The 72,089-nt window shown below is 42.0% G+C and overlaps 1 protein-coding gene and 1 long non-coding RNA gene across 4 annotated transcripts in view; both read right to left on the reverse strand.

Annotated features, from left to right (window-relative positions):
• LOC138886180 (uncharacterized) overlaps positions 1-1,690 on the reverse strand; it is a 1,746-nt gene extending 56 nt beyond the window's left edge. Inside the window, exons 1-3 of the mRNA XM_070167222.1 lie at positions 1,037-1,690; positions 723-988; positions 1-158 (exon numbers count right to left, since the gene is read on the reverse strand). The exon at positions 1-158 is cut by the window's left edge and continues 56 nt beyond it. Coding sequence (XP_070023323.1) covers positions 1-158; positions 723-988; positions 1,037-1,690 — 1,078 coding nt within the window. The remainder of the gene's footprint in view (positions 159-722; positions 989-1,036) is intronic.
• A 33,455-nt stretch (positions 1,691-35,145) lies between these two features.
• On the reverse strand, positions 35,146-58,917 carry LOC104211611 (uncharacterized). Of its 3 annotated transcripts, none has more exons than XR_011405579.1 (5): positions 58,780-58,917; positions 57,135-57,558; positions 56,579-56,890; positions 56,424-56,489; positions 35,146-35,659 (listed from the first exon to the last, which is right to left on the reverse strand). It is a non-coding gene; the product is annotated as an uncharacterized lncRNA (long non-coding RNA). The 3 variants fall into 3 exon arrangements; XR_011405578.1 differs by lacking the exon at positions 35,146-35,659 and adding an exon at positions 44,011-45,415 and having other exon boundaries at positions 45,539-56,489; XR_011405577.1 differs by lacking the exon at positions 35,146-35,659 and having other exon boundaries at positions 44,011-56,489.
• Positions 58,918-72,089: the final 13,172 nt, after the last annotated feature.

The raw sequence follows: 72,089 nt of genomic DNA on the forward strand, positions 1-72,089 counted from the left end.
CCCGAGTCATAGCTCCATCATACATATCCTTTATCGCCCTAATGTAAGCCACCGGCACACCTTTCACCTCCAGGCACCTCCAAAGGACGTCCCTAGGAACTTTGTCATACGCCTTCTCTAGGTCAATAAACACCATATGCAAATCCCTCTTCTTATCCCTGTATAGTTCCACCAACCTCCTGATAAGGTGGATAGCTTCCGTAGTAAAACGACCCGACATGAACTCGAACTGGTTTTCCGATATAGACACCGCCCTCCTTACCCTCCCTTCTACCACCCTCTCTCACACTTCCATGGTATGACTTAGTAACTTGATACCCATATAACTGTTACAATTCTGAATATCCCCTTTGTTCTAGTACACCGGAACCATTTTACTCCACCGCCACTCATCAGGCATCCTCTTTGTCCTGAAGATAACATTAAACAACCCAGTCAGCTACTCCAAGCCTTCTCTACCCGCATATCTCCAAAACTCTACTGGAATCTCGTTTGGTCCGGTCGTTTTGCCCCGACTCATCTTACCCATCGCACTCACGACCTCCTCAACCTTAATGCGCCTACAATACCTAAAGTCTCGGTGACTCTCGGAGTGTCCCAATTGCCCTAACACGATGTTTCCATCCCCCTCTTCATTCAGAAGTTTATGAAAGTACGACTGCCATCTTTGCCTAATTTGGGCCTCTTCCATCAATACTCGACCGTCCTCGTCTTTGATGCACCTCACTTGATCCAGGTCGCGAGTTTTCTTCTCCCTCGCTTTGGCCAACCGAAATAACTTCTTGTCCCCACCTTTGCCCCCAAGTTCCTCATAAACCCGACCAAAAGCAATAGTCTTAGCCTCTGTGACGACTAATTTTGCCTCCTTCCTAGCCTCCTTATATTTTTCTCTGTTCGCTCTCCTTTGATCCTCGCTGGTGCTCTCTACTAACTTAATGTAAGCCGCTTTCTTGGCTTCCACTTTACCTTGGACCACTTCATTCCACCACTAGTCGCCTCGGTGCCCGCCAGAGTAACCTTTCGAAAATCCTAATACCTCTTTTGCTGCCTCCCTTATACAGTTCGTTGTCCCCGTCCACATAGCGCTAGCGTTCCCACCACTCTTCCAGGCACCCATATTCGTCAGCCGCCCTACCAACTCCTGTGCATTATCCTTAGACAAAGCTCCCCACCTGATCCTCGACTGACCCCGTACAAACCTCTTCTTCCTCTTCATCAAGATACTGGCGTCCATCACTAGGAGCCTATGTTGAGTTGCGAGGTTCTCACTCGGGATCACCTTGCAATCCTCGCACAACCCCCTATCACACCTCCTAAGGAGGCGATAGTCAATCTGAGTCTTAGCCACCATACTCCGGAAAGTAACCAAATGTTCCTCCCTCTTCGGAAACATAGAGTTCACGATCACCAACTCAAAAGCTCTAGCAAAATCCAACAGTGAGGTACCACCCCCGTTACTATCATCAAAGTCGAAGCCACTATGCGCCTCACCATAGCCACCAGCACACGACCCAATATGACCATTGAAATCCCCTCCTATGAATAGCTTCTCCGTAGGCGGAATACCTCGCACCACCGCATCCAGCGCCTCCCAGAAGCACCTCTCAACCTCCTCCTCCAAGCCTGTTTGCGGCGCGTAAGCGCTAATGACATTCAGAGTGCTCCCTCCAACTACTACTTTAATCGCCATCAATCTGTCATTCACCCGTCTGACCTCTACCACCGACTCTCTAAGCTCCCTATCTACCAAAATGCCCACTCCATTCTTGCCATTCACGACTCCGGAGAACCACAATTTATACCCGTCTACATTCCTCGCCTTCGATCATACCCACCTAGTCTCCTGCACACACACTATATTGACCCTCCTCTTCTGGAGAATCTTCACCAGCTCGATAGACTTACCCGTCAACGTCCCTATATTCCACGATCCAATTCTCAACCTACAGGCTACCTTGTTCCCTTTACCCCCTTTGGGCCCCGTCCCACCCCCTGACCCTTGCCCTACCCCCCTCCCCACCATCCGACCTCCCCGAGCTCCCCGAGGACAGGAAGGGACAATACCAAAACGCCATACAAAAGCAGAATAAAAACAACAAGATAGTAAAGGGTCGTTTGGTATAAGGTATAAGAAGGTATAAGGGTGGTATAAAAATTTAATACCACCTTAATACTCTGTTTGGTTAGCAAACTAGGTATAAGTTATCACGGTGTTAATTTTAACACCGGGATAACTTATACCTTATAGAAGGTGGGGTAATTAGCACCGGTATGACTTATACCTTCTTCTTAGAAATTATGCAATTGTCATTCTTAATACAACATACCAAACAATGAATAAACAATAATACCAGCATAACTAATCTCAGCATAACTTATCCCAATATAACTTATACCGGTATAAATCGTATTCCAACCAAACGACCCCTAAGGTGTTTAGGAGGAGTGAATTTTGGGCATATAACTGGAAATATAATATAAGAGACTTGGTGGAGATTGTGTCACTGACAAATGAGATCTGAGAATTGAAGATGCTTAAGGAGCCATTTATGAAATAGAGAACGTCGTAAGATGATCAGATAGTTCCATTTGTAATATTCAAAATTTTGCTTTGTGTAGAATAACCAAAATATACACTATAGTAAAAGATTATACAGATATGGATGAAATGATACCATTTGACAACCTCAACTTTTTGAAGCTGTTTATTTAATGATTTTTAACTCCACTCTCTGGTAGAGTGATTTAGTAAACTTAGTCCACGAGACATGACTTGCAAGATTTGAACTAAGAACATTTGCCAGTACTTTATGTGAGTAGCTTGGATTTGCATTTAATGAATGTGTTTCTTGTGTAGATGGTTTGACTGGAACTCTTGCTCTGTCAAAGATGTTGCTATTTGGTGTACATTTTTGCATCTTAGAATATTCATTTAGTATAAAGTTTTGTTGCTTCTTTAGTACTGTCCAGATCTTACAAATGTTGTAGGACTGTACAACTGCAATATGGCTACCTCTTGAAAGCAGTGAGGTTTAAGCTTTACACCATTCTAATATCTAACTAGTGGCTTTAGTTCGATTAGTTTAGTTAAAAATTGAAGAACATAAAGAAAGAACTTCAACAATTATACACCGCAAACTGAGATTAGCTTGAAGGTAGCAATGTGAATTAGGGTTATTAGTTGTTCTGTTAGACGTTCAACTCGAACCAAGAGAATAACCACACATTTGTGTACGATAGATACTTTAGCTACACTCGCAGAATTAGGCCGACAGTGGTGAGGTAAAGGATGCCATGAAAAATATGAAGATTAGAAAAGCTTGTGGTCCAGTTAATATCCTATAGAAGTTTGAAAGTGCCTTGAAGAGTTGGAGGAGAATTGCTCACCAAGCTATTCAAAGCTATACTAGAAAGTGGCAGGATGCCTGCCTGATGAATGAAGGAAGAACACCAATTAATAATAACAAAGAAGATGGTCAAAGTTGTGTGAACTATCATGGATTTAAACTTGGACTCATACGATGAAGCTCTGGGAAAGAGATAAAGCACAGATTTAGGAACACGACAAGAATGATAAAGAACCAGTTTGGATTTATGACCGATAGGTCTACAACGTAGGCTATATTCTTGCTAAGAAGGTTGGTGAAAATTTATCACAAAAGGAAAAAAAATATACACATGGTGTTCATTGGCCTAGAGAAAGCACATGATAGAATACCACAGAAGGTCCTTTGGTGGGTGATGGAGAAGAAAGAAATTCATATTAAATATACAGAAGCCATAAAGGACATGTATGAAAGAGCCGTCACTAGTGTGAAAATGGTAACTGGAAAATACAGAGGAGTTTTCTATAGCAAGGGATCTACACCAGGGATCGGCATTATGCCCCTACTTGTTATTTGTTAATTACCCTAGTTATGGATGAGCTAACCACAATACAAGATGAGATCTCATGGTGTTTGCTATTTGCTGATGATGTTGTGTTAATTGGCGAAGCTAGAGAGGGTGCCAACCAGAAGCTTGATCGACTATGGAGAAGCACCTAGAGAATAAGTGTTTTAGGATAAGTAGAAGTAAGACTAAATTCACGCACAACAAGTTTAGTCAGCATGAGAAGAGCGAAGTTAAGATGACGGGATTGCAGTGTCAAATTGCAAACAATTTGGATATCTAGGCTCATCGTTTCAAGAGAATGAAATAATAGATGAAGATGTTATTTACTTGACTTGGGTAAGTTTTAATTTGAGGATAAGTAAAGTCACAATCACTAAGTTGATGAATTTCTTGTAAATTCATTTTATTGCTACAATAAGATTGAGAAAACAATGAGAGGTAGCTATAGATTTCTGTTACAAATACTAAACTCATAGATGTATTCATGTAAGGAAGTCTGAAAGATATCTATACAGATGTTCAATGAGAAAACTCTATATCTATACAGATGTTCTATCACTCTTCTTATAATTTCCAGGATCCAACCTTAAAAAAGGCAGTGTATACATGGATTTGTTTTGCTCATCATATCTAGAAGGATGAATAGATGCACGTAAGATGTTTGATAGAATGTCAGAAACAAGCAATGAATATGTCATCGGTTTTCTTTCTACAACATAAAGGAGGGCGAACAATTTTTTTGGCAACACTATTATGATATAGACATTTATTCAAAGCAGGTTATGAAGCATCTAGATAAATTCATAGTCCCTTTACCTAAAGCAGAAGGTTTAAGCTTCCACTCATCAATGATCAAACCAAGGATCAGTCACTCGCTATGGGTCTAGCACAGGCAGACCGTAAAAGGTAGTGAGGTACGTAAAAGGGACCATTATATTGCAGCTTCCATATTTGATGATAGAAGAAATCAACATCCATGTATGCTCTATAGAGTTCATATATTTGAGACATTTGTGCTTGCATGGACCATATATATGAATGTTGGTATAAGACATTCTTGGATAATGGTGAATTTTTGTTCATTGCTAGATTTTCAAAGCAATGCAGAATATAGGAATGGACGCCTAGCTCATCCAAAAGCTCAAGTAGCGCTTGCCCTCGAGCCATTTGCTTATTTTCAGCCCTATGCTGTCCCTGGCAGGGGCGGCAGCACGTTGCCCGAAGCGGTTAAACATTGATAATTAAGAAACGAAATAAAAGTATATAACTATAGGGGTCGTTTGGTATCGGGCTTCTTTCGCCTTCTTTAACCGAGTGTCTAACGGGATCAGTCTTTTTACCCTTTCAGAGTAGGGGTAAGGCTCATTACCTTGTTTGGTATATTTTTTCAATCTATTAGTTATACATCATATTTGATATTATCCTATGTATAAGTAATGCATAGAAAACCATGACATTAATAATACCAAGACTATTAATGCACGAATTAGTATGGTTAAAGACAAAATTATCCTTAAAGTCCCTTAAAGTTAGAGAATATAGAGGGCATTTTTGTAAATTTTTCTTAAAAATTATGTAGTACATTATAATTTTTAATACACCACGCCAAATAGTAGATAAAAAATAATATTGGCATAATTAATGCTTGCATTACTAATCCCTACATTACTAATACACCTTATTTCGCACTATTCTTATATACCCTACAAAGCACGACAAGTCCTGCAATCCCGACTATCACTTGTAGTCTCTGAGGTCGCATGTTCCATTCCCTCAATGGGCCAATCACTACAAGAAAAATGGCCTATGGCAACACCGATAAAACCGTTGCAATAGTCCTATTACGACGGTTTGGGCTCCGTGCAAGATAAGGCATTGCAATTGGTCTATTGCAACGGTTTTTTGCAACAGTTTCGGAGCCGTGGTCATAGCCGCATCTACCGCAATGGTCTTACTGTAGCCTAATACAACGATTATTAAAAGTTGCCGCAACGATTATTAACCGTTGCAATACGACTATTGTAACGGTGCAAACCCAATGGAATAGACCTACTGGAATAGTTTGTTGATATAGTTTAGCTTATTTATTGCAACTGTTATTATGATATATTGCAATGGTCATTACAAGCTACTGTAACAGTTATTTCAGCTATTGCAACGATTTTTCGAGCTATTACAACATTTATTACAAACTGTTGTAGTAATTTTTACGAGCTATTGTAATGGAGTAAACTATAATACCCTGGAATTTATACAAACCATGAAAAGAAGCTATATTCATCAACAAAATTATCATCCAAAATATCCAACTAGCATTATCCAAATATAAGAGAATATTGACTAACAATTCAAGAGTTAGATTGCATATAAGTTTGCAAAATATTCAAAAATAAGAACAGTCCCAAAACATCTGAAGGTGTAGATCAACCAATACTCTTTAAGTAAGGTCTTCACTGCTTTCATCTCCCATTTGTTAATTTTCTTCACCTACAAATTCAAAAGAAATAACAATATTTGGAGCTTGCTAAATCTACGGGAGCTTGGTTGATATTGGAACAAGTAGGGCTTCACATGTATTGAAGGCAGGTTCAACAAAGGAGAAGGACAATCCTAATCCTAGTTTAACTGGGACTGTAGGTGCTGGCAGATTGTTCCAGCTGGTGCCATTGGTCGTGGTGCAGTTTTGAGTCGAGCTACTACAGGTAATAATCAACAAGGGGTTGCACTGATGAATCAAGGAGTTAGAAGTGGTATTGATGCTCTAGAAACTGTGCAGGTAAAGATGGATCAACAGAAAACTGTTTGGAAGTCTAAACTTCATGATGATATCCCTGTTGCTACTACTTTAATGAGGATTTACCAGGTTGTGGGTTCTACTTTACAAAATAAAACTACTATGGATAGGATTGGTGCCCAAGGGGAGGGTGCTACTATGTATGTGACTGATGGAGAGGAGAATGTGCATAAGGCCTATACTACAACTGTTGAACAAAAGGAGCATGACTTGGCTACTGTGGAATTAAATTATCAGGCTACTATTTTGTTAGCAACTGGTAAATCTGGTGAGCAGGTGCCTGTCAATATTGTTGCTCGGAGGTGAAATCAAATACACTTAACAATGCACATGTTGAAGCTGGGCAATTCTGCAACTTTAAGGAAATAGGCTAAGGTGCAGGCTAGAATTGCGAGGCAACAGGAAGGAAATAAAGCTGGACAGGAATGTGATCAAGTGGCTGCATATTCCTTAAACAATAACAATTTGAGGTTGGTCATATGTCAATCGATCACCTAGCAAAAGAAAGTCTTCAGGTGTTAAACAATAACAATTTGGGGATCGAGCAGCTGCTGCTAAGGACATACTTAGCAACTGTTGACATGTGATTTTTGTCCCTCCCCAAATTTTTCACATTTTAGCACGTAAATATTTAATTTAGCCTTAATGTAGCTATTTCAGCTTATTTTGACTCTTTTACTTTATTTTCGTCACAAAAATAAAAATTACAAAAAAAAAGATATATAAATTTTAGTTTATTTATTTCTCATAAACTTTAAAAAAATACAAAATAATACTTTATTTTTATTTTTATATAATTTTAAAAATATATATATAGTTTTATTTTAATTGTCAGTCTGTTTTAATAGTTATTCTGCTTACGTAAGATTAATTAAATAAGGTCGTGTTTTTATTCTCGGTTGCGAGGAAAGAATAATATTTGGGTTCAAATTAACGACTCATTTTTTTAGGCCTAATTTTCGGACCTAGCCCAAAACATTTTCAGCCAAGACACACATGACAACACATGCTAACACATACTAACACATGCTAGCACATGAACACACACACTCTCTACACTTTACCACTCACGGACAGAACATCATACACGTGATACCCTCACAACACAAAACTCACACATTGATACATATGCTGGAGAGTTTGGACAGGGAGATAGACATTCTGGATTTTAAACTACACAATAACACCTTAGGACCTTAGGCTACTGTTCATGGTCTTCTTCACTTTGAAGAAGACAAAAACGACCAAAAACCCTCACTGCCATCTTGGTCTCCCTCACGCCCAAGCGACAACCAGTCGACCACCCCAACTCCACGCATAGCTTGTCGACCTGAAACCAGCTTCCAAACGATCCCCGTCGCCAACCCTCGTTACAGTAACGAACCAGAAATTCCTGCTCCTTCACATCTCAAAACCATCATTGACCCATCACCGGAAAAACCAAACAGACCCCTCATCTCTGTCAACCAACGACCAGCAGTCCTGCTGCTCGTCGTCAACCAGTCGACGTCCAGCAACCACCTTCTTCACAACAACGAACCAGCTCCCCCGTCACACCCTGTTCAAACGACACCGGTCCGCCTCCGTTATCATCCATACTTGTTCGTCGACCAGCACTCCCTGAACGAACCACCATCACTGCCTCGCGTCCTGATGAACAACCCATTAACGACCATCGTCTTCTTGACGCACCTCACTGAATGCACACGCACAAACGCACAACCCCACAAAGATATTTGGTTTTCAATGGAGTTCGATGGAGGTCGAGTCGCATGAGATCCGTCCGAAGTTTCCGTCGAGGTCCGTTCGCAGTTCGTCGAGTTTTCGGCGAGACGTTCCAATAGAGACCTTGTCCGTGGTTTTGACGTTTCATTCCCGAGTTTGCTATTGAGGTCCAGTTCTCTATCTTTTTACCTTGATATTTATCATCTATTGGAATGAAAATGGCATGGAATTCCTATGAACTGTTTGTGTGTTATTTTTTGTTGAATTGCTTTTGACTATACCATGGATATTATTACCTATTAGAATTGTTGTTCCATATTTGTTTGATCTTGGATAACTTCATTGTTATTTTGTTTACTTTGTTTTTCGTTCGAATTTTGTCTTATAAGATATGTTCCACAAAAAATGGGTACATGAAAGAAATAAGTTGTTGGATTTAGATTATAGCTTAACTCTTAGTCTTCATGATTTAATTATTAGTTTAATTCTATAATGGGTGCTTTACAATAGTCACAAAGTTTGAGAAGAATAACGAACACCTAGTATACTTTTAGGCGCTTTTAATTTATTATCGTGATTACGGGTACGGTTCCCGTGACGCAGTTGTGATGCTTAATTTCTAAATTCGAGGGTGCATTTCATGTGATCCGACTTCAATTTTGAACAGGGTTAAATAAAGCGTGTCGTGAACCACAGGTGCTATGGTTTGAGATGTTTTAAATAACCTTAAATTTTTCCCGAAATATTAAAAGCTATTAAAATAATAACACCCTTTTTGCTTTAACTTTTGCTTTAACTTTTGCTTTCCCTTTAAGCTTTAACTTTTGCTTTTGGCTTTAGCTTTAGTTTAAACATATGTACAGCATGTGCCTATTATTATTTGAAGTATTTTTAAGTTTGTTGTCAGACGAGTCTCGCCAAAAAAAAATGCACAAACTGCGGAGCTCTCATAAATTTATATATTAAAAATACTTAGAATACGGGATGAGCCGTCTAGCAAACTTCATGGCTTTCCCCAAAGATAATAACGCGTTAGACTCTTTAGGCGCGATTTTAATTAAATTACATTCTTAAATTCGGGTGCGCATTTATGTGACCCAAATCCAAATCTCAACGGAGTCGGAATGTATTAACAACCACAGGTGCATTGATTGCGACGTGGTTCGAGATGCATTTTCACGACATTGCAATTCTATTAGAAAATAATAATATAAGCGGTTTAAACTTAATAAAAGCACACAAGTTATAACATGTATTAAAATCAGATATTTAGCCATTATAACAATTTAAGCGACCGTGCTAGAACCACGTGATCTGTGGGTGCCTAACACCTTCCCTCGGGTCAACAGAATTCCTTACTTAGAATTTCTAGTTCGCAGACTTCATTTGGAAAGTCGAAAATTTCCTCGATTTGGGATTCAAGATAAACCGGTGACTTGGGACACCAAAAGCCAAGCCTTTCCCAAGTGGCGACTCTGAAATAAATAAATAATCTCATTTTCGATTAATGTCACTTAAAATGGAAAAACTCCCTCACGCATTTATCCTTCGGGGTAGGTGCGCAAAAAGGAGGTGTGACAGCAACAATCGGCAAATAATAGCTGGAGTGGAGAAGGCAATGACTATAGGTGTTGAGGCAGTAGCTAAACATGCTATTTATATCACTGTTGATCAGCCCACTACGGGTGCACAAACAACTCTTTTTAAGGATGAAAGCGAGAAGGTTATGCATAAGGAAGATACACAAGGAGCTACTGAAAAGCCAACAGCTCCTATAGCTAGTACTGTGCAATAGGCAGGTGTGGAAGAAAGAGCTGGACATGTGCGTTCTTCTAGCAAATCTGGACATGTTGTTGATGCTTCAGGCAAGTCTGTTAAAACTCACTTGGAGAAAGTAGCTGCACAAAATGAAAGTAGGAAGGCTGGATAGTGGTGAGGAAGAATACATCACCAAGCGCGAAGAAAAACCAATAAAATTCGACTGTTTCAGCAGGTCGACAAAATGCTCCAATGATAGTAGTTAATCGAGCTCATACACTGTTATAGCACCCATCACTTTAAATTCAGGATTAATTAAAAAATGCAGATTTTTAGCTGTACAGTCTAAAATTTAGAAGCATCAATTATAGGATTGCGAGGATTCTAACCTTGATTGTTGCTACCAAGAGATGGTCGGTGAATTAGCTGAATAGCTGTTACTTGTGTTGAGGAAGCTTCACCTAATGGACGAGAATACAACGTTGCTATAAATATTAGCATCAATTGGTAATCCAGAACGTTGAAGTTTTGCTATGGTATTTTCTACAATTTCTTGTCTCATCATTGTTTTTTGTTCCTCATATTTTTCCTTCTGTTCCTCAATTTTTTCCTCTAATCTTATCATCCTCTCTTCCATCTTTTGCATGTGATCATTTGTTGCATTTGAAGAGGGTTCAAAATATTCCAGTTTCCCTTTCAAAGAGGTTTTTGTAACCCCTGCACATACAATCTCAAACGACCCGAATGTTCAAGTCCCATGATTGATGCAAATGCATTAGTTGACTCATCACCATTTTCACTTTGTTGCGTTTCAATATTCTCCATTTCAGCCTATGATACAAATAAAAAAAAGAATTCTAATAAAGAAAAAGTCAATATGAACATATTTTTCATCCTAACAAAATAGAAACAGAAAGAATTCGCACAATTTTTCTAGTTGTATCTTCATTCAATTCCTTGTATGTTCGATCGAGTTTTCTTTTTCTTGTAGCCATAAAGATATCCTTAAGTGATAGTTAGGGGTGTTCATGGTTCGGTTTGGATCAGTTTTCTCTAAAAAGAAACCAAACCAAGTAACTCGATTTTTCAAATATTAGAACCAAACCAAACCAATTAAGTCATTTTTTTCTTGATTCGGTTTATGCCGATTTTTCGGTTTTCTCGGTTATTTGTCAGTTTTTTCTTAAATTTAAGACATACACTATCAAACACATATTTCGGCGACCACATTTTCAACGTAACACTATCAAATCAATTGCTCTTTGAGAAATCTATTATTTACCAAGATATATTGATGATAATTGAATCAAATAGTGATGAATAATTTAAGGACTCAATTAAAAATATATTATTTTTAATATGAAATAGATTCTTACACTTAACAAAAGAAAACTACCAATCAAACTAGAATGTAAAGGTAAAGACCTGTACTAAAAATGCAAACGATTAACATTTACTATAAAAGTTTTGAAACTTTGTATAAAAGTATACATATATATAGGTGTAATAATAAATTTAAAATAGCTACTCCTATATTCGGTTTTTTTTTTATTAAAACCAAAACCAAACCAAATTTGATCAGTTTTTAAATTTCAAAACAAAAATTAAACCAAACCAAAAAGTATCGGTTTTTTTGTCGATTTGGTTTGGCTTTCGGTTTGGTTTGAGTTTTCTGATTTTTATAAACACCCCTAGTGATAGTGGATCAGAAGTTTCTTTCTCTTTTTCTTGGACACATTAAAAGTAGTATAAAATACCTTCTTAAAAATGATAACAAGTTCATATTTGGTGATAAATAAGAGCAGATACCAAATCATTGCGGACTATAGCAAAGTTTTTTTTGCCAGTAGTGTGTGGATCTTCTAACTTTTTCTGATTCTCAATATTAGTTGTTGACATTTTCTGCAAGTAAAATAATAAATTTCAATTTGAAACTGTCATAGAAAGAAAAGAATTGTTTTTCCTTCATGAATATTTCTTGACAAAAGTTAACATAAATAAAACTATTTCTCAAAAACATACCTGGTGTTTATCAGAGATTCAATATTTGAGAAGTTCCTTAAATTGATATGCTGGAATATTTTCAGGCTTTTTTCCATTCGAATTTCGTCATTATGATATGCTTCAAAGTGATCTCTTTTCAATTGACTCTTATACCTTCTCCAAGCCTTGAATTGCTTGCAAAGTCCACTTTTTCGCAATATCAGAAATATTATATTTTTCCTACAAATTGTTTTAATGGGGTAGTGCAAAAATATTAAGCACGTTCAACCAAAAATAAAATTGAGAACTGAGAACCTTTGTATGTTCCCACAAATTATCTTTTGTGTTAATTTTCCTCCAATCAAATATATCAAGAGGAGAAAAGGTCAAATTCCTTGTCAATGTACCGAGGAAGCTGCCAAACTCCATGTGTTATCGGAGGGTCCAATTTCTCATTATCAAAGCACCTCAGAAGACCATCTCGACATCTCGAAGCTACAAGGTTATGATCAAGTCTCGTACCTCGAGGCTCGTCGACACTTAGTCTTAGGGTAATGTTTACCACGGTCACTGTAGAAATGGGGATTTCCCAAGGCACGCGGCTAGGACTGACAGAACCTAGCGAGCTACTCTAAGACCCGAGTCAGGATGTCATCTAGTGGTCATATCTCCATGTATTTGTTATTAATGTTTGTTGTACTATGATGAGATTCCCATCCTATATAAAGGGGATCCCTATCACTTTGTAAGGGTTGGTCACTTCAGTTGCTCCAACTGCTTCATAAGAAATATAGAAGAACACTCTCTTTTCTCTCTCATACTCTCTCTTGATATTATTGCTTTCATTTATTGTCTTCATACTTGTTCTTTATTTATTGCTTATTATTGGCCATAAAGAGCCTCCATTGATTTCATTATAACCGTTAGTCACATAGCTGTTGCCTTCGATAATTCATAATCGAGCTTCGGGATCGATATCGAGGCCCAGAGTTGGCAAGCCCGAGGCCTCGAGTAACCAACCCATCAGTTTTATTATAGCTCTATCGTTAACTTTATTTCGTCTCTAAATCTCATATACTTAGCATCAACTGCTTAACAAACTAACATAATAATAGATCACGTATTTTTAGAGCCCCATCTACAAATTTAATTGTTATTACCATTTTTACGGTAAACAGTTTGGCGCACACCGTGGGGATAAATATAATAGTGATTATTTTCTTGCTGGTTTCGTCACACAGCGCAAGTTATCTTTCACACCTGTTCTTGTCCAAGATCTTCGATTTTAGATCAATATGTCTAACTCAGTAAATGGAGGCAAAAACAACAATCTCGAGGACCACAGGGAGAACGGTGTGGATGTTCCGGGTGTTGGTGTGCCACCACAAAACCCTGGGAATACACCAGAGCCAGTCCCTGTAAACACAATCTCACGCGACGCCCAACGGGTCGATATAAGCTCGCATACCGACAGAAGCATACGTCAAGGAGATCAACAAGAAGTCCAGAAAAACCCAACTAGGGAAGAATGTGAGGTTAGCCTTCATATTATTTGTGAGCACGTGATTTTTGTTTTGCGCGACAAGCACTCCAAAAGAAACAAAAATAATAGCAATTGGTCTTGTTGTACAATTTTTGGATTTTTACGTGGCATTTCGTTAGTTATTTGTGATTTTGTCCATTTTTATTTTTTATCAAACAAAATACAAAAAATGTGTGTGTCATGTGTAGTTGAACCATAGTCCGGTTATTAAAAGGAAAATCACGAAATATGCATATTTTGTCCTATTTGTCGCCTTGGTGATTTTACCTATTTTTAATATTTTTGATACGTGTATAAATAATTGTATTAAGTGTTTAATTAATGGGGTTTAATTTTGTTTAATTAGGTTTTGTTTTAAAATGAAAAAATAAAAGAAAAAGAGTGCAAAATTGGCCTGAAATCAAGTTTGGGCCTGTTCCCATTTAAAATCTGAGGCCCAAATCGAGCCCAAAAGGCGTGATTGCCCCGGTCCAGACCAGCTGACCTCAGGAGCGTCCAAACGACGTAGTTCTGATCTGGTCTGATCTAGGCCGTTGATCTCAGAATGATCAACGGCCAAAATCACATCCCCCGTACCCACGTATAGATCCGACCCATTCAACCTTGGTCCAACCCAGCCCCGTGCACTTGAAACGACACCGTTTCCCTTTAGTAGATAGATCACAGCCATTGATCATCAGCAATCCAACGGCTGAGATCAATCCACCCATCCCATATATAAACTTTCCTATCATACCCTGCCCCCTATCCAAGACCCCCTGCCTTCGTCCTCATCCCCTTCCCAGACCCCAAACCTTAGGAACCCTAGCCGCCCCCTTTCCCTTCACCATTAATCCCGGCGGCATGGACGCCGGTCACCCCCACCTTAACACCATAGATGCACCTCACCATCCTGAACCCAAATCCACCAACCACTTAGCTCGAATCCCCTCCCACCTTCTCGAATCTTCATTTGAAGATTCGAGTCGGACCTCGACTTACACCGATTTACCCCAGCTTCACACCAGATAGTCCCCGGACCTCCCTCGTGACCAAATCATGCTTGGTTTGGTCTGAATCTAACCGTGGAAACCCAAATCCTAAATCTGCCATCTAGGAACCCTAGAAACCCCGAGCCTGGTCTGTGTCCGTTTGAGCCAAGTTGATTAGGGTCTAATGGACCTTAATCGAAGTGTTCTCAGTTGAGAACACTTCGATTAAAGTCCGTTCAACCCCAAGAAGGGTCTTTTCAAATACGAGCTAAGGTTTTCTGATTTTTCAGGGGCTTTAAGGTAAGTGTATTTTTCTTTTTCTTTATTCAGTACATGTGTTGTTTAAAGGTCTGTTCGTATGGCCAAATATTTTGTTTAATTTGTGTCTTTGAATTTTTATCAACTGTTGTTGTCCACCTTGCCTGGACCCCTCTGTTTGATCGAGTCTGTCTTTCATTTACTGATAATGTGTGTATGTGTAAGCTGTACAATCAAACGAATTTGAAATGGTTCGTTTAATTAGTTCCCAGGGTCATTTCTGTATTGACAGTACAATCTGAACCCCTTGTTCGATACTGCTCGATTCCAATCATTGGTTTCAATTGTATATATTATGATTAGTATAGTCGAGTCGATATACGTTGCCAATTAGTTTGGCTTTGAAGGATATCAATCTGATTCATATTGTGGATTTTCTGTTGAAGTGTGTTTGAATCCAATTAGGAACTGAGTGTAATTGTTTCTCAGTTGTTCAATTCAGAAACCTTTGAGGATGTTGTTTATAGTTGCAGTTCAAACTTTGGTCGAATTGGTGGCATGTGCACTTGTGCACAACATGTGCATAAAGGCCCTTTTTTAAGATTAAAATAGTTTGACAGCATATGCTGTCAGATTATATTCTTGCTGCCCATGTCTGCTTTTAGTTTAATAAGCTGATTAAAAGGGTTGTCAGGGAAACTCATGGGAGGATTTCATATTGTAAAATGTTGAGTGGAAAAACAGCAAGAAAGGAGGGGGTTCTGATGTGTTTAACAGACTAAAAGGGGCTGATGTTAGGCTATAAAGAGGGGAGAACTTCCATCAGAAAAAAAGGAAAAAGAAAGAGAACTGATTCAGATTTTGGAGACTGGATTTTAGAAAACATAGATACAGAGAGAGATAAATTCAGAAAAGAGAGAAAAAGGCATATAGACAGAAGGGGATTGATTGTTAGATACATATAGATACATATTGAGAGAGGATATATACAGGATAGAGAGAGGGCAAGAGATAGAAAACACAGACAGACAAAATTAGGAACTGCATTTTCCATTATTGTCATGATTTCACTGGTCTTGACCTGTTTGTTCAATACTGATTTCTTCCAAATCCCAACTGAATTTACTGGTTGTTTATTGGTTTGCTCTGGGATTTGGTCTAGTTGGGATCTAGATTCTACTCCAATTGTTCTGCTGTTATTTGTTGCTACTGTTGCTGCTCGTCACTATTTACTTGTGATCACTACTGTCCCTTTGAGTTTGTCGCTGACCTGTTGCTTCCATTTTCCTCTTTGCATTTCAGCATCCAGGTACACCTTTTGAATCTCATATTTGATGTAACAATAGCAATGAGTTGAAATGAAGACGCAAAGAATTTTCAGTCCTTCAGTATTGCACCTATAGTCTTATAAAGTGTTAATAAATTCGCGCAAATCTTTAGATTGCAAACTCCATAGGAAGATACAGCAGGTAGTTTTGTATTCAATTGAAAACTGGGTCTGTTTAACTGTCTTAACTTACAATGGTTTACCTTGTTGTAATTATATGTGTGATATGATTACGCAATTCGTGGAATGCATGAGTAACCGGTATACGCACATAAGTCATTCTCAGTTATATCTTACATGTATAAAATGGATTGCTATTAACCTGGAAAGATGTAACATTGGTTTCAAACTGTGCAATTTAACTCCGTTACACACAAATTTCATTAGGCAGTTTTGAATTCAATTAGTGGCAGCTTTTCTGATAAATAGCCGACTTCATTAATCAAGTCCAAACAAGCTAGTTTTAAATTCAAACTTGAAGGTCGTTTAATGTAAGTTTAGTATATGTTATTAGTTTGCTTGCAATCTCCCTTAGCAAATTAACAAGCGTATTCACTTGTTGAAGATAAGGCATGAGATAACTCTCACCTCATAAACAACCAATCAGGTAATTAAACAAAATTCGGATTCTGCGAACATAGTAGAGATTTAGTATGCAGTCGTTTAAACAAGCAAATTTGGTATCTTCTTTCTTTTATTTTTTAGAGACAAACATAATAGAAATGTAGTCACTTTAGGATATCCTTTAAAAATAATGAGACGAGCCTCGTCAAATAAAGATACACATTGCGGGGCCCTCAATAATCAATCATAATAAATACTTAGAATTTGGGATGAGCTGTCTAGTGAATTTTCCTGCCTTTTCCAAAAATAATAACGCGTTAGGCTCTTAGGCTCGACTTAATCAAATTATATTCTTAAACTCGGGTGCACATTGATGTGACCCAAATCCAAATCTCAACGGAGTCAAGATGTGTTGACAACCACGGGTGCATTGATTGCGACGTGGTTCGAGATGCATTTTCACGACATTGCAATTCTATAAAAACAAATGATAATAATAAAAGCGGTTTTTAAAACATAATAAAGCACATAAGTCACAACATGTATTTAAATCAGATATTTAGCCATTATAACAATTTAAGCGACCGTGCTAGAACCACGGGATTCGAGGGTGCCTAACACCTTCCCTCGGGTCAACAGAATTCCTTACTTAGAATTTCTGGTTCGCAGACTTCATTTGGAAAAGTCGAATAATTTCCTCGATTTGGGATTCAAGATAAACCGGTGACTTGGGACACCAAAAGCCAAACCTTTCCCAAGTGGCGACTCTGAATTAAAATAAATAATCCCATTTCGAATATTGTCACTTAAATTGGAAAAACTCCCCTCGCACATTTTTACCCTTCGGGGCGGGGCGCGCAAAAAGGAGGTGTGACAGCTCTGGTGACTCCGCTGGGGAAAAGTTCACCCAGAACCACTGGTTCAGGGTTGAAGAATTCAAGCTTAGAATAATTGTTATATTTAGCTTTATTATTTGATATTTATTACGTGTTTTGACATAAACGTGCTAAACGTTGTCTTTTACCGCTTTGATATTATCTGAAATGTATATAAACTGTGCCGAACCCTTCTCTCTTCACCTTCGGGGAGAAGCTCGATGGTCGAGGCTCCCTATTCTGTTAGTGTCAATACCTGAAATAAGAAATAGGACGGATAAGTTACGAAGTCGGACGACCTTTTGGTTCCCGGTAAGTTGCCCCTCCTCGATTCGAGTTGTCCGCTCGGGTACACAATCTAGAACATCTACCCAGATTATAAACCTAGTATAACGAAACCTCATGCCGGATCCCTAGTAGGAACGCTTATCTACATCATGTTGCATTTGACATAGGGGACTCAACACAGGGGTTGGGTCCGTCTAGGACAGGCAACCTGGAATGAAAAGGCCATCCTGCTGCATCCCGTTTGTTTTGCGCATCTATTTGCTTCAGATCTGCATGTTGACCGGTTTTCGAAAATATTTCAAAAAAAAAAGAATAGCAGGGTAGGGAGATAATTACTTATTCTTTTGGAAAAAAAACCAATGTCCAAGTAATGTCAAAACTTCACCGGAATTTTCTTTAAAAAAATATATAAAAAAAAAATGAAAACAAAGCTTGTCTTTCAGTTTGACTATTCCTTTTAATCACTTTCAAAATCCAAAATATATATAAATAAAAAAAATAAATAAAATTTATTTTTTCATTTGTTGTACCTCTTTAAAAGATTTTCGAAAAAAAAATGAAAAAAAGGGAAGTTTAAAATGTATAAGTATTTTCTTGGTCTCTTTTCAAAAAATAAATAATAAAATAAAATAAAAAAAACATATAACAAAATTCCAGAAAAAAAATAGTTATTCTTCTTTTCTTTAAAGGATTTTATTTTTGTTTCCCCTATTTTGATCCGACCGAACTACGCCGGTTTGATTCTCACACGGTGTGAGATACGTAGGCAACTCTCATCGGGTCCAACCTCCCATTTTGCAAAAAATAAATCTTTTTAAAAAAAAGATCTAGATAATTTTAATTTTTGAGTCTAATAAAGGTTTTTTTTATAATCACCCTAAATAAATGTGCAGGATGAGCACGATACAAAACGAACCTTTTTCAATGATGACCAAGATCCCTTTTGAGTTGCGATTATGGTGGAACGACTTAGGCAAGGAGGGGCAAGGCAAAGTGAGGAAATATCTGAAAAATCTCCCGGATTTACTAGACATTCAGCCTCGGGGCGATATTATCAGATCATTGGTCACTTACTGGGATTCGGCGCACAATGTATTTCATTTCTCAGACTTCGAGCTCACCCCGACTTTGGAAGAAATAGCGGGATACATTGGGGGTGATGAAGCTCCGTTAAGGTTCAAATACTTGATTGCACCTAGGGCCGTCACGGTACACCGGTTTCTGGATTTCCTGAAAATACCCCGAACATTTCACCATCCAGATCTTGCCAAAGGTTTCTGCAGTCTCCACCTCATGTATGCTAGATACGGTCACGAGGGCGGGTTCAATAAGCCGGATTTCAAACTGTGTAGTAAAGGCAACCGACAAAAGTGGGACGAACACAGGCTGTTAGCTTTTATGACAGCCTTCTTGGGTCTTATAGTGTTCCCTAGGAAAGATGGAAACATTGATCTAAAGATAACCGGGGTCGTCAATACTTTGCTTACCCAAGATAAAAGTACTCTGGCGCCTATGATTATGGCTGACATTTTCCGGGCTCTCACTGCTTGTCGAGCCAGGGGCGACTTTTTCGAAGGATGTAACCTACTGTTGCAAATATGGATGACCGATCATTTATGCCACCGCTCCCCGCTCTTGGGTTACGGTTCGCCCGAAAAAACTTGTATTGGAGAATTCTACACAAGAATCAAAGGGTTCAATTTACCTGAGGGAGTCACATCATGGACTTCATTTCTCCGAACTCTCACTGCTAGCCAAATCCAGTGGACACTCGGATGGTCACCTATTGAGGAAATCATATACATGCTGGCAACCAGGCCCCACTTTCTGTTGATGGGACTTAAAAGCATCCAACCCTATGCACCATATCGGGTTTTGAGGCAACTTGGGAGATATCAAGTGGTGCCGAAAGATGAAGATCTGAGTACCCAAGTGATTGAAATCAGTCCAGACGGTCGTTTCCCCGAAGAAGAAGTTCGCCAAATCTGGAGTGAGTGCCAACATCTGACAGCAAGCACTTGTGTGATGGATATAGCAAAAGGGGAAGTTGCCCCAGGGTATCACGCTTGGTTCAGAGGCGACCTGTCTTGCGAAAGACCAGCTAAGAGACCGCATCTCAAAGATTTTGTAGAATCGTCCCAAGGGCAATGGAACTGGTTAGCAAAAGAAAAGGGGTATCGGGCAGAGATCGGTGATTTGAAGCTACAAATTGACAGTCTGAAATTCAATAACAGCATACAAATCGCGGCGGATCGAAGCGAAAAGAATAAATTGGTCCAAGAGAATGAAGAACTTAAGGCCCAAATCCAAAAATTGAGATTGTCTCTTGATGAACAGCCCAGAAGTCGATCAGACCAGTAGTTGATTAAGGGTTTAAAAAGAGAAGCCATGGAATGGCGAGATGGTTTAGAAGAATCTGAAAAGGTCATGGCAAAGCTCAAGGCACAGTGGGGAACAAGAGTAGAGAAGCATCGCCGATACTTGAACCAATTGAAACGCGACCACGAGAAAACTATTGCCAAAATGAACAGAGAGATGGCTATACTTGAGATCAAAGCAGTTAATCAGGCCAAGGATTTCCAAATTGAGAGCAGATACTGGTACGACTTGTTAGCCCAGATGAAGTTAGAAGTACGTCGACTGAAGAATCAGCATATACAGGATTCTCAGGTATTCAAGATGTGTAGCGATCAGATAAAACGCCTACTCATAGAGAAGAAGCAAACCAGAGATAGGATCAAGGCCATTGCCCATGCCATCACCAGACGATGTCTACGATGTGAGAACATGACCAGCGTTACCGTCCTCTCGGCAGTGATGGGTTATGTCAAGCAGACCATGCATGAGCTGGAGCAGCTTGAGAGGGATCTCGCACCCAAGACCGCGGCGAGGCCGAATGATGCCCCGCGGGCACCAATTTTCAAAACCATAATGTACTCATAAGTCGAGTCTGTATCTTAGCATCTTCTGCCTGTTTTTCCCATCAGTTTGTTTTAGTCTATTTGAGTCTAGGTTTATTTTCAAAGTTTGCTCTTTCTTTTGCAAAATGTAGTTTGTAATAGACCGTTTCAACAATAAAAGGTGTGCTTCTTTTACGCTCATTTGTGTTTTTGAACTACGTAATGATCTGATTCACGTGGCATCGTGATACGTAGGCAATCCTCATCGGATCCGGTCGCGGTTTAACCAAAGAGAAAAATTGAAAAAAAAGGAAAGCCTAAAAGAATGCCGGAATGACATATGCTTTCGTCGCAAACATGTAGGAATCCATTTAACTGTATAGGTGCATCATGCCCCAACGTGAGATTGCCTATCCGTTATTTGATTCGAATTAACCGTTCGTTTGTCGTTGAGTTCCTTCCAGGTTTTTGGAAAGGTGGTTGGTTTGGTGAAAGTCTGGCCTCGCACTCATATTTCACGAGATCGAAAGGGAGTGTTCAATTACCTATTGTTAAGACAGGAGGCAGTGCTCACACTTACTTCACAAGGTCAAAAGGAAGTGTAGAAATGTCTTCAAAGATTCCGTTGCCAACAATCCCTGTTTCCGGGGAAAGTTCTATCTCGGCCATCCTCACGCCCGAATCCGCAACTGCGGAGGAAAATAGAATCTTGCGGCTCCGCATGCTGGAAATGCTTGATGACTGGAATAATGGAAAAGAGCCACCAAGCATCGTCCCTGGATTCCCTGAGTTATTCTCCAGGACAAGCGGGACTTCTAATGTCCCCATAAGCTATCCTGCTACCCCGTTCGGATACCCAGCCATTTCAGCCTTCTCTGCTGGATCGCCCTCTGAGTCTCATCCCCGAGTGTCACCGACGGATGTAAACACAAATATCTTTACTGCACCACCTTGCCCGATCACGGCACAACCTGCTGCATACAAGCCGACTTTTGACTCGTCCTCGTTTACATTCCAAGCCCCATCTTTCTCAATGGAACCAACTAGGTTCGCCACCAGCACTAATCCTCCACAGCCTCAGTGCGAGCTTGCACCTGGGCAGGATCAGAACCCCAGAATTGCTGAACAAAATGAGATGGCCAAAAGAATGAGAAGCCTTGAACAGAGTTTGAAGAACATGCAAGGTTTGAATGGACAGAAAAGCGTCTTTTACGCCGACTTATGCATGTTCCCTCACGTGCACCTACCAGTGGGTTTCAAGACCCCAAAGTTTGAGAAGTACGACGGGCACGGTGACCCCATTTCTCACCTCAAGAAATATTGCAACCAATTAAGGGGAGCCGGTGGAAAAGAGGAATTGCTAATGGCATATTTCGAGGAAAGTCTGGTAGGAATAGCCTCGGAATGGTACATGGACCAGGACATGTCCCGATGGCATGTCTGGGATGATCTCGCTAGAGATTTTGTTAGACAATTCCAGTATAACATCGACATTGCACCAGATCGAAATTCTCTGTCGAACTTGAAGAAGAAACCTTCAGAAAGCTTCAGAGAGTATGCTATTAAGTGGCGCGAGCAGGCGTCGAGGGTGAAGCCTCCCATGGATGAGGTGGAAATGGTCACTACTTTTCTCCAGGCTCAAGAGTCTGACTATTTCCAAAACATGATGTCAGCCATGGGAAAGCCGTTCGCAGAAGCAATTAAGATTGGAGAGATGGTGGAGAATGGGCTAAAAACGGGTAGGATTTTGAGTCAAGCAGCCATAAGGGCAACCTTCCAAGCCGTCCAAAGCGGGTCTGGAGGAATGACAAGAGGGAAGAAAAAGGAGGAAACGACTATGGCAGCATCAGAAGCAAGGGAATATCGTAACCCCAGGCCCCGTTTTCCAGAAAGGACTCCACAACACTACTACCCCCACCAAAACATGACATATGCTCCTCAACCATACATGGTTATGAACACCCAGCCTTATGTCCATCCGCCACAACAAGCCAACTGAGGCCAAGCTCCACCTCCCAGAAATCAGCCTCCATACCGCAACCACTATAACCCACAGCCTTCGCAAAATAACTTCCGTCCTCAGGAACCACCTAGAAGGCGGACTTTCACGCCTATCGGTGAGCCATACTCTACTTTGTTCCCGAAACTAGTCCAGTTGGGTTTCCTGCAGCCAGTCCCTCAGACAAGGCACAACCCGGCATCACCTTCTTACAAAGCCGGTGTCAGATGCGCCTATCATTCAGGGGCCGAGGGGCACGATACAAATGACTGCTGGTCATTGAGAAGAGTGGTCAAGAATTTAATAGAGCAAGGGAAAATAGTGCTAAGGGACGAGGAGGTCCCAAATGTGACTAACAATCCATTACATGCTCACAATAATGGGCCGCTGATCGGAATGATTTGCGAAGACAAAGAATTTGACCCTGCTTTCAAAGCTATAATTGCCATTGTTGACGCAGGGAAAAGGCCTGAAACAGCCCAGAAACTAGAAAAAGGGGAAAAGGCCAATACTGTAAAGTGCGAGCCCGAAGAGAAGGTGGAGAAGAAGGCGGTGCCTGTGAAGAATGGAGTTCTTTACATCCCACGAGGTCGAGCAGAGAAGCCGCAGAGCTTCGAGGTCAAACGGGCAAAACCTATGTACGTGCCAAAGGGGGCCTATGTGGTCCGGGGGACGATTCAACCACCTCGGCTGAATGAGCCAGTGGTTATCGGACGCGTGCCACAAAAGCCGATGACAAACCTGTCCACAGTACCGTGGAACTATCAGAGGACGTTGGTAACATACAAAGGTAAATAAGTCACGGGAGAACTTCCGGAAAATACTTTCATTGGAAGGTATTCAAACACCCAAGAGCTGAACAACGCCACACGGAGACGCTTCCCACCAAAGAAGCCTGTAAGCGTTGAAGAAGTGGAATTTTTCTTCCAACGAATGAAAATGCCAGACTACGAAGTAGTAGATCAACTGCGCAAGTGCCCTGAGCAAGTGTCCATGCTATCTCTGCTAATGAGGTCAACCGATCATCAAAAGATCTTACTCAAGACCTTGAACGAAGCATACGTACCAGTTGAAACCTCAGTTGAACAACTGGAACGGATGATGGAGAGGTTCTTTGCCATCAACCAAGTCTCTTTCAGCAAGAACGATTTACCCCCAGAGGGAGCGGCACACAACAAAGCCTTGCATCTAACAGTTAAATGCGAAGGCTACTACGTCAAGCGGGTATGTTGGATGGGGGTTCAGGTGTTGACATTTGTCCGCTCTCCACGCTACAGAGAATGGAAATTGGGACCGGAAGAATCCGCCCCAATAATGTCTGCGTGAGGGCTTTTGACGGCATCAAGAGAGACACCCTTGGGGAAATAGATTTGATTTTGACCATAGGGCCAGTAGAGTTTGAGGTAACTTTCCAAGTGCTTGACATGGATACGTCCTACAATTTCCTCCTTGGCAGACCTTGGATTCATGTGGCAGGAGCTGTGCCTTCCACTCTTTATCAGATGGTGAAGATTGAGTACGAAGACCGAGAGATCGTGGTCCATGGAGAAGACGAGCATGCTATTTATCGGGACCCATCCATCCCATATCTTGAACCAAGAGAAGAGAGCGAACACACGGTCTATCAAGCTTTCGAGATTGTGTTAGCAGAGCAGCATGAAGAGGGAAAACCTTGCCCCCAACCTTTCTTGTCTAACGCCTCGGTTATGGTGGCTAAAGAGATGATCCGGCACGGATTCAGGCCAGGGAAAGGGCTCGGATGGACATTACAGGGAATAACGGAACCCATCACCCTGCCTTCCGCCAAAAAACTTTTTGGGATAGGTTTCCAACCCACCCCGGAAGATGAAGAATGGGCAAAGAAGAAGAAGAATGGGGGGTGGAAACTGCCTCGGCCCCTGCCAGATTTATATAAAACCTTCGTCAGACCGAGATATATCGAAGAAGAAGACAATGAGGTCTTCACGGCTGAGGAAATCGAGGAGATATGTGGGGCAATGAGAGAAATGCTCTACGAGGCTCACATGGTTCAACCAGGAAAAGGGACCAGCACCGCCGAAATACTATATATGGGGCAAAACGCCAAACTCCGAAACTGGGAGGCCACGCCATTCTCGACTAGGCGGAAGTCCGGGTAGACCTGTCCTGCCACCTTTCTTGCATCCCAAGTTATCTCCAGGATATAACTTGGATGTTTTCTTCTTTTAATTGTTGTTTCGAATTCCTGAGTTTGTAAACATTGTTGTCTTCCAAATTTCAAGAAGAAAAATGAAAAAAAATCATCGTTGTTTTTCCATTTTTCCTTTGTTCTGATTTTGTTATTTTTTCCTTTATCTTTTTCTTTCAGTTATAATAATGCGGCTTTAAATATGACATGCTTGCGGACTTCACGCCCAGATCACAATGAGCTATTTAACTGTGAAATAATGAACCCAGAACCAGAATATGATGAAGAAGAGGCTTTTAGGAAAATAAACCGAGAGTTGGAACATTTTGAGAACAAACCTAAGCCAAATCTGAATGACACTGAACCGGTTAATTTAGGAACTCCTGAAGAAATCCGGGAGACCAAAAAATGCATTCACACGGACAAGAAAATGCGAGACGCGATAATTCAACTTCTTTTTGAATTTAAAGATGTGTTTGCTTGGTCATACGATGACATGCCGGGATTAGGTGTTGATCTAGTGGTTCATAAATTGCCAATTCACCCTGATTGTCCTCCAGTTCAACAAAAGCAACGAAAGTTCAAAACTGAGGTTAGTGACAAGATTAAAGAGGAGATCACCAAACAACTGAAAATGGGAGTGATTCGGGTAGTCCAGTATACAACATGGTTGGCAAATGTGGTTCCAGTACCGAAAAAAGACGGGAAAACTCGGGTATGTGTAGATTACCGAGATTTGAATAGAGCAAGTCCCAAAGACAATTTCCCACTGCCCAACATCCACATCCTCGTTGATAATTGTGCCAAACACGAGATACAGTCTTTCGTAGATTGTTACGCTGGATATCATCAGGTATTGATGGATGAAGAAGACGCCGAGAAAACTGCCTTCACCACGCCTTGGGGCACCTACTGTTATCGAGTCATGCCATTTGGTCTGAAGAATGTTGGGGCTACTTACATGAGGGCCATGACTGCCATTTTTCATGACATGATGCATCAAGAAATAGAGGTGTACGTGGACGACGTGATAGTCAAGTCCAAGACGCAGGATAATCACATCCAAGACTTGAGGAAATTCTTCGAGAGACTGAGGAAGTATGACTTGAAGCTGAACCCAGCCAAATTTGCTTTCGGAGTTCCATCGGGCAAGATTTTGGGCTTCATAGTGAGCAGGAGAGGTATAGAATTAGATCCAACAAAGATAAAATCTATCAGGGATCTACCTCCCCCAAGAACGAAGAAAGACGTGATGAGTTTGTTGGGCAGATTAAACTATATCAGTCGATTTATTGCCCAGCTGACAAGCACGTGTGAGCCCATATTTAAGCTATTGAGGAAAGATGCAGCGATCAAATGGACGGCTGAATGTCAGGAAGCTTTTGACAAAGTCAAAGAATATCTTTCAAACCCCCCTAGTTTTGGTCCCGCTAGAGCCAGGGAGACCATTGTTCTTGTATCTGACAGTCTTGGAAAACTCTTTCGGTTGCATCCTCGGGCAACATGACATAACCGGAAAGAAGGAGCAAGCAATCTACTACTTGAGCAAGAAGTTCACCGGCTACGAGGCCAAGTATACTCTGTTGGAAAGAACGTGTTGCGCTTTAACGTGGGTGGCTCAGAAACTGAGACATTATCTCCAAGCTCACACTACTTTCCTCATAAGCAGGTTGGATCCTTTGAAGTATATATTTCAGAAACCAATGCCTACTGGAAGACTGGCCAAGTGGCAAATCTTGCTTACTGAATTCGACATAGTCTATGTCACTCGCACAGCAATGAAAGCCCAGGCTCTAGCAGATCATTTGACCGAAAATCCAGTCGATGAGGAATACCATCCATTGAATACCTATTTTCCAGATGAAGAAATAAACACCGTAGAAGTGGTCTCGGAGGATGCTCATGTTTGGAAGATGTTCTTTGATGGAGCCGTGAATGCCAAAGGTGTAGGGATCGGGGCAATTCTGATTTCGCCTTCCGGTCAGCATTATCCAGCCACAGCTAGACTGCGTTTCTTTTGCACAAACAATACAGCTGAGTATGAAGCCTGCATCATGGGCATGCATATGGCGATCGATCAGGATGTCGAAGACTTACTGATCATGGGAGATTCTGACTTGATTATCCGGCAAGCCCAAGGTGAATGGGAAACTCGGGATGTCAAGCTTATCCCTTACCGACAGCACGTGGAGGATCTCGGCAAGCGTTTTAAATCAATAGAGTTCAGGTATATCCCACAATGTCACAATGAACTAGCAGATGCACTTGCTACTTTAGCTTCGATGCTACCCTACCCAGGCAACGCCCATGTCGATCCCTTAGAAATCCAAATCAGAGAGAGACACGGTTACTGTAACGTAATCGAGACAGGATCGTGCATACAGCCATGGTACCATGATATCAAGAGGTTCCTGAAGACGCAAGAATACCCCGAGCATGCTACTGGAGATCAAAAGAGAACCATTAGGCGGCATGCAAGTGGTTTCTTTCTGAGCGGTGAATTGTTGTACAAGAGGACCCCGAACCTCAATCTACTAAGATGTGTCGACGCCGAGGAGGCAAGAAAGATCATGCACGAAGTACACGCAAGTGTGTGCGGACCTCACATGAACGGGTATGTCTTGGCAAAGAAAATCCTTCGAGCAGGTTATTACTGGATGACCATGGAAAAGGACTGCTTCGGCTTTGTTCGGAAGTGTCATCAGTGTCAGGTGCACGGTGATTTGATTCATGCACCTCCCACGGAATTGCATCCCATGTCTGCACCTTGGCCGTTTGTTGCTTGGGGCATGGACGTCATTGGTCCGATCGAGCCGAAGGCCTCAAATGGACATAGATTTATACTGGTTGCCATTGACTACTTCACAAAATGGGTAGAAGCTGTCACTCTCAAGTCGGTCACCAAAAAAGCTGTAGTGGATTTTGTACATTCGAATCTTATCTGTCGCTTCGGTATCCCTGCAACTATCATCACAGATAACGCAACGAACCTGAATAGTCACTTGATGGGAGATGTGTGCGAGCAGTTCAAAATAATGCATAGGAATTCTACTCCTTATCGGCCCAAGGCCAATGGCGCTGTAGAAGCAGCAAACAAGAACATCAAGAAAATTCTGAGAAAAACGATCCAGAGTTCCCGACAGTGGCATGAGCAGTTACCATTTGCATTGTTGGGGTATCGCACTACGGTATGCATGTCAGTAGGAGCAACTCCTTATCTTTTGGTTTATGGGACCGAGGCCGTGATACCAGTGGAAGTAGAAATCCCTTCGCTTCGAACCATTGTTGAAGCAGAAATCGAGGACAGCGAATGGGTTAAGACTCGATTGGAGCAGTTGACTTTGATTGATGAGAAACGAATGGTCGCGGTTTGTCACGGACAGTTGTACCAATGAAGAATGGCCCGTGCTTACAACAAGAAAGTCCGACCCAGGAATTTCGAAGTAGGTCAACTGGTACTGAGGCGCATTATGCCACATCACCAAGAAGCAAAAGGGAAATTTGCCCCAAACTGGAAAGGCCCATACATCATCAGGAAGATATTGCCGAGAGGAGCATTGTACCTAGGTGACATTGAAGGAAATGATCCCGAAACAACAGTGAATGCGGACGCAGTCAAAAGATACTATGTCTGAGTGACGCCCCAGCGGTCCTGACACATTTGAAATGCTGAAGGTTTTATTCCCACTATCAACTCTCTCTACAAACCTTTGAGCCGGTTACAAAAAAAAAAAACAAACAAAACAAAACATTGATCGAGGCTTGAACTACGTCTGACTTGATTCCGAAAGGATACGTAGGCAGCCTCTCCCTGAGGTTCAGTCACACCACCAATAAAATCCCATTTACCCTGAAATTGAAACCGGGGCACGTCAAACAGTTTAAAAGTAGTAGTATCATCTACCTCTCTTTACCAAGCATAACCCTTCAGATCAATTACCAAAGGTAGCAGGAAGCCAAGAAGCGTCACGAATGGAGACCGACACACTCTAAATTGAGAGAAATAAAATGAGAGAGTCTCGACGGTGAAAACCTATGGGCACCGCGAGGCGACGGGAGTAGAGAAACCAAAATGAGAGAGCTTGTCTAGTAAAAAACTCGCAAAGAGTACTATCAAGCGACGACAGGAAGAGAAATGAGAGAGGTCGACTAGCGAAAACCCGCAAAGGGCGTTGTTGGCCGAAAGGATGACTCCACCTCAAGAGATTTTGGCATGTCCCACCGTTTTGAAAACGCAGATCCATTTTGGTTCAGGGGGAAATGCAAGTTCATTGAAGGTCAGGCGTCCAGCCCAAAAAGCATGTCATATCCATTTAAAGTCAGCATTGTTTCCCTCAGATAAGTCTTTCGTGTCCCGAAAAGGACACTTCTTTTCTGAAATTTGCTTTCTCCGTGTCTTTACTTTATTTTTCCTTTAAATCCCTTTCATTTTTAACCCCAAGTCCCAGATATACTGGAAAGGATAGGTGGCAGGTTTGGTTTCACAAAATTCCGTCTCATGAAGGAAAATACCTCGTTTCAATGGTACATCTGTCCAAACCTGATGGATAATAATGTTGACTGCATTTGGAGTAAAGTCACAAAAAGAAAAAAGAGAAGAGAAATTTTTCTCCAGCATGGCCTACCCCAACAAATCAACGGCAAGTCCGCCTTGTACAAATCCCCATAGGGCTTTACTTTTGTACAAATCCACACAAAGAATCCACTTTGTAAATATTCCCCAAAGAGTCTGCCCCAGCGAAATCCCCACAGACTTTTCCCTCTTGTGCAGATCCCCACAGGGTCTCCCTTTGGTTAAATAAAAAAAAAAGATTTCCCCAACAAGTCCCCAGCAAGTCCCTTTGTAAAGATTTCCCAGCGAGCTTACCCCAACAAATCCTGGAAAGCCCGTTTTGCAACAAATCCCCAGCAAGTCCCTTTTGTACAAATCCCCACAGAGCTTCCCCTTGTACAAATCCCCACAGAGTCTCCTAATTAAAATCCCCGTTGAAATCCCTGTTTGAATCCAATCAATGGCAAGACTTCGCAACAGAAATAAGGACGCAACAAAGCAACTGGAACAATCAAGGTCACCGAACCAACGGCTATTTCCGAGCTAACAATTGTTCTTTGTTTGAGAAGTTTGAAAAAGGTATAATCCAAGACAACCGTGTAAGAAGCAGGTGTCACCCAAAGAAGAAGGTACATGAGTACAAGAAACAGTTCGATAATAAGGAATCCACTCGAAAGTTAAGTTTCCATGAAATTCTCTTTTGCATTTTACTAAAACAAGAAAATTCAAAAAAAAAAGGTGTCAGTTAGTATCCTCGAACCCTTTTCTTTCAATCAGGATTAGGGTTTTAAACCCTAAACTGAACTCTTTCCTTTAGTCAGCATTAGGGTTTTAAACCCTAAATTGAACTCTTTCCTTCAGTCAGCATTAGGGTTTTAAACCCTAAACTGAACTCTTTCCCTTAGTCAGCATTAGGGTTTTAAACCCTAAACTGAACTCTTTCCTTCAGTCAACATTAGGGTTTTAAACCCTAAACTGAACTTTTTTCCTTTAGTCAGCATTAGGGTTTCAAACCCTAAACTGAACTCTTTCTTTTAGTTAGTATTAGGGTTTTAAACCCTAAACTGAACTCTTTCCCTTAGTCAGCATTAGGGTTTTAAACCCTAAACTGAATTCTTTCCTTTAGTCAGCATTAGGGTTTTAAACCTTAAACTGAACTCTTTTCCTTTAGTCAGCATTAGGGTTTTAAACCCTAAACTGAATTCTTTTCCTTTAGTCAGCATTAGGGTTTTAAACCCTAAACTGAACTTTTTTCCTTTAGTCAGCATTAGGGTTTTAAACCCTAAACTGAACTCTTTCCTTTAGTCAGCATTAGGGTTTTAAACCCTAAACTGAACTCTTTCCTTTAGTCAGCATTAGGGTTTTAAACCCTAAACTGAACTCTTTCCTTTAGTCAGCATTAGGGTTTTAAACCCTAAACTGAACTTTTCCTTTAGTCAGCATTAGGGTTTTAAAACCCTAAACTGAACTCTTCCCTTTAGTCAGCATTAGGGTTTTAAACCCTAAACTGAACTCTTTTCCTTTAGTCAGCATTAGGGTTTTAAACCCTAAACTGAACTTTTCCTTCAGTCAGCATTAGGGTTTTAAACCCTAAACTGAACTCTTTTCCTTTAGTCAGCATTAGGGTTTTAAACCCTAAACTGAACTCTTTTCCTTTAGTCAGCATTAGGGTTTTAAACCCTAAACTAAACTTTTCCTTCAGTCAGCATTAGGGTTTTAAACCCTAAACTAAACTCTTTTCCTTTAGTCAGCATTAGGGTTTTAAACCCTAAACTGAACTCTTTTCATTTAGTCAGCATTAGGGTTTTAAACCTAAACTAAACTCTTTTCCTTTAGTTAGCATTAGGGTTTTTAACCCTAAACTGAACTCTTTTCCTTTAGTCAGCATTAGGGTTTTAAACCCTAAACTGAACTCTTTTCCTTTAGTCAGCATTAGGGTTTTAAACCCTAAACTGAACTCTTTCCTTTAGTCAGCATTAGGGTTTTAAACCCTAAACTGAACTCTTTCCTTTAGTCAGCATTAGGGTTTTAAACCCTAAACTGAACTCTTTCCTTTAGTCAGCATTAGGGTTTTAAACCCTAAACTAAACTTTTCCTTCAGTCAGCATTAGGATTTTAAACCCTAAACTGAACTCTTTTCCTTTAGTCAGCATTAAGGTTTTAAACCCTAAACTGAACTCTTTTTCTTAGTCAGCGTTAGGGTTTTAAACCCTAAACTGAACTTTTTCCTTCAGTCAGCATTAGGGTTTTAAACCCTAAACTAAACTTTTCCCTTTAGTCAGCATTAGGGTTTTAAACCCGAAACTGAACTTTTCTCTTTAATCAGGATTAGGGTTTAAACCCTAAACTGAACTCTTCCCTTTAGTCAGCATTAGGGTTTTAAACCCTAAACTGAACTTTTCTCTTTAATCAGGATTAGGGTTTTAAACCCTAAACTGAGCTTTTCCTTAGTCAGTATTAGGGCTTCAACCCTAAAACTGAACTTCTGTCCATTCAGTCAGCATTAGGGCCCCAACCCTAAACTGAACTTTTTCCCAGTTGGTCAGCATTAGGGTTTCAACTCTAAACTGAGCTTCTCCCCAGCTAGTCAGCATTAGGGCTCCAACCCTGAACTGAACTATTTCCATTCCGCCAGCCTTAGGGCTCCAACCCTAAACTGAATATTCTTACCTTGTGGCAATATCGTTGATCCAATCCCGGAGTTGGCATCTTGGAAACTGGAATTTTCCAATTCATTCATCAATTTTATGAACTTTCTGGCAAATAACTCACGAAATTTTCCTAGTGAAATTGGGGCAGAAAATTTCGTTCGTTTGTTTTCCCCTGCAGGTCTGACCTCGAGGCGCATGGATCAAGAAGACCCACGAGATGAGCCTCAACCCAGAATGAAGAAAAAATAGAAGATGTTCCGAGATGTTTGAAAAAACGAAGGGCGGATCGCTCCAAGTTTCGATCAAGGCCCCGAGTTCTACCACTCCCGTCTCACTCAGTGTCGCAGAAATAAACAGACACTTATAACTTGCAAGCATCAAAATTCGTATCGAAGTCTACAAGCAAAATCAGCTAAGACCCGAGATCAAGTTGCAAAAGAATCATAGATAGGAATCTTGTAATTAGCAAGTGACAAGCATAAGTATTTGGTTCAGTTTCAATTTTTCTTTGGTTGTAATAAGGCGGTCAGTAAAGCAACAGTGACAACAGCAACAGCAGTAACAGCAAGCATTGCAATCCCATGGTAGTCTCAGCTGCCAAAATTTCCCGAACTACATTGACCTGATTCCTGTTTAGCCCAGGATATGTAGGAAATCTTTGAAGCGAAGATTCGGTCAAATCTTTCAAAAAAAAATGCTTTCACACGGAGTTTTCCGATAGGCAAAAATCGCTCATATCCTCTCACTTTATCTTTGCACGAAAACCCTTCGTGTTTCCGAACAAAGAGGGGCAGCTGTGAGTACGTGATTTTTGTTTTGCGCGACAATCACTCCAAAAGAAACAAAAATAATAGCAATTGGTCTTGCTGTACAATTTTTGGATTTTTACGTGGCATTTCGTTAGGTATTTGTGATTTTGTCCATTTTTATTTTTTATCAAACAAAATACAAAAAATGTGTGTGTCATGTGTAGTTGAACCATAGTCCGGTTATTAAAAGGAAAATCACAAAATATGCATGTTTTGTCCTATTTGTCGCCTTGGTGATTTTACCTATTTTTAATATTTTTGATACGTTTGTAAATAATTGTATTAAGTGTCTAATTAATGGAATTTAATTTTGTTTAATTAGGTTTTGTTTTAAAATGAAAAAATAAAAGAAAAAGAGTGCAAAATTGGCCTGAAATCAAGTTTGGGCTTGTTCCCATTTAAAATCTGAGGCCCAAATCGAGCCCAAAATGCGTGATTGCCCCGGTCCAGACCAGCTGACCTTAGGAGCATCCAAACGACGTAGTTCTGATCTGGTCTGATCTGGGCCGCTGATCTCAGAATGATCAACGGCCAAAATCACATCTCCCGTACCCACGTATAGATCCGACCCGTTCAACCTTGGTCTAACCCAGCCCCGTGCACTTGAAACGACACCGTTTCCCTTTAGTAGATAGATCACAGCCATTGATCATCAGCAATCCAACGGCTGAGATCAATCCACCCATCCCATATATAAACTTTCCTATCATACCCTGCCCCCTATCCAAGACCCCCTGCCTTCGTCCTCATCCCCTTCCCAGACCCCAAACCCCGGAACCCTAGCCGCCCCTTTCCCTTCACCATTAATCCCGACGGCATGGACGCCGGTCACCCCCACCTTAACACCATAGATGCACCTCACCATCCTGAACCCAAATCCACCAACCACTTAGCTCGAATCCCCTCCCACCTTCTCGAATCTTCATTTGAAGATTCGAGTCGGACCTCGACTTACACCAATTTACCCCAGCTTCACACCAGACAGTCCCCGGGCCTCCCTCGTGACCAAACCATGCTTGGTTTGGTCCGAATCTAACCGTGGAAACCCAAATCCTAAATCTGCCATCTAGGAACCCTAGAAACCCCGAGCCTGGTCTGTGTCCGTTTGAGCCAAGTTGATTAGGGTCTAATGGACCTTAATCGAAGTGTTCTCAGTTGAGAACACTTCGATTAAAGTCTGTTTAACCCCAAGAAATGTCTGTTCAAATCCGAGCTAAGGCTTTCTGATTTTTCAGGGGCTTTAAGGTAAGTGTGTTTTTCTTTTTCTTTATTCAGTACATGTGTTGTTTAAAGGTCTGTTCGTATGGCCAAATGTTTTGTTTAATTTGTGTCTTTGAATTTTTATCAACTGTTGTTGTCCACCTTGCCTGGACCCCTCTGTTTGATCGAGTCTTTCTTTCATTTACTGATAATGTGTATATGTGTAAGCTGTACAATCAAACGAATTTGAAATGGTTCGTTTAATTAGTTCCCAGGGTCATTTCTGTATTGACAATACAATTTGAACCCTTTGTTCGATACTGCTCGATTCCAATCATTGGTTTCAATTGTATATATTACGATTAGTATGGTCGAGTCGATATACGTCGCCAATTAGTTTGGCTTTGAAGGATATCAATCTGATTCATATTGTGGATTTTCTGTTGAAGTGTGTTTGAATCCAATTAGGAACTGAGTGTAATTGTTTGTCAGTTGTTCAATTCAGAAACCTTTGAGGATGTTGTTTATAGTTGCAGTTCAAACTTTGGTCTGAATTGGTGGCATGTGCACTTGTGCACAACATGTGCATAAAGGCCCTTTTTTAAGATTAAAATAGTTTGACAGCATATGCTGTCAGATTATATTCTTGCTGCCCATGTCTGCTTTTAGTTTAATAAGCTGATTAAAAGGGTTATCAGGGAATCTCATGGGAGGATTTCATATTGTAAAATGTTGAGTGGAAAAATAGCAAGAAAGGAGGGGGTTCTGATGTGTTTAACAGACTAAAAGGGGCTAATGTTAGGCTATAAAGAGGGGAGAACTTTCATCAGAAAAAAAGGAAAAAGAAAGAGAACTGATTCAGATTTTGGAGACTGGATTTTAGAAAACATAGATACAGAGAGAGATAAATTCAGAAAAGAGAGAAAAAGGCATATAAACAGAAGGGGATTGATTGTTAGATACATGTAGATACATATTGAGAGAGGATATATACAGGATAGAGAGAGGGCAAGATATAGAAAACACAGACAGACAAAATTAGGAACTGCATTTTCCATTGTTGTCTTGATTTCACTGGTCTTGACCTGTTTGTTCAATACTGATTTCTTCCAAATCCCAACTGAATTTACTGGTTGTTTATTGGTTTGCTCTGGGATTTGGTCTAGTTGGGATCTTGATTCTACTCCAATTGTTCTGCTGTTATTTGTTGCTACTGCTACTGCTCGTCACTGTTTACTTGTGATCACTATTGTCCCTTTGAGTTTGTCGCTGACCTGTTGCTTCCATTTTCCTCTTTGCATTTCAGCATCCAAGTACACCTTTTGAATCTCATATTTGATGTACCAATAGCAAGGAGTTGAAATGAAGACGCAAAGAATTTTCAGTCCTTCAGTATTGCACCTATTGTCTTATAAAGTGTTAATAAATTCGCGCAAATCTTTAGATTGCAAACTCCATAGGAAGATACAGCAGGTAGTTTTGTATTCAATTGAAAACTGGGTCTGTTTAACTGTCTTAACTTACAATGGTTTACCTTGTTGTAATTATATGTGTGATGTGATTACGCAATTCATGGAATGCATGAGTAACCGGTATACGCACATAAGTCATTCTCAGTTATATCTTACATGTATAAAATGGATTGCTATTAACCTGGACAGATGTAACATTGGTTTCAAACTGTGCAATTTAACTCCGTTACACACAAATTTCATTAGGCAGTTTTGAATTCAATTAGTGGCAGCTTTTCTGATAAATAGCCGACTTCATTAATCAAGCCCAAACAAGCTAGTTTTAAATTCAAACTTGAAGGTCGTTTAATGTAAGTTTAGTATATGTTATTAGTTTGCTTGCAATCTCCCTTAGCAAATTAACAAGCGTATTCACTCGTTGAATACAAGGCATGAGATAACTCTCACCTCATAAACAACCAATCAGGTAATTAAACAAAATTCGGATTCGGCGAACATAGTAGAGATTTAGTATGCAGTCGTTTAAACAAGCAAATTTGGTATCTTCTTTCTTTTATTTTTTAGAGACAAACATAATAGAAATGTAGTCACTTTAGGATATCCTTTAAAAATAATGAGACGAGCCTCGTCAAATAAAGATACACATTGCGGGGCCCTCAATAATCAATCATAATAAATACTTAGAATTTGGGATGGGCTGTCTAGTGAATTTTCCTGCCTTTTCCAAAAATAATAACGCGTTAGGCTCTTAGGCGCGACTTAATCAAATTATATTCTTAAACTCGGGTGCACATTGATGTGACCCAAATCCAAATCTCAACGGAGTCAAGATGTGTTGACAACCACGGGTGCATTGATTGCGACGTGGTTCGAGATGCATTTTTACGACGTTGCAATTCTATAAAAACAAATGATAATAATAAAAGCGGTTTTTAAAACATAATAAAGCACATAAGTCACAACATGTATTTAAATCAGATATTTAGCCATTATAACAATTTAAGCGACCGTGCTAGAACCACGGGATTCGAGGGTGCCTAACACCTTCCCTCGGGTCAACAGAATTCCTTACTTAGAATTTCTGGTTCGCAAACTTCATTTGGAAAAGTCAAATAATTTCCTCGATTTGGGATTCAAGATAAACCGGTGACTTGGGACACCAAAAGCCAAACCTTTCCCAAGTGGCGACTCTGAATTAAAATAAATAATCCCATTTCGAATATTGTCACTTAAATTGGAAAAACTCCCCTCGCGCATTTTTACCCTTTGGGGCGGGGCGCGCAAAAAGGAGGTGTGACATTATTTTTGAAATGTTGCAGGCACAACAGTTGGCTATTGCTTAGCTACAAAGTCACCAGAAAACTCCTAGCATGGTAGCTCCGGGGACAGCTCCCCCAACCGGACAGGTACCGGAGAGATCGAGCAATAACGGGTCGATGACCGATCCTGTCATCGTAAAAATGCTCGAGGACCTCACCAAAAGGATCGAATCGGGCGAGAAAATGATAGAAGCCAACGATAAGAAGGTCGAGACCTACAACTGTAGGGTCGACCAGATTCCGGGCGCACCCCCGGTCCTGAAAGGTGTGGATTCAAGTTCATACAAAGGTCGTTCCCCGAGGAAGCGGCCCCGAAACCCATTCCAAAGAAGTTCAGAATTCCAGAACTCCCAAAGTACAATGGGACCTCAGACCCCAACAAACACGTTACTGCCTACACTTGTGCGGTAAAAGGCAACAACATAAAGGACAACGAGATCGAGTCCGTAATACTGAAAATGTTAAGGGAAACACTCTCGAAGGGGGCCATGATGTGGTATCACAACTTAGCTCCTAACTCCATAGACTCATTTGCCATGCTAGCAGACTCCTTCATAAAGGCGCATGCCGGTGCCATCAAAGTAGCAACGAGGAAATCCGACGTTTTCAAAATTAAGCAAAGAGAGAACAAGATGCTGCGAGAATTTGTATCTCACTTTCAAATGGAATAGATGGATCTACTGCCAGTCTCTGACGACTGGGCAGTGCAGGTTTTCACTCAAGGTCTAAACGAACGAAGCTCGATGGCTTCAAAACAGTTGAAACAGAATTTGATCGAGTATCCAGCTATGACCTGGTCGGACGTCCATAACCGGTACCAATCATAAATCGGGCTGAAGATGACCAGTTGGGAGCCTCCTCAGGCTCAGTATACCCAAGCAGGCTCCTGGAAAAAGAGCCAAAACCAAACAAAGAAAGATATCAGTCGTACATCGAAGACAGGAGAAACGCCCCGAGGCGCAACCCACCTCATAACGATCAAAGGATAGACCGAGGACAGGATCCTCGAGGACTCATCAATAGAGCCAGATTTGATAGGAACGCAGGGCCGGCGGGGGAACCCCACTTATCAGAATACAACTTCAACGTTAATGTATCCGACATCGTGTTCGCCATCAGTAAAATCAGAGACGCAGGTGGCCCAGGCCTGTACAGTCGGATCCTTCACAAAGGAATCATAACTTAGTGTGCAAGTTTCACAACACACACGACCACAGGACTGAGGATTGCCACCAACTTCGAAAAGAGGTAGCTCGACTACTTAACAAAGGCCACCTTCGGGAATTCCTTAGCGACCGAGCCAAAAATTAGTTCCGAGAAAGAGAGGCGGCCAAAAAGAACGAAGCAAATGAGCCACAACATGTCATCCACATGATCTTGGGAGGCGTCGATGCCCCGTAAAAACCCGTAATGAGAATGACAAAAATATCCATCACTAGATAAAAGCGAACCCGAGGATATATTCCCGAGGATGCCCTCACATTCGGCGAAGAGGACACCCAAACCTTGTCTTAACCTCACAATGACGCACTGGTAATCTCTTTCCTTGTAAATTCTTTTCAAATAAAATGTGTGCTCGTGAATCCAGGCAGCTTGGCAAGTGAAATCACCCTCCGAGTCATCGTGGCCGGCACGACCCAAAATGCCAAATTTGATGTCATCTAAGGGGACATGAGGTACAACGCCTTATTCGTCCGGCCGTGGATACACTGCATAAGAGCAGTACCATCCACTCTACACCAAATTATGAAATTCCCGAGAAAGGATAGGATCAAAACCGTCTACAGGGAATAGCATGAGGCAAAGGAGATATTCGTGGTGCACGACGTGGCACCGACATTAGTACCTCCGCTCGCAAAAGAGATAAAGGGTAATCAAGACACACCTTCGATTAAACCCGATCAAACAAATTAAAGGACCGTACCACGTCCTCGTCTTGAGTAACTAGGACGTATCGGTCCTCGAAACGTCGCCGACACATCCTACACTAAGGTATAACCATCTCCTTTTTCATTTTGTATTTTGTGCTAACCCTTATGCAGGCGCCCGATCAAAGCAGTCAGAGCACCTTAAGGTTTCAAAGCATATGTTGCACTCTTTTCCTTAGACCAAGTTTTTATCTCGAAAAGGGTTTTACTGGCAAGGTTTTTAATGAGGAACCATCTGCGTACTACCTAAGGGAGACTTATCAAGTGTTCAAGGCTTCTTTTGCAATCAAACTAGAACACTGAGGGGCACCCCACCTCCTCCCAAAGGCGATCCGCTCAGAAAAGCCAAGAAAAGTCAAATGGGGTCATAGGAAAATGATGTACCGGGCCAAACGGTCGAATGAACCGTGTCCGTATAGCCGAGCCCCGGGCAGCAAAAACATGTACACTTGTATCCAACAATTGAAGAATATCTTTTATCAAAGCATATCTCACTCCAAAAGAAGCTCGGCACCCTCCACGAAAACTATTTCTCCGCCGAAAACGTCCCGAATACTCGAGGACTGGCGTCCACGATTCAACATTTGAATGACCTCCGGGTCGGGACTCCAAAATCATAAGCCCTCAGATGAGGCAACATGAAAATCTCAAAACATCTCCAACGTTGAAAGTACCCCGAATGCTCGAGGACTGGCGTCGAAATCTCAAAAAACGCACGACCTCAGGGTCGGGATCTCCAAAATCGTAAGCCCTCAACAAGGCAATACAAAGTTTGCAAATAATGGCTCCTAAGTCAAGAAACCCTCGACGACTCGGGGACTGCCGTCAAGCACCACCCCCATCGACTTATCAAAACTCGAGGCCCTAAGACCCTGAGCGGGCAGACTCGGTCTCGTAAGACCTACACAAGGCAGCAACTATATCTGTAAGACCTCAAGCAAGGCATGAACCACACTTGTACCAAGTGAAAAAATTGTAAGACCTTAACGACATGAAAAATTTGTAAGACCTCAACGACATGAAAAAACTGTAAGACCTCAACATCATGAAAAATCTGTAAGACCTCAAGCAAGGCATGAACCACACTTGTACCAAGTGACAAAAATGTAAGACCTCAATGGCATGAAAAAACCTGTAAGACCTCAATTGCATGAAAAACCTGTAAGACCTCAATGGCATGAAAAAACTATAAGACCTCAAAAGGCATGACAAACTTGTAAGACCTTACTAAAGGCAGGTTTTGGCTATATATCGAACTTGTAAGACCCCTAAAAAGGCATACCTTTGATATAGATGCCGAAACTATTTCACTCGGGACTCAAAGGCTCCGGCCAAACACAAGTGACTCCGACACACGGCTATACCAGCCAAATTAATGCGACTCGAGGACGCCCGACTATCGCTATAAGGCATAAGAGCCATTGTCGGCAGCTCGCACAGGCCTTCAAATTACTCCGAATCTACTTCAGAAAGAACCGATTAAACAGGCTACCCTCGGCATAGGCAAAAGAGTTTCGACCATATCAGCTCCAAATCACAGGCTTTGAGCTACTCAACCTCCGAGCCAAACCTCCTGAGGTGATCGAACATACCCGCAAGTTACTCGAAATCAAGGTTTTTCCCGAACCGACAACAAGTCAGGAAAAAATTAATTCAAAAGTCCTTAACGAGAGGAAAATAAAGCCTACATAAAAGGTCACATTGACCAAGCACGTAAGAGCCATTGTCGCCAGCCTAATGAACCTCAGGGCCACATACACAAAAGGTCGCATCGACCAAAAGCATAAGAGCCACTGTCGCCAGCTTGAAGTCTAAAATCTTGAGGGTCAAAATGAGCTTGAGTTGTAACATTATTCGGAGACTGGACCCAAAATAGTTAACTATATATGCCTAAGGGCAAAGCACATAAGAGCCATTGTCGCCAGCCTCAGGGCCACACACGTAAAAGGCCGCTTCGACCCAAGGTATAAGAGCGACTATCGCCAGCCCACGCAAATTCAAAAACGTGAGGGTTGATTGGGCTCGAGTCGAAACCCGACTTAGAGACTAAACCCAAAACAGTTAACTACACTTGCCTGAGGGCAAAGCGTAAGGGCCATTGTCGCCAGCCTAATGAGCCCTAGGCCATACACACAAAAGGTTGCATCGACCAAAAGCGTAAGAGCCACTGTCGCTAGGCTAAATTTTGGCCACTTGGAGGTCAAATAAGCTCGAGTCGATGCCAGACTCGAGGACTGAGCCCCAAAACAGGTGGCCTAAATATACCTAAGAGCGAAAGTACGTAAGAGCCTACGGGCCAGTCTAACGAACCCCGATGCCATATCACGACTCTAAGGATTCCTACCAACTCAAAGACCAGTCCACCTGGCCAAATTCAAGGCAGGAAAAAGATACAAAAGAAATAAAGCTACGAGGTTTACTTTCATACACATATGCGAAAAAGCGCAATATCCATCTACAAACATGCTACGAAAGTTCTACACACCGACGACAAAATCTATGCCCCCTCCCCCCGAGGGCTACGGCATGTCGGCCTCATCTTCGCTTTTTTTGGCATCGGGCAAAAACAACTGACCATCATGCTCGTCCGCCCTTGCTAGCGCCAATTCCTCCTAGAGGGCGAAGCCCCCAGCACAGATCTCTTCGAGGGTCTTTCTTCGAGATTTGCAGCGAGCATATTCTTCAACCCTCCCTTCACGGTCGAGGATCCTTCTCAGCTCGGCTTGAGCATCGGCAACATCCTTTGAATAGATCGCCACCTCCCAATCAGCTTTAGTCAGGCTCATTGCAGCTTCTGCCCGAGCATCAACGATCTTAGCCCTGACCTTCGAAAGCTCGGACTCAAGTTTCGCAATCATTTCTGCCTGAGCCGAAGCATTATCACGAGCCAAGCGGAGTTGAGCTTCAAAAGTGGGATCTTTAGCTAGGGCGTCCTTCCCCTCTAAAGCCTAAGCCTCCTCCCGAGCCTTTAGCTCATCATGCTCACACTTGTCCCGACCAACTTCATCTCGAAGGTGCTCTAAGGCCTTCGTCTTTTTCTGCAACTGAAATAGACTAAGTGTTAGTCTCAGGAACCAGGAGGCAGAATGCATGCTCGCCCTGGACAAAAAATTACCTACTCCTTCACATGGGTCTCGTAATTCAAGCTCCGGCCCACCTTACACTACAAATGTGCCAAGTCGATTTCTTTTTCACCACAAAGGAGCCTAAGGGATATCTCCCCATCCAAATCTTTATGTAGCCTGGCTTCACAATGAAGCAACCCGAACTTAAGCTTGTCGAAGGCCTACAAAAGAAACCCAATAAGAAAAGGAAGGCTCGAAGCTCTAAAGACCTATGCCGAAACTCACCACAAAGTGAAGCCGTTAGGCTTCCTCGAAGGTCGAGCGCATGCCTGCCAATCTAGTTCTTTTAGCCCAGAAAGAGTAGACTCCGGTCGAAGCACGGTCGCGCGGTGTACGCAACCTCGGGTTTCTAGTATCTCCTGAAGTATTATCGATGGAAAAAGAAGGCAACAGCAACGAAGAAACCCTCTTTCCAGAACCAGGAACCGTGGACACGGCAGGCTAAAACGATGTTTCTGCTCTGAAGCCCCGGTCTCGTTCTACCTTATTTTGAGCACCATCACCTTTAAAAGCATCTCTCCCTTAATTTCGTCGTTCTTCAGCCCGAGAGTTGGCAACCCTTCCTCCTCTCCGGAGAAGCACGGCCTCACCTCGAACGGCTCTTTGATGCCTACAACAGCAAGCTTAATACGCATGAAGGGAAAATGCCTCTCCAAATGAAGGAAGGGAGGGAAAAGTATAACACAGCACTCACTATGATGTTTCGCTTCCCATATGCCCGGGGACACAGCTCGCCACTTGCACTCGTCACAAGTTGAGTAGGTCGCCAACTTTTGGACCCTATCCGGCAAATCAGGAACGTCGCCTGGTGCCCATGAAATCGCTGCGGGAAAAGAAAAGAAGGCACGGTTCCAAAACCGGGCTTTCGTCATGGGCAGAACTAAGAAAGCACGAGATGCACCACTTACGAGTATAGTTCCATTCCTCAGGGAATGGCATGAGCTCCACGGGGATAATGTCAGCGGTCCGCACCTGGATGAAACAAATCATCCACCCCCGATCTCCATTTGATCATCGTCAACAACAAAAGGCGTGGTCGATCGGCATTGCAAGATCAACAAACCTCAATGGTGGAAGGGCCGGTACAGCCTGATAAGGTGACTAAGAGTAAAGTCAAGACCCGCCTTCTCCGCAAAAAATCTCAGCATCAGCACTGTTCGCCAAAATGAGGGATGGATCTGTGCCAAGGTAACCCGATACTCTAGGCAGAAGTCGAGCACAACCCTATCAAGGGGGACCAATGTGAAAGGGTATGTGTACACATTCAAGAATCCGTTGGCACGATCCGTGATGCCCTCACCCGAGGAAAGTATCTGTGGTACTACCTTTTCCCCCTATCCGCAGTCTTTTCTCACTAACTCAAGATGTTCTTCTCTTATCAAATAAGCAACCTTCAAGGCATACTCTCATTGGCCCTGAATTCCGGAGGCAGAGCTCTCCCCTCTCTGTTGGGCAGACCCCGATGCAGCGATCATGGTTACAGCAAAATTGGAGAACTAAAGCAGGAATATGTGCAAGTACATTAGTACTGAAATAACGAAAGGATTGATGCGGAAAGGGAAGGGCAACTACTTGAAATGGTGGGATCCCCTAAAAAGAAAAAAACGTCCATGTATATATATATATATGGAAAAAACGGTGACGATCCGCTTGCCTCAAAACCAGCTAAAAGCACCATCTCTAGTCCTGAGGTGGTACCTGACCTCGAGGACCTCCATCAGGACAAGGCTAGGCTCCAGGAAGCCGATGATGCCTTTTCCAGCACCGAGGTGGTACCCGACCTCGAGGATCTCTATCAAAAAGAAGTTAGGCTCTGAAAGGCCAACAATATCATCTCCAGTCCTGAGGTGGTACCCGACCTCGAGGATCCCCATCAAATAGAAGTTAGGCTTTAAGGAGCCAACGATATCGTCGCCAGTCCCGAGGTGGTACCTAACCTCGAGGATCTCCATCAAAAAGAAGTTAGGCTCTGAAAGACCAACAACATCATCGCCAGTCTCGAGGTGGTACCCGACCTCGAGGACCCCCATCAAACAAAAGTTAGGCTTTAAGGAGCCAACGATATCGTTGCCAGTCCCAAGGTGGTACCCGACCTCGAGGATCTCCATAAAAATAAGTTAGGCTCTGAAAGGCCAACAACATCATCGCCAGTCCCGAGGTGGTATCCGACCTCGAGGATCTCCCTCAAAAGAAAGTTAAGCTCCAAGGAGCCGACAACATTGCGAGTCCCCAGGTGGTACCCGACCTCGAGTATCTCTATCAAAGGAAAGTTAAGCTTCAGGGAGCCGACAATATCGCTAGTCCCGAGGTGGTACCCGACCTCGAGGACCTCGATCAGGACAAGGCTAGGCTCAAGGAAGCTGATAACGCCTTCGCCAGTACCAAGGTGGTACCCGACCTCGAGGATCTCCATCAAAGAGAAGGTTAGGCTCCAGGAAGCCAATGGCATCATTACAAGGCCCGAGGTGGTACCCTACCTCAGGGGTTTTTTTTGTCAAAAGGGAATCAGGCTCCAAGGAAATAAGCATTTAAACTCCACCCGTATGGGCTTGGCCTCGAGGTACCGTCTGAGATCGGACAAAACCTTTTTCAAGATCTATCTACAGCGCCTTAAGGCTATTCATACTAAGCCTAAAGCGAGTTTCCAGGTGGTCCAAATTTGAACGAACCTCCGCTCGGAGACTGCCCTCGAGAAATCAAAAGTAGTCCATGTCAACAGGCCTCCGAGCAAATTTCTTCTCAAAGGTTACCACAAAGTTTAAGTAATAAATCATGGTTTCAAGGCCCAAAATGTTACGTTCATTATACTCAAAGTCAAGGTCCCGGCGACCCGAGTTCATCGGCCCGATCCAGGTTCGATCCAAGGGATCACAAAAGGTTCCACGCAAGGCCATATTAATCAACCGAAGCCCAGAAAGAATACTCATACCCGGGATTGATATTGGCAACAGCAGACAGAGTCATGCATTCAGAGTCTCCACAAACATGAAAGAACATAGCAAACATCGAAGACAAATTAGAGAAATATCTTTGTATTCATGAAACATTCGATTACAAAAGCCCACGAGGGGTCCTTACATATGATTACAAAAGCTCACGAGGGGTCCTTACATATGATTACAAAAGCCCACGAGGGGTTCTTACATAGAAATAAAGAAGCAATTGAGTACATATGTAGTGAAAGCCTAGGACCTAGTCTACTCTCAACCTGTTCATCTCCGAGCACCACCTCCTCGAGCATACATCCTCGGCCATGATACGTTCGACTGCCACCTCCTCTAGGTTCCTAGCTCAATCCCATGGAGCAATATCTCTGAGGGCGAAGATGAAGAAGAGGAAAGCGGGAAGTCAAAGAAGAGGAAGGTGATGCAAAAGAGGCAGAAAAAAGAGACATAGCCCGCTGAAGCCAAAGGTTGAAGATTCGGCGGGCCTCTACCTTACTCGCACATTCGTTCTGGGTCCACCTTCCGAGATGTTGTGCCATGCGAGCTTAATGACTGGTTGTGCCATTTTATTCCTTGGGAAAAACTCGTGGGATGAAGTGCCACACCAGACCGGGGTAGGAGAGTGAGCAGCGATGTATAGTTCGAACACTCTCCCGAGCAGCGGTGTAGAGTCCAAATGTTCCCCCAAGTTAGAACAGGCCGACCCCCTTTATCTCATCACCTCGATCTAACGACGACACCCGTGATAGCCGTAACAATAACAACAACAATAATATAGTACAATCTCGCTCGACACAACAAAGCCTAGGTAGAAGGCCATGGCATGACTGATAAAAATGCCGCCATAAGACCTTAAGACCAGAGACCCCATACATGACGGGTAGAAATGGAGAAGGATAATGAGAATGGAAAGATAGGAACAGAAAAATGTTTAGAGGAACTTTGTTTACCGTGAAAATGTTAATAACAATTAAATTTGTTGATGGGACTCTAAAAATACGTGATCTATTTTTATGCTAGTTGTTTAAGCAGTTGATGCTAGATATGTGAAGATAAAAGATAAAATGCAAGCTAAAATGAGATTATGATTGAACCGGGGGGTTAGCTATTCTGGCCTCGGACTGGCCGATGAGGGGCCTCGAGGTCGATGCCTGGGCTCGAGCTCGAGCTATCGGGGATAATCGAGAAGGGGCTAACAGTTAGGATATGATTAAGGGAGGCTCTTTATGGCCAATGACAAGCGACAAATGAAGAAAACGTATGAAGGCAATAAATATGAGCAATAGTACTAGGAGAATACGGTAGAGAGAAGAGAGAGAGAGAGAGAAAGAGAATTATTATTTATCTCGTGTAGAATAGTTGGAGCAACAATAGGAGAGACTTACAAAATGGCAAGGATCCCCTTTATATTGGAGGAAAATCCCAACATAGTACAAAATACATTAATTATAAAGGTATGGAGATGGGACGGCTAGACGTAACACCTTGATACAGGTTCTGGGCAGGCCAGCTTTGTCAGACTTAGTCGCGTGCCTTGGGAATTTCCCATTTTTACTCTAGCCTCGATCGACATTCCCTTTAGGACTGGCCTCGACGAGTTTCGAGGGAGGGAACTCGGTCACAACTTCGCATCCTCGAGGCCTCTAGGTATTCTTCTGAAATGAACTAATAGCAAGAAATTGGGCCCTTTGATTTTGCCGCATACAGATAGTCTCCGTGTTCTCTAGAACGAAGCGATAGGAAATGATTCTGATACCTGACTCCTCGAGCTTCTTGTGACGATGTCATGCCAATGATGCAACCTATGGCATGAGTTTTCATGATAACCGAGACATACCATGGACTTGTCTTTGAGGACGCATGCACGAAAAGAGGATGTCTGAAGGCGTCACTGCAGGGGGTGGACCTTCGAGAGTAGACTAGGCCCTAGGCTTTTACTACGTGTATATTTTTGCTTCTTTGTTTCTGTGTAGAGACCCTTTGTAGGCTTTTGCAATCATATGTAAGGACCCCTCGAGGGATGTTGTAAGCAAATGTTTATGAATATAAAGATATTTCCTTGACTTTTGCCTTTAATACTTGCCATATTCTTTTGTATTTGTGGGAATTCTGAATGTATGCCTCTGTTGACGATTGTCAATATCTAACTTGGATGCGAGTATTCCTTCCGGTCTTTGGTTAATAGAATGGCTCCTTTCTGAGCCCACCGTTGTCCTCGGACCAAGCCTAAAACAATCTGATAGACTCGGGTCATCGGGACCCTCGAGTCACATGAAGATAGCGCATCGAACCTTGAAATTTTTTAGAGTGGTCTCTAAGTGAAGGTTAGCTTCAGGCACCCAGAGGTTTACTTTGAACTTGATGTAGATAACCTTTTAAGGCGTTGTAGATATGTCCCTGAGGAGGGGTTACCCATATTTAGGTGATGTCCTGAGGTCGAGCCCTCATGGACGGAGCTCGAAGTGCTTACTTTTCTTCTTGAGAGGAACCTTCAAGGTCGGATACCACCTCGGAACTGGAGATGATGTTGTTGGCCTTTTGAAACCTAAACTTCTCTTTAATGGAGGTCCTTGAGGTCGGGTACCTCCTCGGAACTCATATTGAAGTCATTAGCCTCCTGGGGCCTAACTTGGGTAGGTGGACCATTGTTGTTTCCCCACATATATATGGGGTTTCTCCCGCTTCTTGGGAGATCCCACTATTTTAGATAGTTATCCTTCCGCTTCGGTGTCAAGTCCATCGTTACCTTAGAACCAAAGTGTTTGTGTAGGTTCCCACTTCAGTTTGCTAGTCCCGCCATAGCCATGACTGCTACTTTAGGGTCCGCCCGGCAGATAGGAGAGAGTTCCACTCCCAGCGCTCAAGATCCATGGGATTTTACCTTGAAGACTATGTCTTCGATAAGAGAGGAACACCTTGAGTTGGTGAGAAGAGACTGCGGATGGGGCGAAGGGGTTGCGTTACAAGTGCTTCCCCTGGATGAGGGTATCACGGACCTTGCCGATGGATTCCTGAACGTGTACTTGTACCCTTTCGAACAGGGCCTCCTTGATAGGGTCGTGCGCGATTTCTGTTTAAAGTATCGGGTTACTTTGGCGCAAATACATCCGTCATTTTGGCGAACAATACTGATGATGAGGTTCTTTGTGGAGAAGGCAGGGCTTGAATTCATGCTCAGTCATCTTGTCAGGTTGTACCGGCCCTTTCATCATCGAGGTCTGCTAACCTTGCGGTGCCGTTCGTCTATGCCCTTTGTTGTTGACGATGAGGAAGATGGAGATCGAGAGTGGATTAATCGGTTCATCCAGGGCCAGATGGCCAACGTTATTCCTATAGAACTTATGCCATTCCCCGAGGAGTGGAATTATATACGTGAGTGGAGCGTCTCGTGCTTTCTCAGATTTGCTCATGGTGGAAACTAGTTTAGTAATCATGTTTCTTCCTTTTCTGCAACAATTTCATGGGCGCCGGGCGAAGTTCCTGATCTTCCTGGTTGGGTCCGGAAGCTGGCAACCCATTCGATTTGTGACGAGTGTAGGTGGAAAGCTGTATCCTGGGGCAGATGGGAAGCAAAACATCATGGTATATGTGTGTACTGCTTTTTCCTTGTCCTTCGTACTTTTGGGAAGACATTTTTTCCTTTTCACGCATTAATCTTGCCGTCGTAGGTATCGGAGGGTCTCCAAAGGCGAGGGCATGCTCCTCCGGAGAAGGGGAGGGGTTTCCATCTTCTGAGCTAAAGGATGACAATAATAAACGGGATATGCATTTGCAGTGCGATGGCACTCACAGTAGGGCAAAATGGGGCCGAGCTTTTGAGGAGAAAACATCGTCCGAGCCTGCTGCACCCGAAGTTTCTGGTTCTGGAGAGTTGGTTCCTCCGAGAGTTTGTGCTTCGACCGGGGTTTATTCTTCCAAGTCCGAGGGGACTAGATTAATAGAGGTGTGCTCGGCCTTCGAGGAAGTCCGCTGACTTCACTTTATGGTGAGCTTTGGCACAGGCCTTCCGAATCTCACGTCTTCCCTTCCTTATCGAGTTTTTTCTTTAGCAGGCCTTTGACAGGCTTAGGTCTGAGTTGCTATGTCATGGGTCTAGGCTCCGGAAAGCTCTGGATTAGGGTAGGTCCCTTGGGCCCCTTTGTGAGGAGAAGAAAGTTGAGTTGGCGCACTAGCGATATGAGGCGTATCGGAGATCGAATTACGAGAGCTATTTGATGAAGCAGGTAACTTCCCGTACCGGGTGAGTACATATTTCACTTTTTAACTTCTCAGGTTAATTCTTCGCCTATCCTAACTACAAAAGAAGACATAGGCCCTGGAACGCCTTAGGGGTGAAGCCGACCGAATCAGGGGTGACTGTGGCGAGCTAAGGGCTCGGGCGCATGCTCAAACTTCAGAGGAGAAAGGTGCCTTGGCTAAAGTTCCTGCCTTCGAGGTCCAACCTGTATAGCTCGTGATAATGCTTCAGTTCAAGCAGATATGATCACAAAGCTCGAATCCGAACTTTCGAAGGTCGGGGCTGAGATCATTGATGCTCGGGCCGAAGTAGCAATAAGTCGTACTAACACTAATCAGGAGATGGCAATTTATTTGAAGGATGCTACCGATGCCTAAGCCAAGTTGAAGAGGGTTCTCGATCATGAAGAGAGTATCAAAGAATATGCTCGTTGCAGATCTCGAAGAAGGGTTCTCGAGGAGATCGGTGCCAGGTGTTTTGTTCTCCCGCAAGAGTTAGCGCGAGCGAGGGCGGACGAGCGTGGTGCTCGGTCACTCCTGTCCGATGCCGAGGAGAGCGAAGATGGGGTTGGTAGGTCGTAGCCCTCAGGGGTAGGGCGTAGACTTTGCCATTTTGTATGCGATATCTTCAGGGTGTGCTTGTAGATGGAGAATGCACTTTTTCTCGTATGTAAATAAAAGAAAACTTGAGGTTTTATTTCTTCTGTACCCCTTTCTGTTCTGCTTCTGATGAGGTGGACTAGTTTCAGAGTTAGTGAGAGTCCCTAGATTCGTGATATGGCCCTAGGGCTCGTTAGGCAGTCTCGGGGGCTCTTACGCGCTCGGTCAATGCGACCTTTAGTGTAAGCTAGAGTTAGAGCTCTTATGATTTTGCTCAACTATTTTGGGTTTAGTCTTTGAGTCGGGCTTTGACTTGAGATCATTTGACCCTCAAGCTTTTGCGTTTGCATGGGCGAGCGACAATGACTCTTACGCTTTGCCCTTGGGCATTTGTATTTTAACTATTTTGGGTTCAGTCTCCGAGTCGGGTTTCGACTGGAGCACAATTGACCCTCAAGTTTTGTATTTGCGTGGGCTGGCGACAACGGCTCTTAGACTTTGCCCTTAGGTATGTATAGTTAACTATTTTGGGTCCAGTCCCTGAATCGGGTGATGACTCGAGCTCATTTTGACCCTCAAGCTTTCAAAGTTTAAGCTGGCGACAGTGGCTCTTACGCTTTTGGTCATTGCAACCTTTTAGTGTGTATGACCCTAAGGCTCATTAGGCTGGCGACAATGGATCTTACGCTTTTCCCTTAGGCATATGTAGGTTTTGTTTTCCTCCCGTTAAGGTCTTTTTGAAATGATTTTGCCTGACCCATCGTCGGTTTGGGAAGAACCTTTTCAAGTTATTTGCGGTGATGTTCGAGCACCTCGGAAGCTTTGGCTCGTAGGTTGAGTAGCTCGAACCCTTGTGATTTGGAGCTGAGATGGTCGAAGCTCTTTTTCCTGTTGAGGGTAGCCTGTTTAACCGGTTCTTTTTGAAGTAGATTCGAAGTAATGGCCAATGATTTTGTAGCGACGGTCGGGCCCCCGAGTCACATTAATTTGGCTGGTACAGCCGTATGACCGTAGTCATTTGTGTTTGGTCGGAGCCATTTTTGGTCCCGAGTGTAGTAGTTTAGCTGTCTATATCGAGGGTATGCCATTTCGGGAGTCTTACAAATGCGATATATAGCCTAAACTTCAGGATTGAGTTTATGCCTGTAGTACGGTCTTACAAAGTTTTCATGCCTTGTGAGGTCTTATAGTTTTGTTGATACTTGGTACAAGTATGATTCATGTATTGCTTGAGGTCTTATAGTTTTCGTTGATACTTGGTACAAGTGTGATTTGTGCCTTACTTGAGGTCTTACAGTTTTTGTTGTTGCCTTGTGTAGGCCTTACAAGACCGAGTTTGCCCGCTTGGGGTCTTATGGCCTCGGGTTTTTAAATGAATGGTGATTGGTGACAGTCACCGAGTCATCTAGTTTGCTTCATCTCGAGAGCCATTACTCGTAGGCTCGGAATTGCCTCATTGAGGGCTTATGATTTTGGAGATTCCGACCCTGAGGTCATGCATTTTCTGAGTCTGTGATGCCAATCTCCGAGTGTTCGGGATATTTTTCCTTTTTGGAGATATTTCGTGATTTCTGTGATGCCTCGTTGAGGGCGTATGAGTTTGGAGTTCCGACCCTGAGGCCATGCGGGTGCTGAGTTATTGATGCTAATCTCTAAGTATTTTGGGTCGTCCTCGGCGGAATGATCTTTGCTATGAAAATGCTGAGTTTCCTTTGGAGTACGAGATGTTTTGGCAAAAGATATTCTTTGATTGCTTGGCATAAGTACATGTCGTTTTGCTACCGTGAGTCCGGCTTATGCGGACACAGTTCATTTGACTATTTGGCCCAGTACATCATTTCCTATTGGAACCTTGTTCGTCGTTCCTTGGTTTTTCTGAATGGATGACCTCTCGAGGGGGTGTCCTCCAATGTTCAGGGTTGATTGCAAAAGACGCCTTGTACGCTTGTTGGATCCTCCTTAGATAGCATATGGACGTTGCCTCGTTAAAAACCTTGTCGGTGAAACCCTCTTCAGGACAAAAGCTCGGCCGAAGGAAAAGAGTGCAATGGATGCCTTTAAGGCCTTGAGATCTTCAAGTTGGGTTAGCACTTTTGACTGCCCTGATCGGGCGCCTGCATATGGGTTAGTGTAAAATAATGAAAACGGGAGGTGGTCCTACCTTATCGTGGGATGCGTTAGCGATGTTCCGAGGTCTAATGTGTCCCTATTGTTTGGAGCGAGGACTCGGTACGGTCCTCCGCTGTGTTTAATCGGGCTTAGCCAACGACGCAGTTTGATTATCCTTTGGCTCTTTCGAGAGTAGAGATATTGGTACCGGCACTATGTTACGTACTGCGAACACTTCCCTTGCCGCGTGTTGTTCCGCGATGATGGTTTTAACCCCATCCTCTGTAGGAAATTTCATCATTAAGTGGAAGGTGGATGGTGTCACTCCCATGCAGTGTATCCGTGGTCGCCCGAATAAGGTGTTGTATTTCATGTCTCCTTCAAAGACATGGATTTTAACATTTTGGGTCGTGCCGGCCACGCTGACTGGGAGAATGATCTCTCCTTTCATTGTTTCGATCGCCATGTTGAATCCGTTAAGGACTCGAGTGGCGAGAATGATTTGGTCTAGCAGTCTGAGCTGCTCTATCACCCTCGACCTGGTAATGTTGGGAGAGCTACCTGGATCCACGAGCACATGTTTTATTCGAAATGAATTAACGAGGAAAGAGGATACCAGGGCACCGTTATGAGGTTGGGACGAGGTTTCAAAGTCCTCCTTGCTGAATGCGAGGGCATCTTCGGGTACGTATCCCCGAGTTTGCTTTTCTCTAGTGATGGATATTTTTGTATTTCTCATCACGGGTTCGTGGGGAGTTTCGACGCCCCCTAATATCATGTGGATAACATGTTATGGCTCATTTGCTTCGTTATTCTTAGCCGCCTTTCTTTCTCGGAGTTGAATTTTAGCCCGATCGCTCAAACATTCTCGGAGGTGACCTTTATTGAATAGCCTGACTATTTCCTCTCGGAGCTGGTTTCAATATTCGATCCTATGGCTGCGTGTATTATGAAGTTCACGTACTAACTTGTGATTCCTTCTGGGAAGGATCCGACTTAATAGGCCTGGGCCATTTGGCGTCCCTGATTTTGTTGATGGCGAACACGATGTCTGATACATCAATGCTGAAGTTATATTCTGATAGGAGAGGTGCCCCTGTTGGCCCCGTGTCCCATCGAATCCGCCTCTGTTGATGAGTCCCCAAGGGTTCTATCATCGGTTCACCAATCGATCGTTGTGAGGCGGATTGCGTCTCGGGGCATTCCTCCTATCTTTGAGGCACAGTTGATACCTCTCTTTGTTTGGTTTCGACTCCTTCGCCAGGAGTCTACACGGATATACTGAGCCCAAGGGGGCTTCCAGCTGGTCATCCTCGACCCTGATCTTTGACTGATACCGGTTGTGGACGTTCAACCAGGTTACAGCAGGATACTCGATCAGATTCTCTTTCAGCTACCTTGAGGCCACTGAGTTTTATTCATTTAGGCCTTGAGCGAAGGCCTGCACCTCTCAGTCGTCAGAGACCGGGGGTAGTTCCATTCATTCCATTTGGAAGCAAGATACGAATTCTCGCACCATTTCATTCTCCCTCTACTTAATCTTGAATACGTTGGACTTACTTGTTGCTACTTTGACGGCACTAGTGCGTTCCTTTATGAAGGAGTTTGCTAGAATGGAAAATAAGTCTATGGAGTTAGGAGCTAGGTTGTGATACCATATCATGGCCCCCTTCGAGAGCATTTCTATGAACTTCTTCAGTAACACGGACTTGATCTCGTCATCTTTTATATCGTTGCCTTTTACTGCACACATATAGGCAGTGACGTGTTCGTTGGGATCTGAGGCCCCGTTGTATTTTGGGAGTTCTGGCATGCTGAACTTCTTTGGAATGGGTTTCAGAGTCGCTTCCTCTAGGAACGGCCGTTGTACGAACTTCTTCGAATCTACACCTTTCAGGACCGGGGGTGCGCCCGGGATTTGGTCGACCCTGAATTTATAGGTTTCGACCTTTTTGTCATTGTCTGCTATCATTTTCTCGCTTGACTCGATCCTTTTGGTGAGGTTCTCGAGCATTTTTACGATTGCAGGATCGGCTACCGATCCGTTGTTGCTCGATCTCTCCGGTACCTGTTCAGCCGGGGGAGTAGCTTCCGGTGCTACTGTGTTGGGAGTCTTCGGGTGGCTTTGTAGCTGAGCGATAGCCGGCTGTTTTGCTGGTAACATTTCAAAAATAACATGAAGACTAACTTCCCGTTCTTCCCGAGCGGGGGCTTTTTGGGCTTCCTGTTGAAGTGTGAGGTTTAGTCGACCTGATGTGCGTCTTGCGAACCCATGTCCGCAGGAATCAGTCCAGGTGCGTTGTCGGGGTTCTGTGGTGGTGCGCCAATAATTGGAACAGCCACACCGTTTTCTCCGTGATTTTCAAGGTTGTCGTTCTCAACTCTGTTCACTAAGCCAGAGATTTTGACCTGAAATCGAAGATCTTGGACAAGAAAAAGTGTGAAAGATAACTTGCGTTGTGTAATGAAACCAGAAAGAAAATAATCACTATTATTTTTAGCCCTACGGTGGGCGCCAAACTATTTACCGTGAAAATGGTAATAACAATTAAATTTGTTGATGGGACTCTAAAAATACATGATCTATTTTTATGCTAGTTGTTTAAGCAGTTGATGCTAGATATATGAAGATAAAAGATAAAATGCGAGCTAAAATGAGATTATGATCGAACCGGGGGGTTAGCTATTCTGGCCTCGGACTGACCGATAAGGGGCCTCGAGGTCGATGCCTGGGCTCGAACTCGAGCTATCGGGGATAATCGGGAAGGGGCTAACAGTTAGGATATGATTAAGGGAGGCTCTTTATGGCCAATGACAAGCGACAAATGAAGAACAAGTATGAAGGCAATAAATATGAGCAATAGTGGCGGGAGAATACGTTAGAGAGAAAAGAGAGATGGAGAGAATTATTATTTATCTCGTGTAGAATAGTTGAAGCAACAACAGGAAAGCCTTACAAAATGGCAAGGATCCCCTTTATATAGTAGGGGAATCCCAACATAGTACAAAATACATTAATTATAAAGGTATGGAGATGGGACGGCTAGACGTGACACCTTGATACAGGTTCCGGGCAGGCCGGCTTTGTCAGACTTAGCCGCGTGCCTTAGGAATTCTCCATTTTTATTGTAGCCTCGATCAACATTCCCTTTAGGAATGGCCTCGACGATCTTTGAGGGAGGGAACTCGGTCACAGCTTCGTGTCCTCAAGGCCTCGAGGTATTCTTCTGAAATGAACTACTAGCAAGAAATTGGGCCCTCTAATTTTGCCGCATACACACTTGGATAAAAAGATATCATGGAAAGGCCCCATTTATAGGGGGTGATAATGCGGCCAACAATGACATCAATGCCTTTGAAAGACGAATCGACAGTCACAATCAATACGCCGTTGGAAATTGGATCGACGGTGATACGGTCGCCTTGAAGAATGGCGATCGGCAGCACATTGAATGACGCTGAAAAGACAAATCCGTGGGATGTAACGGTTATCGTGAAGCTTTACATCGTAGGTATGATATCGTCAGCGTGACATCACCGCAAGAAGTCCGAAGAGTTGAATGTCAAAATCGTTTCTTATCACTCCTCTCTAAGAAACGCTGGGACTATTTGTGTACGGCGAAATCGGAGGGTCCAATTTCTCATTATCAAAACACCTCAGAAGACCATCTCGACATCTCAAAGCTACAAGGTTATGATCGAGTCTCCTACCTTGAGGTTCATCGGCACTCGGTCTTAGGGTAATGTTGACCATGGTCACAGTAGAAACGGGGATTTCCCAAGGCACGCAGCTAGGACTGACAGAGCCTAGCGAGCTACTCTAAGACCCGAGTCAGGGTGTCATCTAGTCGTCACATCTCCATATCTTTGTAATTAATGCTTGTTGTACTATTATGGGATTTTCCTCCTGTATAAAGGGGATCCCTATCACTTTGTAAGGGTTGGTCACTTCAGTTTCTCCAGCTGCTCCATAAGAAATATAGAAGAACACTCTCTTTGCTCTCTCATACTCTCTCTTGATATTATTGCTTTTATTTATTGTCTTCATACTTGTTCTTCATTTATTGCTTATCATTGGCCATAAAGAGCCTCCATTGATTTCATTATAATCGTTAGTTACATAGTTGCTGCCTTCGATCGTTCATAATTGAGCTTCGGGATCGATTTCGAGGCCCAGAGTCGACAAACCCGAGGCCTCGAGTAACCAACCCATCGGTTTGATTATAGCTTTCTCGTTAACTTTATTTCGTCTCTAAATCTCATATACTTAGCATCAACTGCTTAACAAACTAGTATAAAAATAGATCACATATTTTTAGAGCTCCATCTACAAATTTAATTGTTATTACCATTTTCACGGTAAACCCTCCATCACAACATCTTTAGTAGGACCAACAAGTTGACCAAACTCATTGACCACAATTAACTTACGTTCACTCCTTCCATGTACACTTAGCATCCTTGTTTTACGTCTTTTTCTTTAGTTAGTACAAGATCCTACAATAATAAAAATAAAAAGTATCCTCCAATTTAGTAAAATAGATATAGGATGTCAATATTTTAATATAAAATCTAAATGTTCTTACCTTGTTCATTTACTATAGGAGTATTAGCATCCAATTGCACTTCTTGCTCTACTGATTATGTTGTAGGGGTGGTTGAATCACTTTGTAAATGGGCTCCTACCCTCTGATGTTTTGGCATTGGTAGCAAATGTTCTTCCATTAAATTTTTCAGAACCTGACGCTCTTTAGTTAATCGTATAAAGCTAGCTGGAATATTCGTTTTTCTGGTCCGCAACAACCTTTTTTTATTTGCCAAAGATGTAAGTGTTCCAGCTTGAACATATGTCGGGCTTTCCACTTTTTTCTTTTGTCTTGTACCTTCTTGAATCATGACTACAATTTTGAAGCAAATAAAGATATCAGTATCAGTGGTGGTAAAGAGGGAATGAAAATTATCAAGAGCAGAACTATCTTTGAGATGATGACACCATAGAAATCAGAAGTTCAGAAGTTTATTTCATCTTTGAAATGAAGATATCAGCAGAAGTATTTGATGGTGTTCCAACAAATTATTTTTTATTTCAAATAGTTTATACTATTGTGATCAGATTTCAAAAAAAGGGAAAACTACTCTTACCTCCAATCTTTCTCAGCCATACTAACAAATTCAATGACGACAATATTCTCTTCACGTAACTAATTTGCAACACCCTGAAAAAAATGGTAAGAAGGCATAAGAGGTTATTATGATGGTCTAAGAGAGGAGCGGAGACATGAGGACCAAGGCAACCAATGACAAGTAAAGACACCAGCACACGTTTCCAATTACATATCACACTTTTCAGAATTTAATCATAATTGACATGGAAGAAATAATTAATTTACAATCTACAAAAATTGAATTACAGAATAACCAAAAAAGGAAATCAGATCAAGTATAAGCAACTAATTGTAGAGTTTTTCAAACTAGCTTGAAGAGATGTTGAAGCTTGAAGGCTATTCACATAGTATCATCTACACACTATGATATTGGATATTACGACAACACCATTTTCAGCGAGCTGCAAAAATTGAGAATACATAAATCAGTTACTTTTTTTAAAAGTAATAAAATTCAGTAGTCAAAATCTAAAACATTAATAAAGTAGCATGATTTAAGAGGATTTATTTTGGTTATTTTTGGTTGGTATGATTAAAATAGAGACACAAAACAGATTGAAGTATATAAAAACCAAAATTCTCATAGTCCTCTGTACAATATGGAGATAAAATCCAATCACACATGTAGCAACATAGAAGTAGTACCAATTATGTGCACTTATAAACAATTAGACAATTGAATACTACTCTCTGTTAAACAACTTCACTCATTCCCGAGGCCTTAAAATTTCTAGTTCACAATTGAAAAGTTAATATTGATACATAAAAATGTCATATGTACGTATCTCATCAACTAATATTTTTTCCTCATCCTACTTCCATGAACTATTATCTATTTTAAGGGCACTACTAATCACAGTGTAAATCAAGAATTGAGTAGAGGACAAAAACTACATCCATACTTAAAACTTGTTCATTCATTGTTATGAGAAAAAGAATAGCACTTTCATACACAAAGTTACAACTAGAGGTTTAAAACTAACACTAATAAAATTAACATTAACATACTTTTCTCTTCTCCAGTCACACCAATCATTAAGATAAAAGAATAAAATCTTTCTTTCCACATGGAACAGTTCTATGAGAAAACACACATACATTACATTACTTAACATACCCCTCAGGCCTCAACACCCATTTTAGAACAGAAGAGCAAAACCATCAGAAAACCAATCAAAAAAGTGAAATCTCAAGATATAATCAACAATTTTCTCTAATTAAGTTTTAGAATTTTGTCGACCTCAACGATGGAGTTTCGAAGGGTATTCCTTCCAAACAGCAGTAAACTCAATATTTAGTACAAAATCAACTTTGAATAAAATTTTGGTTCAAAGAATTGAAATTCAGCTTCTCAAACACCAATTTTACTAAAACCCCAAATTTAAGCAATCCTCTTTAATTTTTTATCATAGAATGTTTCACGGGGTTCTCAAATCCTCACCAAATTTGAGATAAAGGCTTTAAACAACACAAAAATTAAATATCAAACATAAATTAGAACAAAACATAATGACTTCATAGAAACTCATTTGTGTATTTTGTAAGCTTTTTCAAAAACCCTTGAATGGTAGATCTAGAGACAGAGAACTTTTAAGCTATGGAGGAGAGAGAATCATGCACACCTATTGTGGTAGAGAACGATATGTATACTTGATCGAAAAATTCCTTTGCTGGATATGGGTTTGAAGAAACCTTCAATTCACTGGAGGGTTTTTTCTCATGAAGTTCTCAATGAAGAGAAAGGCGTAAGAAGACCACTCTTTTGATATGTATACTTTAGATTTTGGTATTACTTTTTAATTATAAAAATGGGAATTCGCGGGTTTAGTGAAATTATTGGAGGGAAACTAAATTGTCCCAATAATATTTTTTAGAAAGAATCGTCCCCACAAAGTTATTTTACCATACTGTCTTCATAGACATCTTTGTCGCAACGGTTATGGTACAAATGCGATGGTTTAGTTTCAGTACTGTCTTAATAGGCCTAAGAGGCTATTACAATAATTGTAACCCTTGCAATAGACCATCTATTGCAAGGGTTACATAACCGTTGCTAAATAACCGATGCAATTAGTGTAATTTCTAGTAGTGGATGTTGGCTATTTTTTGGAAAAGGAATGCTTATAGTGTATCCATTACCTGATAAAACGATCTTTTTCGGTAAAAAAAATGATCTTTCCCTTGTATTTATAAATCTAAGATCTATTTATGGATAATAAATACCTTTTAATTTAATTAATTTACATAGCAACAATTTATCCATCATAGCTATGCCAAATCTCAACTCTCTCTCTCTCTTCTCCCTCAACTCTCTCTCATTTTACCTCTCTCTTCACCCTCAGCAAGGCCGTTGGCCATCTTCTCCAGCGGAGCTCTACTGGAACCCAACCAAATAGTCGTCTCTCTCTCTCTCTCTCTCTCTCTCTCTCTCTCTCTTCCCTTCTCTCATCTCCGCCATCAGATCCAGCCGCCTCTCTCTCTCTCATCGCCACCGTTAGATCCAGATCTAAAAAATTACGAAGTTGCGATAGGTCAATTACCGACGGCAAAAATAATGGAGTAGGAAGATCGAAGGGGTCACCAGATCTGGATCTAACGGGGATGCCGGAATCCATGGCTTCTTCTCCTTCTTTGTATCTCACATTTGAGCGTATTCGTCTGACCGAAAACTTATTCCTCCACCATTGCTTTTCTAATCAGAAAAAGAAGTCCCCTCTTTCTCCTCCACTATCTTTCACCTTGAAATATTATTGTATAAATATAGTGTATTTTTTGTATTTCGTCAGAGATCTAAAGTGTATTTTGTTTTTTGGCCGTAGATCCGACAGGATTTGACTGTATTCTTTATTTTCAAATATAATGTATTTTGTATTCTCGTCGGAGATTCGACCGGATTTGATTGTATTCTTCATTTTTAGTATAAATACTGTATATTTTTTAAAAGATTTGAATGTATTTTTTCATTATTTTAGGGTAAATACAGTGGTATTTTGTATTTCGCCGGAAATCCGATCGACTTTGATTGTATTCTTTATTTTTAAATATAGTGTATTTTGTGTTTTTGTCGGAGATTTGACTGGATTTAACTGTATTCTGTATTTCATCATTTTTAGTGTAAATACATTCAAATACAGTCGAATACATTAAATTTTGCAACATCAAATAATGTTGGATACAACTGAATGGTATATTCAAATACATTTAAATACACGTGAAAAAAAATTAATAAAAGATTTAAAAAGGTGAAAAGTGTATTCAAATACACTCAAATACAGCGCATTGTCAAAAACTAGCTACGAAATATAAATACATAAAATGTAGCCACATATTGTTAAAAGGCCCCTTAATAATGTAAATATTTTTGAAAGTTCCCTTTTTAATCTTAACTGATATGATCCTCAAAATGACACTTTCATTGCAACTGTATAAACAAATACAATTCCAGCGAAATTTCAAGAAAATGTAAAAACGAAAACAAATACTATTATGAACTAATACTTCATTATTAAGGATAATAAAAACTCAAATCAAAAACTCTTTTTTGAAAAATTTAAAAATATCCTAAAACAACCTATAATGTTGTTTGCTCATCTATTCTCCAGTTTTACTTACTCCAACTCAGACAATGCACTCTCTAGTCCCCGTATCCCAAGTCCCCGCAATTTTCTAGAAGTTGATCTGCCTTATTCGAATATGTATTCCTAAAATAATCTTGTTATAAAAATTTATTTATTGGTTCAGTTCTTAAAATGGTGATATGCTTATATAAAATCATGGGTATGCCACTGGTCCCGGATAGTCTAAGAGGCTTTATAGTCACTTACGTTTGGTTGTAACAGTTTAACCCAAAAACTAATTATAAAATAACCAATTGAATTTATATTTTGAGGCCACTAGCAAATAGATTTATCCAAAGTGCTTTCAATGAAAATAGAAAATAATATTATAATCAAAACATAATTAAAATGCGTAATAAAGAGATTCTTATTGAATGCCAGCCTTCAATGTCGCTACACAATATAATCCTTCGAGGATATCTTTGAGAAAATAATTTTAAAGGAAGCTATGTATAGTCTAGTCCTAGTTTTAGTGTCGCGTCAATAAGTATAAAATGTATATAAGAAGAATATATTATTGAAAAATAGCAATTGACATTAAACTAAATTTAATATTTGTTTAAATGATAAAAATGAATGTTATTACATTGATGTTTACCTCAAAAATACGAGTAACAATTAAATTTGATTAGTGGTTTTAAAGATATGTGATTTAGTTCAATACCAATTAATAATCAAGAAATATGAAGTAGAAATGAAAAATAGAAGTGAATCAAACCAATGTTACTTAGCAGCAGTGACCTCGAGGTGGCTTAGGGCAGTAAGAATAATTAAGTAGGAAAAACAAAGTAAGAACAATAAAGCTAAAGGACAATTCTGATAAACAGTAGGCAACAAGTAGAGAGTATATTCTTTTCTCAATGATCAGATCATCTTACAAATGATTGGGGTCCCCTTTAAATAATAGGAGAACCCTAAATAAGGAATATTTCTATTTACAGTAAGGAATATTCTTGGTACAACTGTCTAACCGCCTAGTACGGAATCGTACAACCCTTTTTTGGAATTTGTGTCATGACTTTGGGGACGTGGCAGGAATCTAGCTCATTCTGGTACAAATACATAACGGTACTATTTCGGGCTCGAGCATGCTTGGCCTTGATATTCCTCGAACTCCTATCTCAGAACATTGCACTCTGTCTTCGAGCTCGAGTATGGTCCACTGGTCTCAAACTCGACCTCTCCCGGACTTGGGCCTAGAACGGACCGTCGAGCCTGTAAATCGGAGGTATGCGATTTTGACCATGTAGAGATAGTTCTCGCGTTTCTTAGAATAAGATGATAAGAAACGATTTGAACCTCGATCCTCAAGAGTCTATAATGATGATGTCACTCTCGTGACGTAGGCGCTCGAAGTGACTGAAATGTCCCGTCGGTTTGCTTCCCCAAAACATTAAATGCCCGGGAGTATTGGTCGGCCACCAGTGTTGTTGAATCGTCGCCGCCCATCTATAAATATAAGGTCCTACCTTTAAGAAAGTTTCACTTCAATTTTCAAGCATCTCTGAACCTCCTCCAAACCTCTCTCTCTTAATATGTTCCCTTTTATTTTATGCTACTACCGTCTTCTTAGTACCGGAAACAACCAGGCCTCGTCATCTTTTGTAACCCAAAACCATGGCGAAAACTTCTAAAATAGTCCCTCAAAAGGAAAAGGCATCATCTTTTTCTACTTTCCGATTGGCCGTCGATAAAGCGCCGACCCTCCATGAAATTGTTCCAACCACTTGCATTTTAAAGAAATACTTCGATGTCGAAAACACCACCTGCAGTACCTGGCCGATGTGAAAATGCATCGAGGTACCTTTGTTAGATAAAGGAGAAGCATCTCTAGGTTCTGAGGAAGGAGTGTGGTCGGGGGGACGAGGTTACTATACAGATCCCTGCTCCCCTATAGAGCATCACAACTCATGTGGAGGATTTTTTAAGTATTTATACTTACCCCTTCACACTGGGTCCCCTCGATCCGGTGGTGATTGATTTCTGTAAAAGGTATGAGGTCACCCTAAGGCAGATCCACCCTTCCTTTTGGTGCATCGTGATTATGTTGTGCTATTTTTCTAGCAAGGCCGATGGACTGGAGTTTACCCTCCATCACTTCATCAGATTGTATCAGCCTCAACTTTTTCGTGGACTGATCAAGCTCTAACGTCGATCCAAGAAAGCCTTTTTTGCCAGTGATGACGAGACCAAAGACCGAGGCTGGATGAGTCTATTCATCCGAGTGAAGACTTTGAACATCATCCCCGAGGAACAAATGTCGTTTCCTGCGAGATGGAACTTCTGACGTAAGTAAAAAATTCATTTTTCAGTGTTCCCTTGTGTTTTGTTCTCGCATTATGTGATGGCTTCAACCTTTTCATGCAGCTGATGCTTGGATGCCACATGCAATCCCTGACCTCGAGGACTGGGTCAAGAAGTTGGCCGCGACCTCCTCGTATGACGAGCGCAAATGGCGTGACTTGTCGAGGGGTAAATGGGAGGCCAAACATCATGGTAAGTTCTCATTCAAAATTTCGATATATTTCTCCTATTAATTATGCCACCTGACTCAGGCTTGTTTGCAGGCATAGGATATGTCTCCGAAATGAGGCCGGACTCGTCCGGGGAAGAGGCCGAGTCCCCGATCCTGAAAGTGGGGAAAGGCAATAGAAGAAAGAGGGTTTCGAAGCCCGAAAGAACCTCAATATAAGAAAGCCCCAGCTCGAAGGTTACGAAAGAGATTTGCTCATGTGGACGCAGATTCGGCCCACAATTCCCCGGATGATGAAGAGAATTATGGTGAAGAGGTAGCTCTGGTGCATCAAACCAGGAAACCAATGGACCGCCAAGCCCTCGGAACTAGAGACCTCATCCCGAGGTGAGGAGAACCCTAAGAAAAACTCGGGCAAGGACCCCGCATCCCCAGAGGTCGAGATCGTTCCTCTGCCTTCAACAAATATACTGGAGGGTGTAGTGCAGAAGCCCTCAAAGCTAATGAGAACGCCCCGAGAGAAGAGCTTAGGGCCTTGACAATAGGTCAGTCCTTTTCTTTGCCAACTTATTTCGAGGAGGCAAACGAAGAAGTTAACACTCTGCGCATGCCTGATCCGAGCAAGGTCATCGACGAAGATCCCTTTCAGAGTTATTTTACTGGGATCGATGATACCGACGACCTTAACGATGCATCCACCCTCTTCGACAAGGCTCAATATCTCTTTTCTCGGGTAAATACTAATTTTCAGTTTTGCAATTTTTCCTTCTTTCTTTTCCTTTGCTTGACATATCTTCGTTTCATGCATAGGCCATCGTCAAGTTTAGAGCCGAGCTGAGCCAATGTGAGGCCGAGCTTAGGAGGTTTCAGGCGAAGATAAGTCCTTGATGCTCCTCTGTGACCAAAAAGAGGAAGATCTTAAGGACCTTCAGGCTGAATTGGCCAAAGCTCGGGAAAATGAGACCGAGCTAGATGAGTAGGTAACTGTTATTTTAACATAGTATGGCCTTCTGGTCTTACTTTGGAGGCTAATACTTCGATGTCTCAACTGCAGTGGAAGTTGGATATGATCGATCAGCTTCGAGGCGAGGTTGATCAAGTTAGGGCTGACTGCCATAAGTGGAAAAAGAACATGGATCAGCTTGCTACTGATAAAGAGGTTGTCACAGCCCAACTGTCCTTGATTGAGAGCCAAATTCGGGGCCATAAAGCAAAAGGCCTGGCTCAGGCCAGTAAAATCGAGGAGTTAGAGGCAGAGCTTGCTAGAGCTTGGGCCGAAGCTATACAGGCCAGGGCTGAAGCTAAGAAGATGAAGGCTATGACTGATAAATCCATCGCTGTATATTTAAGGGATGTTGCGGCCGTTCAGGAAGAGCTGGGGGAGACCTCTGACCGGGAAAAATGGAGCAATGATTTGGCCAAGTGCTAGGCCTGGAGGGAGACTCTCGAAGAAATCCATGCCTGAGGGTTCAACCTTGCTGAAAAGATAGCTGAAGCAAAGGCGCGGGAAAGCGATGCCAGGTTTTTCGTCTCTTTCGATGACGAGGATGTTGTGAGTGGTTCCGGGGATGGGGAAGGCGAAGAAGGTGCCTCCGAAGAAGAGGGAGTTCCCGAAGGTAAAGCTGTTGACGGTGCAGTCCCAAAGGACATTGCTCCCGGGGATGTGGCCCCGAAAATAGATTAGGTTTTCTTTATTGTGCAAGGGTCCCTTGTGGGCGTTGTAAATATGTTTTGTAAAATTTCCCTTATGAATATAAAGTATCTTTTTGTTCTATCCTCGACTTGTGTTGAATTTTATTTTGTTCTAATTTATGGAAGATTTCGATAATTCAAATAATCAGCTCTAGTATCGGTTCAGACTCAGAACGTAATAAACCCTTAGGTTTTAATTGCTCAATTTAATACCACTTAAGGTTTTAGATAATCCTCGAGCTAAGCTTAAATCAATTTGATGCGAGCTCGGAACAATGGGACTCTTGGGTCCAAGTTGAGTGAGAACGAAGTCTTGGACTCTCATATGCTTTTGGCCCTTAAGCTCTTTTAAGTTGGCCCTTAGGCTCTTTCAAATTGGCCCTTAGGCTCTTAAGTTGGGCCATTTTGGCCTCTAAAATGGCTATATAATTTTTTCATCATTTCGGCTAAAAGACTTAGTGAAAATTTAGTTATGCCTTAGCATGTGTTTTTGTACCCGCTGGATTTTTTGAAGGTTCGACATATCGGAACCTTATTAGTAATTTGTTTGTATAAACACAATCGAATACCTCTTGAGGTTTTTTCGAAGGCTGCTGTTATCGCAACCTTTGGATTATTAGAGGGCTGAATTTATCAAAGCCCTTAGATTTTTCGGGGGGGGGGGATAAATTTATCGAAGCCCTTTATATTTGCTTTTGCCGAGGGTAGCCTGATTTAACCGGTTTTTCAATGTTTGAAGGCCTTTAATTTATAGCTAAAGTCGGACTTCTCTGAGCAACATTATTTTGGCCATAGCCTTTATATGATCGTAGTCTTTAGTATGGTCGTAGCCTTCGGGTTTGTCACTTGGACTTGTTTCCCGATAACTTTCTGAACTTGTTTGAAAAAGTTAGCCCCGAGTTAGTATATTGGCCTTGGCCTTTGTTTCTAGGGGGTGCATCTTTGAGGTCTTATGAGTCCGAGTTTTCGTTGACTCAGATGTACTGATTGTCAATGACAATCCCCGAGTATTAAGGTATACTTTTATGCTTTGGCTCTTGAGTCGTTTCCTATAGGATTATAAGTGTAGAGCTCGTATAATAGTAGACTTCTTTGAGACAGAAAGTGTTGTTGATATTAATAGAATGCTTCTTCAAATAATTAATACATGCATACATGCTTTGCCGTCGGAGCTCGACTATTCTATATGGACATGGTTCATCTGATCGTTTGGCCCATTATACAGTTTTCCTATCGAGGCCCTCTTAGGCGTGAAGTATTTTCCTTGAAAATATAACCTTCGAGGGTGATGCCCCCCAGTATTTGAGGTTTATTGAAAAGAAGCATTGGATATTATTGAGTTCTCCTTAAGTAGGACGTGGTTGTTGCCTCGTTAAAAACCTTGCCGGTAAAACTCATTTGGGACAAAACCGATCTAAGGGAAAAAAAGTGCAATGCATGCTTTAAAACCTAAGGCCTTCGTATAAAAAGGGTGTCTTCAAGATCACATGCCTTCGATAGCTTCGATCGAAAATCTGTAACAATTTAGTTTTAAACTCAAATGTATAAAAGGATAAAGTCATACCTTAGTACTAGTATCGTTTGAGCAATGATATGTTCCAATTATTTGGCAGTTGTTCACCTTCCATCGTGCTAAGTTTGTAAGATCTTTTACCGACAACTCCGAGGACTCGGTATGGTCCTTCCCAATTCGGGCCTAGTTTCCCTTCATTTGGGTCTCGAATGTTGAGGGTGACCTTTCGTAGAACTAAGTCCCTGATTCCAAAATGTAGAAGGTTGGTCCTTCTATTGTAGTATCTTTTGATCCTTTGCTTCTGCGCGGCTATCTGAACTTCGTTGTTTCTCGCTTTTCATCTAATAACTCGAGGCTAACATTCATGGCCTCGTGATTTGACTCCTCCAATACATGTCAAAACCTGGCACTGGGTTCTCCAACCTTGACAGGGATGAGGGCCTCGAAGCCATATATTATAGAAAACGGGGTGGCCCCGGTGCTAGACTACGATGTCGTCTGATATGCCCAAAAGACCTCGTGTAAAACTTCTCTCCATTTCCCTTTTGCATCGTCTAGTCTTTTCTTCAAGTTTTGAATGATAGTTTTATTTGTTGACTCGGCCTATCCATTTCCGGTTGGGTGGTACGGTGTCGATAAAATCCTCTTTATTTTATGTGCTTCGAGGAACTCTGTTACCTTGCTGCCGATGAATTGCTTTCCATTGTCATATACAATCTCGGCAGGTATCCCGAATCGACATATGATATGGTCCCAGATAAAGTCAATAACTTCTTTTTCTCAAACTTTCTCGAAGGCCTGTGCTTCCACCCACTTAGAAAAATAATTAGTCATAAATAAAATAAATTTAGCTTTACATGGGGTCGTTGGTAAGGGTCCAACTATGTCCATTCCCTATTTCATAAAAAGCCACAGGGATAGGACTGAATGGAGTTGTTCTTCGGGCTGATGGATTATCAGTGCAAATCATTGACACTTATCACATTTTCTGACAAATTCCTTAGTATATTTTTTCATGATATCCCAGTAGTAACCTGCTCTGATAATTTTACGGACCAAAGACTCGGCACCGTAATGGTTCCCGCAAGTGCCTTTGTGGATTTCTCGAAGGACATAATCGGTGTCCCCTGGCCCTAAGCATACCACCAATGTTCCATCGAATTTTATTCGGTACAATGTTCCATCTTCATCTAATGCAAACCTAGCAGCCTTGGTTCGCAAGGCCCTCGATTCTTTGTGGTCCGATGGGTGTTTTCCACTCTTCAAATAGTTGATATACTTGTTCCTCCAGTCCCATGTTAAACTCGTTGAATTTATCTCGGCATGACCCTCTTCAACCACGGACCTCAATAATTGGACGACAGTCCCCGAGACGATGTCATCTTCTTTGACCGAGGATCCTAGATTAGCAAGCGCATCAGCCTCACTATTTTGTTCCCGAGGCACATAATCCAGAGTCCACTCCTTGAAGCGGTGCAAAGTTACCTGTAGCTTGTCCAAGTACAGTTGCATTCTATCCTCTCAAACCTCAAGACTTTTGTTCACTTGGTTTACCACCAATAAAGAATCGCACTTGGCCTCGATGACTTTTGCTCCCAAGCTTTTAGCTAGCTCAAGTCCTGAAATCATGGCCTCATACTCGGCCTCATTGTTAGTTAATCTAGGAGTTTTGATAGATTTCCCAATGGTATCACCCGTGGGTGGCTTCAAGACAATGCCAAGTCCGGACCCCTTCACATTCGAGGCATCGTCCGTGAAAAGGGTCCATACCCCCGATGCCGTACCTGAACTCAATAGGAGTTCTTTCTCCACTTTGGGTACGAGGGTTGGCATAAAATCAGCCACGAAGTTAGCTAGGATTTGAGACTTGATGGCCATTCGGGGTCGATATTCGATATCATACCCGCAAAGCTCGATGGCCCATTTGGCCAATTGTCCCGATAATTCGGGCGTATGCAAAGCATTTTGAAGGGGGTACGTGGTTAATACACATATAGGATGACATTGAAAATATGGTTTTAGTTTTCTAGATGCGCTTATCAATGCAAGTGCTAATTTTTCTAAGTGAGGGTACCTAGTTTCAGCCTCTCCCAGAGTTCGGCTGACGTAATAAGCAGGAAATAGCATACCTTGCTCTTCTCGAACTAGTAGGTCACTTACTGTTATCTCAGACACTACCAAGTATAGATAAAGTTTTTCATCTATCTTCGGGGTGTGAAGCAAAGGCAGGCTCGACATATATCGCTTTAATTCTTCTAAGGCTTGCTGACATTCCGGGGTCCATGCGAAATCCTTTTTCTTTTTGAGCAAGGAAAAGAACCGATGACTCCGATATGATGACCTCGAAGTGAATCGACCCAGAGCAGCTATTCGACCTGTTAACCTTTGTGCGGCCTTCACACTATCCACGACCGTGATGTCCTCGATGGCATTGATCTTATCGGGGTTAATTTCAATGCCCATATTCGACACCATGAAGCCGGGGAACTTACCCGAGCCGACTCTGAAGGCACATTTCTTCGGGTTGAGCTTCATGCAAATGAGTCAAATGGTCCTCTGCGTGCATGGACTTAACCAACATATCATCAATGTAAACCTCCATTGTTTTACCTATTTGTTCTTCAAACATTTTGTTAACTAGGCGTTGGTATGTAGCTCCTGCATTTTTTTAGCCCGAAGGGCATTACATTATAACAATAAGTCCCAAATTTTGTAATAAATGAAGTCTTTTCTTGGTCCCCTGGGTTCATCTGAATTTGATTGTACCCGGAGTAGGCGTCGAGAAAAGTTTGGATCTCGTGGCCAGCCGTGGCATAGATCATACGATCGATGTTGGGCAGTGAGAAAGAATCTTTCGGACATGCTTTGTTCAAGTCCTTATAATCTATGCATATTCTAAGTTTGTTTCCTTTTTTAGGAACTACAAATACGTTGGCTAGCCACTCGGGGTACTTTACCTCCCGAATAGATCCTATTTTAAGGAGTTTGGTTACCTCGTCCTTTATGAAATCATGCTTTACCTCAGACTGAGGCCTCCTTTTTTGCTTCACCAGTTTGAACCTGGGATTAGTGCTTAGCTTATACGTGGTGATTTTCGATAGAATCTGTGTCATATCTAAATGGTACCAAGCAAAGCAATCTATATTATCAATAAGAAATTGAATGAGTTTTTCCCTGAGTTCAGGGGTTAATCCCGTTCCCAGGTATACCTTTTTCTTGGGCATGTATTCGATCAAAATGACCTGCTCCAGCTCCTCGAAGGTTAATTTGGTTAGATCGGATTCTTCGGGAACGACGAAGGTTTGGGGAGTAAGGAAATCCTCATCTTCGCCTTCGATTACCTGTTGCTCTGATTCCATCGAGGTTGGAGGCGATGATTGCTATTTGGTCGCCTGTTTACCTCCGATGCTTGATTTCTCCGAGGTCGAAGGCTCTGGTATCGGCACCACTTCCTCAATCGCAAACATCTCCTTTGCATCATGTTGCTCTCTGTAGACTGTTTTCACTCCTTCCTCTGTTGGGAACTTCATCATTTGGTGAAGAGTTGATGGCACTGCCCTCATGTTGTGTATCCATGGTCTCCTGAAGAGCGCGTTATACCTCATATCACCTTCGATGACATGGAACTTCGTATCTTGTATGATCCCAGCTACGTTTACTGGCAAGATAATCTCTCCTTTTGTTGTTTCGCTTGCCATGTTGAAGCCATTCAGGACCCGAGATGCAGGTACAATTTAATCTTGTAGGCCGAGTTGTTCCATGACCCTCGATCTGATTATATTTGCTGAGCTACCTGGATCCACTAAAACATGTTTAACTTGAATTTTATTTAAAATGATAGAGATTATCAGGGCATCGTTGTGAGGCTGATATATGCCTTCTGTCCCTCGTCACAGAATGATAAGACGTCCTCAGGCACATAACTCCGAGTTCGTTTTCCCTGGTGATTGATACTTTGTTATGCTTAAACACAGGTCATTGAGGGGCATCGACTCCTCCAATGATCATGTGGATTACATGTTGTGGTTCTGCTTGTTCGTTTTTCCTTGCATCTCTCTCCCTGAGGTGATTTTTAGCCCGATCACTTAGGAATTCTCGAAGGTGACCCTCGTTAAATAAACGAGCCACTTCTTCCCGTAGCTGTCTGCAATCTTCTATCCGATGACCATGTGTGCCATGATACTTGCACACAAAGTTCGGGTTTCTTTGAGAAGGATCGGTCTATATTGGCTTGGGCCACTTGGTGTCTTTAATTCTTCCAATAGCTGAGACAATCCCTGATGCATCTATGCTGAAGTTGTATTCTGATAATCGAGGGGCCTCGGCGGGGTTGGTGTGCTTATCGAATTTTACTCATGAGTCCCCGAGAACTTTGACCTCAATCGTTTCTCCGATCGTTCTGAGGAGTGTTGCGGCTCGGGCCGCTGTTCCTTTGATCGGCATATGGCTGATATCGTTCTTTGTTGAATCTCGATTCCTGATCTATGTCCCTCTGGGGCTTGGCTATGAATCTGTTAGGATGAACTGAAACCGAGGGGGCTCCCAACTGGTCGTCCTCGACCCTGATCTTTGACTGGTAACGATTGTGCACATCTGACCATGTCACATCTGGATATTCAATCAAGTTTTGCTTCAACTGTCGAGACGCGATCGAGCTCCTTTCATTCAGACCTTGCATAAAGGCCTGTACTGCCCAGTCATCGAAGACCGGTGGTAATTCCATTCTTTCCATCTGAAACCGGGACACGAACTCCCTTAGCATCTTATCGTTCCTTTGCTTTACTTTGAAGACGTCCAATTTTCTCGTGGCCACCTTTATGGCCCCGGCGTGTGCTTTGACGAAGGCATCTGCTAACATAGAAAATGAATCAATAGAGTTAGGAGCTAAGTTGTGATACCAAATCATGGCTTCCTTTGATAGTGTTTCCCCGAATATTTTCAACAAAACTGACTCGATTTCATTGTCATTCAAGTCATTTCCTTTAATCCCACAAGTGTATGAAATTATATGCTAGTTAGGGTCGATTGTCCCGTTATATTTGAGTATATCAGGCATGCGAAACTTCTTCGGAATGGGCATCGGAGCCGCACTGGGGGGGAATGGTTTTTGTATGAACTTTTTGGTGTCTAGACCTTTCAAAACTGGAGGTTCCCCCGATATCTGGTCTACCCAGGAGTTATAAGTTTCCACCTTTTTGTCATTATCTTCAATTTTCTTCTTCCCGGACTCGATCCTCTTAGTAAGTTCTTCGAGCATCCTCATAATCGTGGGGTCAGTCCCTGAGCCACTTTATCGGGCCTTTCTAATGGTAGTACAGTACGCCGAGTGTTTACTGGTTCGACTGTGTTTGGAGTTCTATTCTGACTCTGAAGTTGAGCGATGGCGATTTTCTGAGCTTGCAGCATCTCGAATATCACTAGGAGGCTAATTTCCCCTTCTCCCATTCCTTGTGTTCTTTGGCCACCGGACCGGGCTTCCCTGCGTATATCTCTTTCGAGGTCTGCGCCTAGATCTGCATTCAAAGCAATGTATGAACTAACGTCAACAGGTTCGACATGTGGCACTTCCCCTGGGTTTATCGGTGGTACACTGACTCCTACGTTGTTGTTTTCTCCAAGACCTTCGTTGTCATGAAT

This window comes from Nicotiana sylvestris, chromosome 2 (assembly GCF_000393655.2).
Source record: "Nicotiana sylvestris chromosome 2, ASM39365v2, whole genome shotgun sequence".
NCBI classification, from domain to species: Eukaryota; Viridiplantae; Streptophyta; class Magnoliopsida; order Solanales; family Solanaceae; genus Nicotiana; species Nicotiana sylvestris.